We start from the raw sequence: 66,779 nt of genomic DNA, 5'->3' as shown, positions 1-66,779 counted from the left end.
TAAAATAAAATTTGATTAAAATAAGAGCCATTCTCCCACATATTCTCTTATACCGTTTAGTTTTTTTTTTCATAAATACAATTCTACGAACTAAAATTCAAACAATTTTCTTCTTTGATTTTTGACATTAATCAACAGATCGATTTGGATCTAAATTATATGTCTGATTTCTCGTCAATGGGTATTATTCTACCGTACCGATCATCAAATTATCTTTTAGAGCTCGCTTATCAGACTTTAAAAAAAACTTAACAAATTAGTGACTTAAATAAAAACTTTTAAATAATTTAGTGATCATTTTGTAACTTTTTGATATCGTGTGATTAGAATATAAACTTACTAATAATTTAGTGACATTTTATCTCGTTATTAAATAATAAATTTTGATGAAAATACTATCTCAATGATTAAACTTAAAATTTTTAATTTTAAAAATAAATATTTTTAATTTTTATGTAATCTAGAAGAATATTACCGCAACTAACCAAGCCAAGCCAAGCCAAGCCATTCGTTTCCCTATTTCCGAGTAAACCAGCTTTTCTCAGCATTTAAGGACCAAACAACTAAAAAACCAGATCCTTCATTTCCTCTCTTCTTCATTTTTCTCCCACTTTTCCCCTTCTTTCCTTGTATATATATAAACACTTGAAGACCAAAGGTACAGGGGAGATTTAGAAGAGGGTAGAGAGGAGATCGATCAAAGCAATGGCCACTGGAGCAGCACCGACCGAGATGATGCTCCGGTGCGTCCTGGACGGAAGCCTAGTGATGCGAGAAATCGAGGTGGAGCGCCGCCCCTATCATCGCAACTGCAGCTGCGCTTTACACAGCTTAAAAGGTAGCGTCCTCTGCTCATCCGCTTGTTCTCGCTCAAGGAATAATATAGCTTTTCCTAAGAAAAAGACCTGGAATGTTGATTGTTCCTTAACAATGGCTGCGACCGATCCTCAATCGATCTCTTCTCGGTCTTCTCTTCTCGGTGGATTATCTGTTAGAAAACATGGATTCGAAGACATCAATGACGTTTGATTATGTGCTGCAGAAAGCAGGTTAGGAGATATGAGATTTGATTTTTGCATTTGTTTTTTCTTTTTTGAAGGATTAGATCAATATTCTTTCGGACACATCCATGTAAATCCTAATCAATTTAATTGTTCTTTTTGGCGAACAAATTCCATGATGGTTCTGATTTTGAGCTTATTTTGGTTCAAAGTTCAAACGAGGTTGTATTGTATGTTCTTGTGACTTGTAACCATTTTTTTGTCCTCTCTTTACATTTCTTTCACGATTGAAGAAGAAAAAAAAACTGTCGGTCAGATGCCATTTAATTTTCTAATTTCTTCGTGAAATTCGTTCATTTACTGGAGTGTTTATAGCAGATCTGGGAGCACCATATGGATTGAAGAGTTTATATAGATCTGTATTTCATTTTAACTTTTTGGTGAATCTATGATCAAAAGAAAACATAAATCAGAAAAAAAAAACCAACTCGAAAGATATTTATACTATTTATAAACCTTATTGTGTTAGTGTCACCTCTGATCATAATTCAGTTAAAAGAAATTACTTTAATGTTCCTAATATTTAAAATAAATTATTTATTTAAGGATAATTTGGTTTTTATTCAAAAAGAACCAATAAAATGTATATTATATTTATGTCAATCGATATGACAAATTTTAAATTTATCACTTAATTAAATTTTATTTTAATATTTTTATACATTTTAATTTTACTACTTCTATTAATTGTATATCTATATTTACTATTTATAAAGCTTAGTTAGGAAATTATTTTAATATTCTCTCGCATTTAAAATAATTTATATTATTTAAAAATATTTTAGTCTTTTATTTTAACAAATACCAATAAAATAAATATATGTATATGACCATTTTGGTTTACTTTATAATTTTAGTTTAACATATATAATTTATTATTTCTATCAGTTGTATATATTAATAATGTTAATGAAGTTGGTGTCACAAATCGACTTGACATTATCTCATTATCGACAAAAACACCATGGCAAACAATTGTAGTGTATTTTCGTTTATTATTATTGATTAATTAATTTCAAACTATATATTTCGTGTTATTTTTAAACATATACATATATATATATATATATATATATATATATATTCTAGATTCGTAATTTTCAAATGCGTATATAAGAAATAAGTGTAAAATTTATCCATTTCCTACATGCCTTCGAAATTCCGCGTTGGTTACACTAGCTAGGTTGAGGTCAATAATTCGTTCATCAAATTGATACTCTCGTTATTATTGTGGTGGAAGTATTTTGAGAGGATGGTTTTGAGTACAATTATGATGAAGGTTTTTATATTAAAAGTTAGATTATATTTTGTTTTCTCTCATAAAAATAGATAAAGTGATCTTTATATATTTGATTAAAGAGTAAATTGGTTATTCCATCAGCCACGTCACTTTTTAACGTACAAGTAGATGGGATTTTTAATAGAAATGACCAATTTGCCTCTTTTTTAGTAGAAGGGGCAAAATGAATCTAACTCTTAATACAATGGCCTTTCATGATACTTCTACTGAAGTATTATGTGGATGAAATTAGTTCATGTACTATTAAAGAGATCAGTTTAGTGATTATATTATTAAGAAGAATTAGATAAGATCAAATTTTAATAAAATTATATTTAGTGCTTAAAAAATGATCATTTAATGTTTAACAAAATTAATATTTTTATTGCTTTTATGGTTACGTAGATAAAATATTTTGTTCGAATTTAATGAAATTAATATTTACTTGATTGGTCTTTATTTTATGTCTATTTATTTAAACACGTGTATTAAATAAGTTTTTTTACATATTATTACACTAGTAACTAAACGAAATATAAATATAAACTTTATTAAAATTTAATTTTATGTAATTTTTTAAAGGTATAAATATTAAGTTAATTCATTTATCTACAAAACTAAATCATATTCATCATATTGTATGTAACAAATTAAACACATTATTAAAAAAATCACAATCAATCCTAATTTATTTCATTAACAAAATCACGAAAATTCAAACCTAATAACAATAGCAACTAATTTCCATTAAATCAACTCAAAAATCTAAATTAAATATTAAAAAAATTATTACCAATGTGTATCACAATATATAAATTTTACCAAATACAGATATCATGTTAGACTAAAAAAATACATATATCACAGAAAAAATGTTAAATTTAAGGGTCTGTTTGATTGACGGAATTGATTTTCTGGAAAATCATTTCCAACTTTTCCAGCGTTTGATTGGCGGAAAACATTTTCCATTTGAAAAATGAACTCCAAAACAAGGGAAAATGGGTTACATTTTAGGGAAAATGTCTTACCCTTTCAATTTCCGTAAGACATTTTCCGTGCTCTCCTCTCTATCGCCTCTTTCATTCCTTCCTTCATTTCCGTAGAAAACCGCTTACATTTATCGATTTTCCAAGAACTTGTTTTTTAATTATTCAATACTTTTTAACACAATTACAAATAATTTATTTGATATTAGTTTTTTCAATTTATAACGATTAATATTGTAGCTTAATAATTAAGTATTATTATAAATAAATCATTGCAATATATGTAAAAATAATTTAAAATATAAAATTTATTAATATATATTAATATATGTAAAAACAACTTTTCCGAAAAATATTTTCAAAAATCATAAGCAAAGAGAAAATATTTTACAGATTCAATCAAACACCGAAAATATTTTCCAAGAAATCATTTTACGAAAAAGTAAAACATTTTACGAAATCATTTTACGGAAAAATATTTTCTGGCAATCAAACAGACTCTAAGTGTGAGTCCTTAATTTATTTCTAATTTTAATATATATTTTATTTATATTTACAAATTTGTAAAAATTCTGGAATCTAGAAATTGGTGTATTAAGAATAATTTATTTATTGTATCTCCAAGAAATATCTGGCACATGATTCGTTTTATTTTTATTTTTAAAATGGTACTGATTTTAGAATAATAAAATACACATGCATGTTCTTATATAATTTCTACTACAAACTCCTTCCAAGCAAAGGGTCGGCGTTGTTTCATATGCATCATACAGGAGACTAATTAATTATGTCATTTTTATTGTACATTTTTAATTAAAAATATTATTAATTATTGAATCTCGTGTTAGCACGATGATTAAGAATATTCATCATTCTAAATATGATCTAGGGTTGAATCACGCTTATCGCGTTTCTGTCAAAACTTTACTCTATAATTCACAAAAACAAAAAAATTCCATTAATTATTTAAAATTATACAACATATACTGACAAATATTTCACCTCCAAACTTTAATAGGTATAATTGAAATTTGAAATATTTTATTTTATTTAATCATTTCAACTTTTAATAAACATTTATATATATATATATATATATATATATCACTCGTGTCTACAATTTAATTATTTGAGTTGATGTTAATCGAACATTAATTCGATTGTAAAATATTTAAATTATCAATTTAATTTTTACACACAAGAAATATGACTGTAATTAAAGATATTTATGTCTGAAATAATTTATATAAAATCTTTAAAACAATCAGCATCTCATAGTCAAGCTATACATAATAAATTTTAAATGAAAATGACTAAATGTTTTTTTTATAATTGAATAATGAAATTACTAAAATAGACTTTTACTATATGTTTTATAATTTTATTACTATGTTTCTTTTTATTAAATAATACCCCACTCTATTAAAAACATTACAATAGTATAGATAAATAAATAATAGTTAGTTACATAAAATATATTTAAAATAAAAAATAATGAAAAATATTTATAATAAAAAGTAAAAATAGAAAAATAACTAAATTTAAATAAATGAAAATAAGCGAAGATTATCACGTCTAATAGTTTATTATACAAAAATAGTTGTGGAATTAAATAAGTGAATATTATTTAAATTAGATTAAATAAGATTTTTTTTACGAACTTGACAAAAACGTGTCCCGAGAAAAATGATTTCCACAAATAATAGTAAGTATAGCTCATTTGGCATAGGGGTGTAATTATGCTCAGTCGAATCCGAATATTGTCGATTTTGAACTCGACTCAATATCTATAGCTCGATATTTGAACATCTAATTTTAAGCTCGAGGTCGATTCGAGATATAATCTAGCTACTCGAGCTCAAGCTCGAGTTTAACTTAATAATTAAAGTTTAATATTAATCATATTAAGGGTAATAGCATAATTTAATAATGTAAAAAATATGAAAAGCTTTATAAGGCTCGCAAGCCATTTGAGTAGGGTATTACTAAAACTCGGATTTTGCTCGATTAATAGCTTGAGCTTAGCTCAATTATTACCAAATCCGAATATTGTCAAGTTTGAACTCGACTCAAGATCTGTAGCTCAATATTTGACTCAAGCTCGATATTTGAACATCTAATTTTAAGCTTGAGCTCGATTCGAGATATAATCTAGCTACTCCAGCTCAAGCTTGAATTCAGCTCAATAATTAAGCTTAAGGTTAATAATATAAGGGTAATAACATAATTTAATAATATAAAAAAATATGAAAAGCTTGAAAAGACTCGCAAGCCATTCAAGCAATGTATTACTAAGCTCGGATTTTGCTTGACCGATAGCTTAAGCTCAGCTCGATAATTACCGAATCAAGTTCAAATTTTTTTGTGTACAACTCCAATAACTTAGGAACACCAAGGTCTAATTTATACCTCTAGTTAACACTATTATTGTTGCAATTTAGGGAGATATTGTGTACAAAAATAACTAAAATTAAGACAAATTCACAAATAATTCAAAGGTTGAAACAATTACAAGATTTTATTTTAATTACAAGTTTAGTTACAAATACAAATAATAGATATCTAAATATCTATAATCCGTATGTAATCTAAACAAAATTAAAATTAAAATAAAATCGAAAAAGTTGATCATATTTTAATAAATACGTGAAATTTTCCATGCAAATTTTTTTTAAAATATTAACAAAAATGAAAAACCGATTAGAGCACCTTATTTATTCTCAAAATTTGATTTGAACTAAGCGGCGATTTCCCTAGAATTATGATTTGTAGTTGGAGATGGCGGTAACCTAGCAGTAAAGTTCCTAAAAGGGAACTCATCGAATTGGCTATCGTCGCATCCTTCGTCAAAATTCAAAGCGTAACTCGACGGATCGTATCGAAATTCCGCCGAGTTTCGTCTACCAAGACTATGACTGTGGCTATGACGGTGACCGTTTCCAATGCGATTAATCAAATTGCGGTACTTGTCTTTAAATTCCGGCGACTTAAGCCACGTAGAAGACGTCAGCCTCGGACTATTGTTGTCGCCAGCCTTAGGGCTCGGTGGTGTCATTGAGGCACTTGCCGCCAAGCGTTGGTTGTTTTGGTGGCGTTGCCATGGAAGACGGAAAGATGATTTCAGTTTTTGTTTTAGAGATGCTGGTGAAATCGGAGAAGTTGATTCGTTTTCGCCGCTCATTGTTTTCTCTTTTTTCTTTTTCTCTAAAAAGAGAGAAAATACAAGAAAATTTTATTTATTATTTTTAAAATGATAAGGAGGAGTGGGGTATAGAATCGGAATGGTGTGAAATTACGGAAATGACGCGAATGGCACGGAAATGAGAACGGAGGAACCTGAACTTCTGAAATCGAGGGATGGGTGTTTTGGGTATTTTAGGGGGGAAAATCAATGGAAAATAATGATTTTACGATTTCTTGTGATTTTGGAAATTCGTTGTGCCTGTATTTATGCTGTGTATAAATAATATGATTTTTTTGGGGGGTCATTTATGCGATTATTTTGGGATATTAAAAACAAATGAATGTATGGTATCTAAAGGTAAGTTAGATTTTGGGTTATTTTCCCATGATTTACTTTTTAATTTTTTAAAATAATATTTAAAAGTATAAAAAACTAAAAAAAATCATATTTGAGAAGTATTTATTAGTAAGTTTTTTAGGTTTAACTATAATAAAATATGAATTTTTAATTGAGATTATTATTGAAAATAAAATAAATATTGATTTTTCTCTTATTTCATTAATTATTGTTCTAACAACTCATTCTTATTTATGAGTTGGGGAGGGACTATGGATAGTTCTAAGGCATCGTGTCAAAAAGAATCTTCTGGGACTTGAAACTCTTGAAGAATCTTTTCCATTTTTCGGTTATGTATGGAAATATAGAAATAAAATGACCACAATTTTGGGTATTCACTTAATTTTGCTAGGTATAGGTGCTTTTCTTCTAGTATTCAAGGCTCTTTATTTTTGGGGGCGTATACGATACCTGGGCTCCGGGAGGGGAAAAATTACCAACTTGGCTCTTAGCCCAAGTGTTATATTTGGTTATTCACAAAAATCGCCCTTTGGAGGCGAAGGGTGGATTGTTAGTGTGGACGATTTGGAAGATATAATTGGAGGACATGTATGGTTAGGTTCCATTTGTATATTTGGTGGAATCTGGCATATCTTAATCAAAACTTATAATAAAATTGTTAAAAAAAATACATAAACATATTTATTATATTTTTTCACCTTATGGTGAGTATAATCTAATAATAATGGCTTAATATATAATTTGGTATTTGGGTTTGACATTTTTCTAATACAATACATGTGTCATTTTGGTCCAATCTAATATTTATATCGACAAGAGTTATATATTTTGGTATTATTTGATTTGAGTTTTCCATAATTTTGTCAATAGAATAAACTTAGTGTTAATTATAAATTTGGTTAATTTTACGTTTGGTTTGTCAAATACAGTCTCATGAATGTGATTTAATTCAGTTTTAAGGTTATTTTGATATTAAGTAATTCGAATTTTCATCAAACCAACTCTAAAACTTAAATTAAACACTAAAATGTTAATACCGATATTTTTAAGTACACCAACTTTTATATTAAACCAATAATAGTTTTAGGTTACAACTTAAATTAAGTTGGAATGTCCCCTCTTATATTTTTTCAGTCACATGAGGGCTATTGATGATTGTGGAAATATATGATGCAATGAGTGAGGGATGACACATCTCTTCTCCCTTTTTTGGATTCCCTTCTTCAATCATGATATTTGGTACATATAGTTGGTGTATAAATAATTATTCAATACACCCTTATTTTCATTTTAATATACATTTTATATTAGGTAATTATATTGTTAATTAAGGAAATCAATTATGATGCATGTGCCTTCATTAAATAAATCATTCAAAAAATCATAAAAATAAAAAAAATTGTTTCAATTGGTTTTTTAACTTGATTTAACCGGTCCATATTGTTTTGCGAATCAACCAGTTTGGTGTCTCTCTCCTAACCAACACCTCTACTAGTTTCGACCCGATTGGCCAGCCCGGTTCAAACAACACTGGCTCTAAGTCTCTAAATTTAGTACATTTGAAATTTAGTTCTCCTACTTTAATTTTCAAGAATTTAAATCCTTCTACTTTTTGGATTTAAAATTCCGCTATCAAATTATATATAACTACATAACATTTTAATTGAAAAGTTAATGATATCAACTATTTGAACTAGTTATTAATATTATAAAAATACAAGAGACCAGTTTATGTTAGAAATTAAAGTATAATTATTAAATCTCAATTTTAAGCATATTAGGACCAAAACTAAAAATTAGCCAATTTTATAAAAAAAGAAGGAAAAGAGTATGGCGGATGTATATCACGTGTTAGCACGAGGAAGGTTATACTGATTAAATATCAAATTTAAGCATGTTAGAAGGAATAAAATTGAAAATTAATCACTTTTATAAAATGAAAAATGAGATGGTAAGTATGTGTCACGTGATAGCACTAGGAATACTCTTTAAACCTTTCCTTTATATATAGGTATATCGATTTAGCATTCATATTTTATTTTAAACATGTATTTTTCTTCTATCAAGGGTTTGATAATACTTAATTCACTAGAGCAAGGTATACTATTTTTGGGTGGTATCGATACAATACAATTTACCAAGGTGTATATATTCAATTAATACAAACTAACTGATTAAGACTTAACTCGGTTGGTATGGGTATTGTTGCCAATACAAGAGGATATAGATTTGAGTGCGAAAGAAAAACTAGTGTAAAATATTCCAATTTATTATTGGAATGATGTGTTATGTGTTTAAGCCTATAAATTGACTTTTTTAGTAAAAAAATAATTTATAAAAATTAAAAATATTTAACTATCTATTTTTTTGGCCATTACTTACCTATTTATTCAATTAAAAATCTTTTCAACAATAAAATGCATTAAAATTTTATAGGCATGATCAGCAAAATTCCATTGGGAAGTTGCCGTGAAATTTCCTTTTCCCTCCTTAATTTCCTTTTACTTTTTTTCCCCACAATGTACTTTGCCATTTTTGTTTTCTTCTTCAACCATTTTGCTTATTTAATCATTATACATTATAATGCATAATATTGGACTTCTTCCAATTTCACAGTAACGTCTCACAAAATTCTTCTTTTTTTTCTTCCATGATTGAGTAAAAGATTTTTGTTTCTTATAAAATCAATGTCAGGGACCCGCTTCCCACTATCCTCCTATCATGTACCAAACCCAAATTTCTCTCGTTTTTTTATAGATTCAATTTGATCCCCCTTTCTTCTCTACAATCCTTTTTACAGTTTTAAAAGATACCGATCTTAATTTCCTTTTGATTTTCAATGGCGGGTATGCTAGCTGGTGTTGAATGTGCTCGAAGAAGACGGTTCCATCAAAGCGGTGGTTCATCTGATTCGGTTCTTGGGTTCACGAGGAGACCCTCTTTTTGTTTGTATACAAGCAACCATGAATCCCTTCATAGCTCTGTTTTTTCTCAGGTAATTCGGTTTCTTTTTTTTTTGTTTTATTTCCCAGATTTTTATAGTGATTTTAAACTTTGGGTTTATTTGGGGAAATTAATTGAAGCAGAGGAGGGTACTAATTGAAGGGTATGAAGATGATGATGAGAAGCTTGGTGAAGTAGCAAGAGAAGCTAAGGAAAGATTAGATGAAAGGTTGAGATCTCAAAGAAAATCAGAACCCAAAAGGTACTAAAATGGCAAAGACCTGATTGGAATATTGAATAGAGCAGTTTGATGTTTTGTTAATTTTCTTAATAGGTGAAATTATGGTTTTGGTCCTTATACTATACTAAAATATTTTTTTATACATTCGAGTATAACTCACAGATTCACACTCAGGCATTCAAGATACAACTACAGTACCACACCGGTTAAACCCATCGATGGATCCCACATCTTAGGGAAAGATGAATACTCTTGATCAATAGAGCCAACGTTAAATTTTAAGATTTATTTTTGGACTTTAATTCGAAATAATTTAAATTTAAGTTTTTATAATATATTGTTATTGATTAGTTCAAAGATTTGCAATAGTTTGGTTGAAATGTTAATATTATTTTACTTAAAACATCCTTTCCAAATTCTAACACAAAAAAAGCTAAAATAATATGATAACTACAAACTTTGAAAAGATTACTATCTACGATCAAGTGAACCTAGAGAATACCTTAATTTTAAATCAAATACATGGTTTTTCAACCGTTGAATTGGTTTTCGATCAATTTAATTTTTATTTAGTTTTTTATACCCTTAAATCAGACTAATAATCAATTCTCAGTTCGAACTTTTTTTTATTTAACAATCATTAGTTTTTAGGCACTTATTACCCAGTTTTGGGCATTGAAAAACAGGCAAAATAGCAAAGAAACTATGAACCACATGCAGGGAAAATGTTTGATTCAAGGGGAGTTACATAGAGAAGTGTTCGGATCAAAGAGGAGGTTGGGTTGGGTGAATTTGAGCTGCAAGGCATTGGAGCATGATGAGTGTCTGATTTGCTTAGAAAGGTTCAAGGCTGGTGAGACCCTGGTTCGACCCCCATGTGCCCATCGGTTCCATTCTAGGTGCTTGGTCCCATGGCTAGAGAATAATGGCCATTGCCCTTGTTGTAGGTTGGGAATTTTATCCTAGACTTAAATTATTGGGTCCTTTTTCCTTTATTTCATATCAATTTTCTTGTTTTATTTGGGTACATTACCGAGAAATTGGTGTGGTTTTAGGGTTTGTAATGTAGCTTACTCATGAATCAAGAAATGGTTATTTCCAATTTAAAAAGGTTAAATTTTGCTATTAGTTCCTGTGCTTTGTGAAAGTTGTGGATTTGGTCTTTGTACTTTAATTTGGTCATTTTTAGTCCTTGTGTTTTTCAAATTTAAAAATTTCAGTTCTCACATTAAACTGATTAAGTTATGCTATTTCCAAAATTTGATGTGCCAAGCACATTATGTGTAATATTATATTAGCTTGCTATTTTCACGTATTAATCACTAAAGAATTCAATCAATGAATTAACGACTGTCATTCGTGTCAATATTGAAATTTCAAAATGAAGAATAAGAACTAAATCTATAGTTGTACACATAGTATAGGGCTATTAATTAAATTTATCCAAGCGTAGTTAACTATTACTATTTGAGTCAAAACTAAAATTTCAAAATTGAAAAGTATAGGGTCTAAAATTAACTAATTCGAAAAGTGTATGAACTAAAATTGATCAAATTAAAATAAAATGACTAAATCCAAAATTTTTGCAAAGTATAGGGACTAATAGCAAATATTAACCATTTTAAAATGTGTGAATTTCCTCATGATTATAATAGTTGGTTATATAGGGACTAATAGCAAAATTAACCATTTTAATTACATACGTGTATATATACGGGTTAATTACATTAAGCGTTTTCAAACTATGCACCAATTTCTAAATCGAGACTGCTCCAAATGAATGTTAAAATTAATGTATCATTCCATTCGGATTTTTGCATTAAATGTCAACTTAGATTTTACGTGTTTAGAAAATGTATTAGGTCATACATGTTTGAAAAGGAACTATGTTAAATCCAAAATATAATGTAACACTAAAACTGATCGGTAGGTTGATAAAAGATTTGATTGAAACGATACATTAATTTAAGGATTCAATTAGAATGCTTGAGTTTTAGGGACTAATTTAAAATTTGACCCATTGTTTGAATAAGATTAATGCAATTAACCCTACATATATAGAAAATGTAGAGATTTGATGAAGTCAGCTATTTTGAATTAAAAGTTGAAGTAATGATTTCAAAAGGTTTTAATAAACAATGGATGATAATTTGACCCTTTTTTCCATTGTGTGAAATAAGACAAAATAAAGAAGTTATACCATAACCATTCTAGATAATTTGACCCTTCTTATTTTACTATATTTCCAGATACGTCCATAAATAAAATTACATTAAAATATTTATTAAATCAAAATTAAAAAGCATCTATTGATATTTAATTTGTTCAATTTAGTACATAATTTTTTTTCTCAAAACATGAAATTAAATTTATTGTTTGACGATTTAAATTTTATTTTTTAATATAGTGTTACTTAAGTTTGATTTTGATATTTAATTTAGTACATAAATTTTTTCTCAAAACACGATATTAAATTTATTGCTTAACGATTTAAAATTTATTTTTTAATATAGTGTTTTGCGCAAAATTTATCTTTTACTATTAATTAAATGATATTAGCATTACATGTACTTGTCCAAAACAAAATATTAAATTTTGTCTAAATCTTTCCATATTTAAAATTAATAAAATAACTCAAATTTGTTTAAATTCATTCTTAATTTCTAAAGTTTACAAGAAAATGCAATTTTATAAAAAAATAACAAAAATTTATCTATTATTAAGTGTTTAAACATAGACTTAATATATTTTTTAACATATGTACTGTAACATTGTATAAGTAATTATAAAAAGGAAAGCTACAAATATAGTCTCCCAACTATAAAAAATTATTTTAAGCATCCAAAATTAAAAAAATAGAACTTAAGCACTCACGTTGCATAGTTCGGTTATTTTGATCATTCCGTTAAAATCACAAACGACAAGTTAACGTAATGTTAAAAATCAGTATAATAAAAATTAATATAAATTTTAAATTTATTATTACACTTTTGACAAAATTTACTTATTTTATATATATTTATGTATATATATTTAAATTTTGTAGAATTAGGATAAAATTAATAACATTTGTAAATTTTGAAGGTTAACTTTTATGAACTTGATAGAGAAGTTAAGAAATGACTAGTGCCGTGTACATGTCAAATTTGAACTTTGAATATTAGAGCAAACACTAAACTCATTTTTTAAACTGGCCTTATTTTTTCTCAAACCATATTATAAATTTAATATTTTATTCAAACCATCTAAAATATCATACAAATTACCAATTGAGCCTTAGCTCGATTGGTATGTGGATTGTTGTCAATGTAAGAAGACGTGAGTTTAAGTACGCTAAAGCGCATTCCTCCTATTTATGGGTTGGGTGATCAAAACCTATAATGATATTATTTTAAAAAAATTAAAAATTTCAAGACTTAAAACCTGCTAAACCGATTACTGAATATGTTACTTTTCTCTAAAAATCCGTTTCTTCCATCCTCTAGTGTTGAAATTGGTTACCTGTTTCAGTGCAAATCCTACTTGACATAATCAACGACCGATTTGTATTTCCTTTCAAAAAATATTGATTTAAAAAGATGCATGAGACTCCACTATAAAGGAATCTTCAAATAGATACCACCAATTTTTAAGTAAATTTGGGAATTCGGATAATTCAAAAAATAAATATATCTTACATGATGTGATTCTTATTCCTATCCTTTCCTATTGTGGGTTTAGTTTTGGACCTAATATTTTGAAGGCCCAATTCTATACGCTGATCCCACATAAAAGCCGAGCTATGAGGTATTAGCTAGGGTTTCTCGTACCAAAAACTCTCTCATTTTATCACTGCCGCTTTGCCAGCAGCCGCGCCACACTCGAGAGAGAGCTCGTCAACCATGGCCGAACAGGTTCGTTCTCAGATCCATTCTCTCCACGCTCTTACTCTCTTCTATTCGCTTCTCATTTTCTGGGTTTTTTTCTCTCTTCTTTTTTGCAGACTGAGAAAGCCTTTTTGAAGCAACCAAAAGTGTTTTTAAGGTAATCTCAAAACTGAAATACATGAATGATTTTCATCTTTTTTTTTTAGCATTTTTCTGATTTGGGTTTTATTGATTGTATGTCGTTTTTTTCAGCTCAAAGAAATCCTCAAAAGGGAAGAGACCTGGAAAGGGAGGGAACCGCTTCTGGAAGAGCATTGGTTTGGGCTTCAAGACTCCTCGTGAAGCTATTGAAGGTTCGTTTTTTTGTATGTCTATTTATGTATGTATTTAGATATTGTGGAACTATGGATGTTCAGTTTGTGTAAAAGAAATTTGTTGTTTTTTTCTTGCATTAAGTGGCTTAAGCTTAGTAAAGATTGCTTTAAGGTCATGCTAGTTAATACTTCTTGTAATGGATCCTCTATTATTTGCAAGTAAAGAACAGGTGCTTTACTTGATTGACACCAAGAATCTGAAATTGGGAGGGAATATATTGTATATAATATGTTTCTATGCTTTTAGAATTCAGTTGATATCCGAATTATGGCATTGTTGGTTATCTTTTGATGATGATTTTTGTATATTTGTTTAATAAAGGAACCTACATCGACAAGAAATGCCCGTTTGCTGGCACGGTTTCGATCAGGGGTCGTATCTTAGCTGGTACTTGCCATAGTGCTAAGATGATTAGGACAATCATTGTTCGACGGAATTACCTTCATTATATCAAGAAATACCAAAGGCATGATGCAGCTCCATTTTCCTGTACTTTCTTAAGTGAATTGTAGTTTTTAAAATCTCTTTTGAAGAAATTTCTTCTTTTTTTTCCCCAGGTATGAGAAGAGGCATTCGAACATACCTGCACATATTTCTCCATGCTTCCGTGTGAAGGAAGGGGATCATGTCATTATTGGGCAATGCAGGTTAAATTTCTAAACAGAGATTATATTATCTGTTTTTGAATCTAATCTTTTACTGTTAGTTGTAGCCATTTTTTGGCTGTTTGTAATTTTTGTGTATTGTTTTCTAATTACAGGCCATTGTCAAAAACCGTGAGGTTCAATGTTTTGAAAGTGATTCCCGCCGGATCTTCCGGCGGTGGGAAGAAAGCCTTCACTGGAATGTAAGCTGCGAGTGTTATTCTGTGTTTTTGTCTGGGCTCGTAGGAGCCTATGTTTCACTGTTAGATTTCTTTTGTTATTGTTTTTCTTTCCATTTACTTTTTATGTTTGGATGTTGACATCTGGAATTTTGAAGATATCACTTGAATATGCTTGAATTTTTGCATTACTAGTATATTCCCATTTTCAGATAATAAATCTATTATTTAATTATGATATTATGGATGAAATATCTGGTTTCTTTAAGCCAAGTCATCACAGTTATCTGCTTTGAAAGCTATAATGGCAGTGATTTGAAGCAGCTACTATTTGCAGTACATAAGGTTTCTTGCTTGCAATATACATGAATACATGACATGCAATGCATCTTTCACCTAATGGCTGGCTACTTTTTGCATGTTTACTTTCTCTCCCTTTCCTTATATTTGGGTTTAAGGTTCAGGGTTCAATCTTTCTTAAATAGGACTAAGATGTATACATTGCAGGCTAAACTACTTGATGCATCTAGCTCTAGCATTGGATACCAACAACGTTAGGAAATGATAGTTTTTGTATTAAATAATTTCTTCTACATGAATAAAAGAATTGAAGATTTTGTACATATACACTTTTACACCAACAGTTGATACCTTGAGAAGCTTCATCAATTGCCTCTCACACTGCTGCAACGCCCTTTTCTCTCATTTACCATCCTCTCGACCTTGGTTTTCGCAACATGGATCAAGAACAAACTAGCTAAGAATATAGCAACAAGGAGCACACTGTTCCACCCCCTGGTGGATATATACCCAGCCAAAAGGGGTCCAAGAGCTCTACCAACAGAGCCCGTGCCATCTATGATCGCAGTCACTGTGGCTAATGTACGAGAGTTTCCTTTGATCATGTCTTGGGTACCGAGATTGGCGGCAACGGCTGTTATAATTAGAAAGGACTGTTCACTAGCAACCAGGAGAGGAACATCAACGTGATGTTTCTAACTACAGATGCACTTCCGTAAACCTGGTACAAGACGAGTGCAGGAATCGAAAGTAACCAAAGTAACGAGCACGAGCTTTGATGATATCTGAATAGAAACCAGCCATGACCCAGTGAAGAGTCCTCCGATGTCGGATATTGTGGAGATGATCCCAGCAGTTTTTCGGGACAAATGAATTCCACCAACAGCTACATGTCCAACAAGGATTTGCAATTTAATCAATAAATATATCATTTTAGCTAATTATTCAAGCATCTAAAACATTCTCGGCCATGTAATTACATCAAGTGATAAACAAGTACCTGTCTGCTTTACGTAGAATGGCAACCTAATGTATAAGCCACCGGCTTGGAGAAAAAGAGGCATAAAGCAAATGGTACTACACCTGGTAACCTCCGAGCCTCCAAGAACCTGATGGCAGTCGAAGGACCTGGAACAACCGAAACCTGAGACTCGAGCAGCCTTGCTTCTTCAGATTCTGCATTCATCTCAATCTCTGTTCGAGGAATGACCCAAACCATTAGGATCCACAACTAGGAAGCCAAAACCAAAACCCCAACCACAAGTTCCAGGCACCAAAAAGCACCAACCCCAATCAAAGTCCAACAGAGCCAATAATGTTCCCAACAGATGTATGTATGTGAGGCCAAAACCTCCATAATCAACCCTCTCTTCTCTTTCCCGAACCAATTCCCCGCAATAGCAACCACACAAGGCAAACCTATAGATTGAAAAGCCCCGGAAATAACTTGAACACAGATTAAATAATCTAATCAATGAACATCGAACCAATAGGCTGACCCGAAAAGCATGGTGAAAGGGCCACTACCATCATTCCAAACACTAGGAAAAGCCTTAAATCGATCCTATCACCTACATGTCCTGCAAAATACACCCTTATGGCATAAGATGATAGAAATGCAAGATCAAGTTCGTCGAGCCGGTGGGGTCCTTCCGGTCCATTGAACGAAGCCCATCCAACATCGATCGAGCTTGAATTTGATGGAATTGTGGGTTCCAACATAATTGAATTTGAGCTTGATTGTTGGTGACGCATTTTTATTGGACATTATATTGAAATGAACCATAATTGATAATGTAAGTACGAACATGAAAAAAAGAATCAAATTGAGAATCGGAGTATAATTTAAGGGTCCATTTATAAATAAAACTTTTAAAAAAATTATTTGTACTCCAAGTAGAGATTCTAGAGATAAAATTTGTACATAGTAAATAAATATAGATTTTTTAACAAAATAACAAATAGATTTGATTTTCTCAAATATAAATACTGAAAGATAATATTTACTATCTTCGAATCAACAATCATGCTAAAATTAGAATGGATATTTGTAAAATAAAATTTTGACTCCAAACATTATTTTGTAAATGTAAAATATTATCTAATTATACGATTATTATAAATCTGGTAAAGTATTTATGAAAAACCACCCAATTAAATTGGTGTAATTGATCGTAAGTTTATGTGCTAACATCAGTAATTTAATACATACTTTAGTAATTAAAACTCCGTAATTATATTCCAATTGAAAGAATTGCACGAGTAATTAACAACCATAACTTTTAATTTCTAAATTTATTTTTATAAAAAGGTTTAATGCTGAATTTGACTCTCTAACTATGCCTATTTTCTTATTTTGGTACCTAGAACTTTTTTTTATCCCCGGTTCAGTCCATTTTTTTGTAATGGTGTTAAAAGAAACCTCCAGTTGCCACGTGACGCTAATGAAAATATGCCACAAGTACCTTTTGACCAATCACAATGTGTCATGTGACACTTAGGTTTATTTAAAAGAAAAACATTGACCCACTAGTTGACAAGATGTTGACCAACGTTGACCGGCTTTAACTGTCCACATGGCACTATTAGAACACGCCATGTCACCCTTCTTTTTTTGTTTTTTTAATATTATATAGAGATATTGTTATAAATATAAAATATATAAAAAATTCAAAAAAAATATAAAAATTTAATTTTCTTTCTAAAATATAAATATAAATGTAAAAATAAAAAAATTGTATAAAAATTGAAAATTTTATTAAAATTTTCAAAAAGTATATAACTTTTAAAAATTGCAATTTTTTTCAAAAATACATATTCTAGAAAAATTTCATTAATTTTGTTTTTCAAAACTCTAAATTCTAAAAATTAAAATCAATATAACTATTTTTTCAAAATAGACAAAGTTCATAAAAGAAAATATAAAAAGTTTTGAACTTTTAGAAATTTAGATATATATTTTTGAATTTGTAGAATTTAGAGTTTTGAAAAAAATAAAATTCATAAACAAATTTCAAATTTTATATGATATTTGATTTTTAAAATTTATATTTATATATTTTAGATTTTTTAAACAATTTATTATTATAATATTAAAAAGCAAAAAAGATTATGTGACGTGTTCTAAAAGCACCACGTGGACAATCAATAATCAATCAATGCCGGTCGACAACCGATAGAAGATCAATGTTTTATTTTAAATAAAACTACATACCAAGTGACATAACGTTGAAAGATGACACACAGCACATTCTTATTCCCACTACTCCAATAGTTTTTGTACCATACCAAAATAGGATAAGAAGCATAGTTCAAAGGCCAAATTAAGCATTATTAGACAAACCTATTTATGAAATTATAATGTCTGATAACTACAAGCTGGTGTTAAGTAATTACACTTTCTTATAAAATGGCTAAACACACTTATAATGTTGTGCAAGACAAATTATCCAATTACACAAATTATTACAATTTTTATAATGTTTAAGGAAAGGCCATATTTTGGGGTTTTCACTACAACAGCCAAGAAATTTGCTTCATGGTTACATATGGTGATGTACAATGGTTAAAATCAAGAATCTCCCCATACCAACCAATGCCTGCCTTTTTCACAATTTCTACCTTTAATGACCTTAGATGTGAAACTGAAATAAAGATATACTACTAGAATGAAATTTCGGATGTACAAAAATAAGAGTATGGAATCGGAACTCGAAAGCCATTGATGCTTAAATGAAGCTTTAGAAGGTAAAATCCAATTCAAATTCCCTATGGCAATTATGAAAATGTCACTTCTCATTTGCAGTAAAAGAACCAAAAAAAGGAAGGATATACCACATTCAACATAAAAGTCATGCCGCTGTCCACAAGCACTCAAATTGGCAATCACGAACTCCACAACCATGAGAAAATTCATTAAACTGCACCCTTTGATATGTTACTCAGTCTGCAACAAGAAACCATTTATTGGTGTGTGATCAAGAAGCACTAAACATCTGGTATTGCAATGAAATAGGTTTGGAGACTCATCATTACATTGAACATGCAAGTCCAACTCGACATCCTATGTTTTACACCAAATTGTTTAGTACCATAATTTTAGACTAAGATCACATCTTATGTACACAATTTCAGTACATACTTTGACTACTCAAATGATCAAACTCGACAAATACACTTTAAATATCGAAGTAAATGTGTCACCATGCTGTTTCAAATCAGTAACAGATTGAAACCCCACGTTAACGAAGCCATCTAATGTATTAACATGCAACTACGTATATAAATTCAGGGATGACGATCTCCAATGTTAACAATAAAAAAGTGGACGAATTCATGTTGAAGCAATACACACTATAGAAACAATCAAGAGAACATTGTTCATCAAGTTACTAGAGGGGCTAATCTAAAAGGTTTTGTCAAACATTTAAGTGAGACATAGGAAAGAGTTAACATGGAATATGATAAAAGGCAAAAGAAGAAATAGATTCAGAACCAGTACCTTCTGACGTTTTGAGTTCAATGGGTTTGGTTCAGAGTCGCTAGGTCTAGTCCTAGAGTTCTCAACCTGCAAACAAAGCAGTGTTTAGCATCGTTATCCATTGATCTTTAACATTAAAATTTATCCCAATTACTACACTTTCCCTTCATCTATATTTGATCCCAATTACCTGGGAAGAAGTATTTCCTCCTGTAGTAGGCACAGGACTTTGTTGTGATCCTGCATGCTGAGATATGTATGGCATGATCTGATGAAGCAAATTAGATAAAAACAACCCTTCATCAGTAATACTTGGCTCAGCTGCTGGACCACTTCTGGATGTTCCTGCTTGCACCGGTACAGAACCAGCAGCTGTTCCTTGTAAACTGGATTCTTCTACACGGAATTCACCACTTGGGAAAAATGCCCTTAGAAACTGAAGAATGCTACTGGGGATTTGCCTCTCGGAGTCTTGGTTGTTTTGAGTCCTTCCAACTGATGAATCGCTGATATCGACACTGCGTGTATTTGATCGCTCCTGTTGTCTTGAATTAGCATTTGGTAATGAACCTACAACAAGAAGAAGCATTTAATAGTCAGCTCCATTCAATAATCAGTCACCCTCCAGTATCTTTAGTATGTTTAAGTGCAGGATTCACATATTACCATCTCTTGTAGACTCGTCCAAACTTTGGTGTTGCGCTGCAGATTCAGGAACAGGGGGTTGCTCAGATTGACCACCAGTGGACAGATGTTCAGCAGATGGTTGAGATCCTCGTTCACCATTCAAATGTCCAGGAGTGATGTGCTGGAACCTTCCAACCAATGGGTAATAAAATCCCATGGTATTACCGGAAGAATCTGAAGGTACATGACCCAAAGGAGCAGGTACAGCTGCAACCATAGTCCTAATAGGCACTACCCTAACTCCTGATTCTCCAGCAAAAGATGGAGCATCTGAAACCCTTGAAGTTGTTTGAGTGCTATGGTTCTCATTACCAGAACCCACCGACGGGTTCCTTTGGTCTGATTGTTGTGTGGTGGTATCATTTTGTTCATGTCGAATTATATTGGGTGTTGCTGTCGTTGAACCTTTAGAGTAAATACACTTCAGTCTTTGGCCAAGAAAGTACTATATATATATTAAAAAACATAAATACCAAAAATAGCCAGGTATACCATACCTCTTCGTATTTGTATACCAATACGTCTAGGATAAAGTGCTGCCCCAAGTCCATTAACCAAACCAGATCCAGGCTGTACAGTTCCCATGGGAATGGTGCCTAAGCTAGTTCCTGGTTGAAAAGGCAGAGCCTAAACAGATACCGATAATCAGCTTAAATTAAAATAATTTACATCGAATAAGAATGTTTGGCTAAGCTGTTGAAACATTGCCTGAACCATGAGAGGGTTTGGACCAGAAGGGGATATGAAAACTGCAGGTCCAGCATTAACAACAGCTTCAGACTGCAAAAAGAAAAAAGTTACAGCAACAATAGAGCACAAATGGTGTCAAAAAGAGTTAAATGTTGTGAATTTAGAATGAAATTATCTTACAGGTGTTTGACCTAAGCGTAGCGTCATGGTTGTACGACCAAGCTCAAGTAAAAGTGAGCCTAGGTTATGTAGCAGAACTCCAATTCTCCATGCATTCGACTGAGCGATCATTCGTGCTGAGGTGTCGGTCACATTCATTTGATCCTCTAGTTGCCTTGCAAGTTGCTGACAATAGGCAAAACAAAACAAAAAAAAGAGAACTCAAGGCGATGACTGTAATAGTCCCTTCCAGGCTGACTGTTTACACAGGTAAATTTTAGGAAAGACAGTGAAAAAAGGTGGACAGACTTGTAGACATTCTCCAGCTTGATCAATGAGCATTTGCCTGGTAGATTGTAACACTTCAGCCAAAGATGCAGGTGTTGGAAGACCTTCCCGTATAGTTCCTGAATTTGATGCAGGAATAGAATCTCTATCTCCACTCCTTCTCGCTGGCGGTCAAATGCAATGCAATCATCAATGAACCAGTATTCTTTCAAGCAACAGACAGATAATATAATTACATTTTTTCAAGGAAAACTAACCAATGCCATCAAATTCATGCTTCATATGGCTAAGATATTGAGACAAAGTAGCCAAAGAATCAGGAATTACCTACAAAAATAGGTTTGCCATAAAATACATTTCATATAACAAATCCACTAGGCACATACAAAGAAACAAATAAATTGTTACGAATGTAAGGAATTCCAAACTGACAGGAGGTTGCATAGGCCCCAAGGAAACTGCTGCTGGAAGGCCAAAAGCAGTGTGTTCTCTATCGGATTGATTCCTCATGCTAGTTTGTTCAGTTTGACCCAGTGATGATTCTGGTATGCCACTACCAGATGTTCTTTCATGCCTTTGTGAACCCTGTTCCTATGGTATCCAAAAACCCCGAAGAAGTAAGTTCATATCAATTTAGGCACACATAAAGATGAACACTTGTCAACATTCATCCTGTTAAGCCATGGCCCTAAAAGGACCTTTGAAAACAAAAGCACAACAAACGAAGAACCAGACAAAACTCGCACAAGATGGGACAATGACTCACACATCGCAATGGTACATGGTGGGACACGAACTTGGGTACTCAAGGACCCAGGGCCTCTGCCTTAACCAACAAGCAAAGGCCTCATTGGTTAGTGGATCACTTTTTCGAGTTGTTTATTTCATGCTAATGCAGCTGAAGACATTTTAATCGGTAGAATTTCAAAGTTGTTCCCTACACTTTTGGGATTAGTTTCTTTAGTTTCCTTGCTTGAAGTAAAAGATTAGGAAGGTTTTCCTAGAACCTCTCTTGTTTCATGTTTTCTTTTATTTCAGGATTTGATTTGATTGTACCTCAATTTGACGGGTTTAATTAGTTTCTCTTGTTTTATTAAGACTTACCCAGACATCGCTTGCCATATTTGCAAATCCGAACATGCCCAGAACAGCAGAGACAATCTGCTTAGAAGGAAAGAACAAAATTAAAACTAAAAACTCATTGTAAAGCCATATATACTTTCCCTCTACACAAGAAATGTTCTTCATTTCACATCCAGTTAAAAGCTTACCCGACCAATTTCAGGAGGAACTCCATCTCCTTGTTCAGGCATATTAGAAGTTTCTATCACAAAATTTGGGACATGATTACCATGATTGCGGCTTGTACCTGATCCCGGATCATCTGCAGCAAATAGTGCTAAATGTTACCAACTAAATCTTAACTAGCTTTTTCCTCCCATTTTAGTGACATAAGCAATGCACAATAAATTAATATTAAAAACATATATTAACAAAAGGTGTACATATTACGAACCGATCACAGTTTATACTGGAGAAAAGGAGAGAGGCATACAAGACAAATGCTAATGAAAGAAATTCTTTGTTGAACACATTCTTGTTGCAAATGTAATGACGCATTCTCCCACTATATTTGATTTACAAATGGACTTTATGGTTAATATTATTGAAAAAAATCTTATTCCAATGGCCAAAAGCTGTTAATTGTCGAATATAGTATTGCAAAATTTTCATTATTTAATGCTCTACCATGTATATATATAAGAACAAAAAGTGTGGCGTAGAATTCTTTGTTTTTAAGTGAAAACAAGAGGTTGATATAGCATCTCCGTGCCTTCAGGTTTCAAAAAGCAGCAAAGAAAATGATAATATTATTATGATTCTACTTGTTTGATATTTGTCATAACTTTCAATATTATCATTCGTAAGTATCAGTACCCTTAGAGAAGCAATATTTGGAGTGATGGTAAGGCATTGCCTTTTGGCTGAATACTTCATACATGTCGATAAAAATAGCTAGCAAAGGGCGAAAGGCCTTTGCTTTAAATAAAACTGGATAAAGTTCATGCTTTTTTTGGGGGGGGGTTAAAAGCCATGAGCTCATGCAATGTTTGAACCAAAAAGGAACAAATTAAAAATGACAATACTAGATCCTCAAGTTAGCAAAACCTGAATGATTAAGTGAGCCGTCAGATGGTGGAACTGGCTGCCTGACCACCATGTGCAAGGTGTGACCATCCTCGACATCTACCTCCAATTAAGAAACTCAGCTCAAATTCTAAATGTGAATAGATAATGATAGAATGGAACAACTTCTTACCTAACAAAATCAATAAAATCTAATAGTTCACAAATAAATACAAATATTAAGAAAAAAAGGATACGGTACGCAGAAAGCAGTTGGTCATCTTTTAGAACTTTTCCCCGACAGATTAATCGCTGTTGCTCTGATAACACACCAGTTACAGAAGCAATCTGTTCTTTTAGTGCAGGCACTGGCATCTGTTAGAAATTCAGAGAAAAGAAACAACAGTGAAGCAAGAATATTAGACAATTCGTCACACGACATCAAGAACAAATACAGTGGTATAAGCATTAACCAAATGTAAATGCTGAACTGAGCCATGGCACAAATAATACAAACACCCGATCAGAACTTGAGTTGGATAATAACAACAGAGTGACAGTAATTTACCTGTTTATCCACTCTCATAGTATAAGTCTCGGCCAATGTTTTTATTTTTATTTCTATTGTAGTCTCGGAACCTTCAGTTTCGGTATGTATTGGAATTTTATCATCACCAGTCCCGCCCATTTTCCTCTATCCTGACAGACACCTGTAATACAAAAACACTATGAAACTTTTTATAATAGGCAAAAGTAATTATTCTATTTTTGTAAGACTAAGTTTCATCATTACTATGCAAGTATTCACTAGAAATAACATAAACAAAACAGATAGCCAATCCTGCTTCACTAAACGAAAGCACCAAACTTTTGAATTCTCTTCGCCATTAGAAAAAAAAAAGCATAATTAAGGAATCATCAAAACCGAAGAATGTAGCCATCAACGAAAATTTCCATCTCTTTTTTATTTCTTCTACATCCCCTCCTCACCTCCAAAGGACAAAGGGTTTTCAGTGCACGAACGTTAAGGTTTGTTAGGATTGTAATAAAGGAAGGAGCATAGGGGAACGGTATCCGCTCCCTCGTTAGAGAGACATTTTAATGGAACATAATGGATTCTTCAATAACAGTTCCATTTTGTACAAACAAATTAGCAATCTAATATAAACACTATTAAGAACATGTAAGCAATCTTTTTATTTTCTACTCATTAGCCAAACTAACAGCTCTTACACATGAAATGTACAAACAAGAGGGCTACTGTTATGAAAATTTTGATGTTATTTGTCATGGAATGCAAACTTAGATACAATGCAATCTGCCCAGGTGCATAAAAAAGGCAATATAATTAATTTTATAATCCGTTTTGTTCCCATTACCATAAAGAGCAAGCAATAACTTAAAGAGATGAATAATGCATCATTCGAAAATGAGAAAACATCTAAAGCTCAATATTGCCCTAGGCACAAGGCACGCTATAGGCAAAATGAGCACTCACCTGAGTGAAGGCGCAATATGTATATGTTTTTCATATGCATCTGTGTAAATATATGAAATAAGGTTTTATATATGCTTATAGCAATAAACTCTAAAAGATTGAACCAGTTTATCTACTAAGCAATCAAAATTTTATTTCTTTTTTATTGGCCAATACACATTATTTCCTCATAATCTCATGTCTGTTGTCGCACACTTAACGTAGAGAAGTATATTATCCTCTTACTAGTAAAGGTACAACTAATGGAAGAGGTCTAAAAAAATAAATATAACTTTAATAATGAGAGCTTTTCTTGTGCCTATCACCTTAAAAAAACCACCAATTAAAATATAAAAGAAATTGCGAGAGAGAATCTGCAAATGTTTCTAAAGAGCAGTCTTAATCAGATCATACCAAAGGAACTTAAGTGGACCAAGAACCGAAGATTAATCAAGTTGACGGCTAGAATGAGGAAAGGTTATATTTAATAAGACAGGAAACTCTGCATAATACATACCGGTCTACCATAAATATGTTAAAAATAAAGCATCCCAAAGAAACTGAAAACTAAACCACCTATAAGAAGGAAAACATGAAACTTCATAGCCGTTGTCGTTAGTGCTAAAACCAGAAACAAACAAACTTATTACAAAAATACTGACCAAGTGGAATGCTTGGGTATAGTTGCCAATATCCGATACAATCAGTTCCGGCTCTAATCTCTCTCACCTCTTTACAAGTGTCTAAGATTCAGTATCTTGAGATCGATTTGACGTCATTTCAATCATTAATAAAGCAGTTCACATTCACAATAGCATACAAACATGAAAAGAATTTTGAACTCCTTACAGAAAACAACCATGAACAGTTAGAAATACTCTCTGTCTCGCCAAACACTAACAAACACGTTCACATCCCACTATAATGTTCCTATCCTAAAAATTTAAAAGCACATCCGACAGTAATTATAAACACCTTGAAAGTAATAAGTTCAAACAAGATTTATAAACACACACATAGACACACGTCCAAGCTATTTGTAGCTCATATAACCAAAATCCATTTGCAGATAAAAGAACTAAAGCCCCCCTTTTAACCTGAAAGAGCATTGATACAAAACATAGACCAATGCATTGTTAAAAGCTATGCTGGCTCAGGTTCTTCATTCTTCTTTAAGTACCTATATCTAACACTCGTATCCAACACATGGATATGAAGACATCACCTCCAACAATCTTCCAAATATATTAAAAGGCTTTGAAAAATCTAACCATAGCCATGTCTAATACATACACTCACACTGAGTTTGAGTAACATAGATTAAAAGTCTTGTGTTCTCACAACCAGATGGCAACAAAAATTAATTCATCTTAATAAGAGAAAGGTGACTAAAACCTTGAATAACAGAGTTTATCCCATCAAAGAGCCAGTTCCAAAATATTATCCCTAAGCTTACATACATGCAACCAAAAAGTTAAATCAAACCACATCAAATTTCCCATTTCCTCATTATCCCAATTTGATCATTCCATAGTCAAGCTTAGGGTTTTATAAAATTCCAAAAGCTAAAACAAAAGGACACGACCTTGTTCGATTCTAACCCTCCAAACCAGACTAAAAACCAAAACTTGAAACAACCCAGATTAGAGACCGTAAACAAAAACCAAAACAATGGATCAAAAAGGATTTTTGATCAAACATGGACCAAGTAACATAATTTGAAGTTACCAAAGGTGAATTATACCTTACAAGGACTGAGGAAGGAGAGAGAGCGTTTTAGGCTCTCGAATGAAAGAGAGAGGCAAAAGAAAACTGAAGGAAGAGAGATACAGTAAAAGCCAAACTGAATAGCGAGAGAGAGAGAGAGATACTGTTATTTTCCTTATTTTTCAAGGTTCTTTTGTGCATTTGTCAAGTTGATGTGTAGTGTTATCTGTCTCTCCTCCTTGTCATTGCCCAGTGGCAAATAAGAAATCTCCACTACCCACTGTTCTATATCAGTTTTTTATACCCAACAATTATGGTAGATACATACATATGTAATATATTTATATTCTCTCTGTAATCTATATAAAAGCATTGTTTAGAAAAACTGAAGAATATGTTTTATTTTCTATTATATTACTAAAATTACATCTAAAAATTAAAAAAGTTAAAAGTTATATAAAAATTACGAAATTTAAAAATTTTTATAATTTAACAGAAGTTGTCAAGGGCAAAGCTAGAAAAGTTGTAGGGGACGTAAATTGTAATTTGTACATAGTAAAAAATAATTTTAAAATATTAAATCAAAATTTTATCATTTATAGGGGTTAAAGTGTAATTTTAACTTTATTAATTTTAAATTTTAAAAATTTTAAATGGCCAAAATGTAAATTTTTTCATTTTAGAGGGGGACAGGTAGATTTGCCCTTGAAAGTTGTAATAAATACATATTTATAAATTATTAATTAAAAATGTTATTCTAATTTTATAATAGAGTTATTACTTAAATCAAACTTTAAGCATCAAATATAATAATTTTTTATAATTATGAAATTATAATTATTAATTAAAACTATTTTTCATCGTATTATTAAAATTAAATTTAAAAATAAAAGGTTGAAGTAAAATAGAAGTTATTATAATTATACATTTAAAAAGATTTATAATTTGATAGAAATTGTGATAATTATAAATTTAAAAATAATTACAATTTAATAGAGTTATTGCTTTAATGAAACTCTAAGCATAAAATATAGTAAAAATTGTGGTAATTATAATTTAAATTATAAATTTTAATTAAATTTTTATGTGAAAAGACGTTGTACTAATTTTATTGATGTAAAACAGAGTTATTACTTGAATAAAATTTTAAGGATGTCAATTATCACTTAATTAATATAAGCATTAATTATGTTAATTAATTATTATTTTGAAAAATATTACTTTGTGTTAATTATATAAAGTAAAATTACGGATTGAAAATTTTCTATTGTAATATTTGAATTGATGAGATAATTTATTTTAATTATTTTAATAATTCAAATAATAATTTCACGATGATTACTGTAACTAAAAATACAATATTTATAAATTTAGTTAAATATTAAACACATAAAATCGCGTGCAATACATATGACATTAGAACCTAATTTACTTAAAAGTGACACAAAAATTAAATTTGGGATTTTATATAAAAGATAAAACATATCCTTGAATTAATATTTATTGCTTTGTTAAAATAATGATTTATAACTAACTTGAGACTCGATTATTGATGACACCGATTTAGTAATTTTTTATATAATATATAGTTTAGATATTAAATTATCATGCACTCACTCTAATCGATGATATAAAAATTTTATGTAAAAATAAATGAGATTTTTGTTAAAATTATAAAATTGAAATTTTGGGAATCATTATGTAACTATATTTTAGAATTATTCCAAGTTTAAATTTATTAGAATGCATGAAAATATTAAAAAAACAAAATATATATTTATAGTAATATTTATTATTTTATAAAAAATTAATTATTTTTCCACTGAATTAATACAATTTACTCATTATTATGATAATAATAAAATTCAAATAAACTTTAAAGTAAGTTTTAAAATAAAATGGGATTATATACTTGCATTTTTCTCTCGTTACACATATCGTTTTAAGAGCGTGATCTGCCATGCGCTTTAATCTCCATCACTCTATTTTAATTATTAAAGTTGTGATAGTTCAACAACAATAAATTTATCTAGAATAAATAATTATTGTGTAACATTCTTTGACAATTTGAGACCAATGTTCATTGTGGAAAATGTTGTTGAAAGCTTGTTCGAAACCACTCAACTTGATGATATAAACTGTCCATTAAAAAAGACAAACTATCATATACTGATGGTTCAAAAATCGTCACTAGAACAAAATTTTTGTCATGAGTCTAAAAACCCTATACTAACGAACAAAGTGACTATTTCGATAGAAAAATAATGGTTGGTAAATGTGATCTCCATAGCCTTTTATCAACGGAAAACAAGACCGTTGAAATAGTTCCAAAGGCTTATACCAACTTACTGAGTGTCGCTAAAGTAGTACCTGTGGGCAGTATCATTTGTAGGATTTGATTTGCTGACAGTCATATGCGTCAGTATAGGTATACTATTTGCAAAATTTAAATTTAATTATAAAATAAATAATATAAATTTACTTTTTTAAATATTTTATTAGATTTTAAATAGTGAAATAAGTTGACGAGTTGGGCCAAGCCCACTCGAAAATGAGCCTGAACTTAAATTATTTTTTTGGAATCGAATCGTTTTAATGATGAGCATGATAGTATTTATAAAATTTGTTGATAATTCTATTTCTTTAATAGAATAAGTGATTAAAAATAAAAGAAATGCTTTGAATTTAAAATTAAAATTTCTAAAAGAAAAATCATAAATAAAAGATTTAAGAAATCAATACAAACATCGATTTTGATTCGCAAGCTTGACCATCAATGTAAAGTTAACTTCAATAATTTTTAATAAATTAATTTTAGTTATCCACATCGCATTTAGAAATATAAAAGAAACAAAAATAACTCATAAAAATATAATTTAATGTTTACATAAAAATATTTTAATAATTTCATAATTGAATTGATGTCGATTGACTCATGATATCAACTTAATAAAACATATAAAATAAGTATATATATTTTATTTATAAGGTAACATATTATTTTAAAAATCAACAATTAAGTTGACTAGGTATTAATTCGATTGGCATCGACATCATTGCTAGTGCAGTAAGACGTGAGTTTACCTCCTATTTAAGGGTTACGGGTTCTAAACATTATATAAAAAAACAACAATTAAACCACCAATAATTTTTTTATTTAAACACAAATATCTTTATTTAAAACTAATCATATTGGCCGATTGTGTCTTAATTCGACCGGTATGGGTATTGTTGCTAATGCAGGAAGATATGGTTTCGAGTCTGTTGAAGCGCATTATCCTCCTATTTATGGGTTGGGAAAGGGCTATACCTTGTTCTAGATATATGTAAAAAAAGAGAGCAGATATAATATGAATTTGTAATGAAATTGTTAAAAAAAAATTGGGGCAATGTGATATTTCAGTAAGTCACAAGTAGGCCTGTTCATGGGTCGATTACTTGCCTAGGCCCGAAGGTCCCTTGAAATTTGGGAGGGTTTTGGTAAAAATATTAGGCCTAAAAAATGGGCATGGGCAAAGATATTAAGTCCGTTTAAAATATGAGTCGGGCTCGGGCTTGATCCGACCCATTTTTAAGTTTATAATAATATTATGTAATTTAGAACACATTAAAAAATTAAACATATTCTAAATATATAATACTAATCTAATATTAATATTAAAATAATGTTAAGATGAATATATAAAAAATTTAAAAAATAATAAGGGCCTAAAATAGGTTTGGGTTAATCTTTTGCAAATATGGACAGATTTTGGCAAAATTTTAAATTCATATTTCGAGTTAAGCCGAACTTGGACAAATGTAAAGTATGTTAATATCATGCTTAGACCCAACCCGAACCCGGTCCATGAGAACCTCTAGTCACGAGTAAGTATAAAATTCTAACTCAGTCAAATGCTCAGTAAAAGTCAACTTCACTATTTCGTAATTAGCAATAAATTCAAAATAATACAAACTTAATATTACAATATATACAAATTCCCAAAATTTGCGGTCTCTATCACTGTCTTCTGCTACTGTGTTCTAGTCTGCTCAATTCCGTCTCTTTCAGACTATGCATATCCTTCCGTTTTGTTTTTTCAGAAGATTTTAATTTTTTTCCCCAGTTGTGTTTGATAGAAAAATCAGTTAATGGGAAAGAAAAACCAGGTTGATGATTCTATAATACCAATCGACATTGCCCCTTCAGATCCTGGTATTCAAATCTTTGCTTCTTTTTTCCCACTTTTTGTTTCCTTTTGTTTATCGGTTTATCAATTAGAGATCTGTTTAATTGGAGTATTTTCTTTTGAATTTTAAAAAATGAACAATGCATGTGGTTATGAAACTAAATATAAAGATTGTAAAAATTTTGCACTAAATATGCAATTTTTAGATGAAAATATGATTATATTAATTTAATTACATTGCAATTCTGCATTTTCCCTTTTCATTTGTAGCAAATATTCAAATATATCCTTCTAGTTAGTTTTTAGTTTTTGTTAATTAGTTGCATATAAATTGCTTAACTGCTGGTTTTTTGTTTTGTTTTGTTAATTCATTGCGTACAAATTGTTTAATCGTAAGGTTTAACAATGTTATCTAATTGGATTAAGTTTTATGTTTTCATGAAGTACAAAGACCAAATTCTAGCAAATTAAACCTTTTATATATATAAATATTAAAATTCATAATTAGACCTTATGTATATTGCTGAATCTGTTATTTTGCTTTTTCTTTTTAATTTCTAAAGTTGAATTAGGATAAAACTGGATTATTTAAAGAATTAATGACTAAAATATAGTAGGAATGTTTTCTTTAGAACAAAATTTATGATATGAGTATCATATAAAACAATTTTATTAAAATTGGTTTTGCATTTTACTGAGATGTTAATTTTACTCTATGGTTTATATATTAGTATGATCTTAAGAAATGCAAGAAAGAGAATGAAGTAATTTGATTTCTTCAGCTCTTACTTCCATGGCAATGTAGAAGATCAAATTACCCTTTGCCACATTTCACTATTTTTTTTATTTAAAATTTTTAGTATGAATTCATAAAAGGCTAAGCTAACTGATAAATAGAAATTTGATCCTAAGTTCACTATGTTCTGGCAGACTATAATCGGTATCCGGTTTCAAAACACCGTTCATGTTGGATTCATGTTGTAGGGTATCTGAGGGCCTCCAGGAAGAAGATAACAAAACAGGAAGCTCAAAGGCTAAGAAGCCTTAAATTAACTGCTCCATGTTTTTTAGATAATATTCCATGTCGTGCACGATCAAAGCGACGAGTTACAAGAAAGAAATCAACACCTAAACTAAAAAACAAGCTAGACTCTGGATCATTTGAGTGTTACTTGGAGTAAGCTATATTGTATTCTAGTAATTTTCAGTGTTGTTGTTCTGGTGTGTGTGTGTGTGCGTGTGTTTTCCTGAATGGGTTTTGGGAGATTTTCAGGACCCTGTGGAGCAGGTTGCCAGCAGATAAGCGGGATTTGTTTACGCGCTTAGATTGTCAATGGTTTGCATGGTATAGGAAAGCATCTTATAGAGAAAAGGTTCTATCTTGGGTTAAGAGGAAAGAGATATTTTCAACGAAATATGTTCTCGTTCCGATAGTTTGCTGGTTAGTATTGTCAAATATCACGGTGGTGTTCAATTTTTCAGTAAATTTGATTTCATCATTTGAAAACCGTATTTTCTTTAGGGGTCATTGGAGCCTCTTAATCTTCTGTCATTTCGGTGAAAGTTTGCAATCAAAAACCAGAACACCTTGTATGTTGCTGTTGGATTCATTACAGATGTCCGACGCGTTGCGTCTCGAAGCAGATATACGAAGGTATATTTACTCATTTGCATAACTTGCATTACTAGTAGAGTAAAAGAGGCACGGTCTCTAATGCTCAATACATATTTCTCACTAGCAGGTTCATGTTTGACATTTATAAAGCCGAAGGCAGGCCCGAGAATAAGCAGATGATTTATCAAGTTCCTCTTTTGGTCCCTAAGGTGATTATAGTACACTTTGCTCATGTTCTTGATCATCCTTTCTTTTTTAATCAATTTGACCCTTGATATCTTTTCAGGTGCCACAACAAAGGAATGGCAAAGAATGTGGGAATTTTGTTCTCTATTTCATAAATTTGTTCGTCAAAAGTGCCCCGGAGAACTTCAACATCGATAACTACCCTTACTTTGTACGTTTCTCCTTCCATTTTAAAAAGGTATATTTATTGAATTTGGGATTATAAATATGATGATGAGGTACTAGTTGTGTCTATTTTACATTGCAGATGAAAAATGACTGGTTCAATGCTGAAGCAGTGGAACGCTTTTGCGAGAGGCTACATGCTTTGGCATGTAATTTTCATTAGTTTAGTATTACTATATTGATCTAACGTTTTTATATGAACACTTTTGTAGATCAATGCTGAAGCTGGTTGGTTCCGTTTATTATATATATTTTTTAAATTTTTATAATTTTTTGTAACTTTTTTATAATTTAAGACTTTTCAAGTGTTTTTTCCTGGTTGATGATGACATTGTGACCCTAGTGTATGTCATGTGATAATTTATGATTGGTTGGATACTCCAATCGATTTTTTTAACGTCTAAAGGACTGAACCGGGAAGGTCTTGTAGCGTTAGGGGCTGAACTAGGAATGCCTGATAACAATAGGCTCTGATCTAATATACAAGAACTAATTTGTCATCTTTAATTAGAAGGGGCAAAATGGAATTTGACACTTAGTAAGGGGTTTTTATGATACTTTGACCTAGGAAAGTAGGGAAGTAGTGTGAAAAGTAGTATGAAATTTGACTGGGTGTGCAAGTATTTAATCTTAAATGCTATCACATGGGATAAAATTTATAATGAATTGAAGATGGAATGGGATGTGAAATACGTGAAATGAAGGGGTTTAGAAGACTATAAAAAGATGTATTTATAATTATATGAGCTGTGAAAGATGGAGGCAAGATAATTTTATTAAAAATCTCTCAAAGTTTTATTTTTGTAATAATTTAATCCCTCCCACTGTTATTATTTGTAAAATTGAATCTTACAACATGTTTTTTATTGGGTTAAATCACATTTTGAACCCAAATTTGGTAACTTTACTTACATTGAGGCTTAAATTTTTTATTATCTACTTCAGGCCCTGAACTTGGCAATAGTTCACACATTAGGGCCTAATTTTTTTCTCCAAAAATTATTAAATTAAAATTTTTGTTAAATAATGTTCAGATAATGTTTTATAATTCTTAAAATATTGAATATATAGTTTTGCATTTTAATTAGGGACAAAACTTAAAATTATGCATGGACTTTGTTTCAATGAACAATTATATATGAAATTTGATTTATTGTAATTATACACATGAAGCTTTTATTGTGGTTTAAATGTATATGCGAAACTTTAGTTTTGGTTCAATCATACACATTTAAAGAAATAAATACATTAATTTTTCATATCTATTGAATAAATATAAATTATTTATGTATGCAATATATAAATATAAAATTATGTTATATCAATAATTCTATTAATAATTTGTGAAAATTAGATCAAATTAAAATTTCATGTAAAAATTACACATTAAACCAAAGTTAATGTATAATTTAAGATTTATTCATTTTAATTGTTGTTTCACTTATTAGTTTTAACACTTTTCTTTTAATAATCAATTTGTATTTTTTTTCTCACTTCATTCATGAAAATTATAAAAAAGAAAAATATTTAATACATTTTAGCTGATATACAAAATTGATCTGTTAATCACATGAGTAAAAACTTATGATAAATTAAGGAGCTCTCACCAATAATGCAATCAAGAAATCAACCATTCTCAATAACATTCATTTCCAATGGAGTATACGTCCTATTGGTGTAGTACCAATTATTAAGGTTAAAACATTAAAATAATATTTAAACTATTTACTTTTTTTTAAATGTTTTTTCTTTTATTTTTTATTTGTAATTAAAATTTTTTTAGGGGAAATATTAAATTTATGTTATAATTTAAGAACTTGTTTAAACATAACAAAAGTATATAGAATTTTTTGAATAAACTAATGAACAAGTTGGTGTGTAATTGAGGTGACTGTGTTTTTCACGGCCTGCGTTTGGTTACTTTCCCACAAAGAAAAATTGCAGGAAAGTAATAAGAAACTTGACTGTAATTTTCCACAAAGAAGGATTTGCAGGAAAGTACTAAGAAAGGTTAAGTAAATGTAATTCTACAAACACTAAAGCGTGGAACATGAAAATGGTAAAGAATAAACAAAAACTTATTCATTGAAAGTCCATTAATTTAAAGACTTTAAAGAATGAACAGTGGGCCTATTCAATGAATTTCCAGGAAACATACTCATTTAGATTTACTATTATATAAACCCCAAAGGTGTAGTGCTGCTGCATGCCCATATCTGAGACTTAGTGAGCATTGATTTAAGAGAGATGGAGTACTGGAAATTGGTGTGGGTGTTTGTGCTCGCTTTCTTATTTGGAGGGTATCAAAGTGAAGGGTGCTGGGAGATTGAGAAAGCTGCTCTCCTCCAACTCAAACCTTTCTTTCCTCATATTAATGATGAAGGGATTTCTTGGGGGAAGGGAAATTGTTGCCGATGGAATGGGGTTGAGTGCAGCACTTCCACTGGACGAGTCACCCGACTGTTCCTTGAGTATCGTTCTGTTGAAGTCTACAACAATATCAGTCAGGGTTGGTATCTCAACACCTCTTTGTTTCTTCCCTTCCACGAATTGAAGAGTCTTGATTTGGGAAACAGCTACATTGCTGGTTTCATTGACAATCAAGGTTCATTCATGAACAAGTTGGAGATTTTGGATTTAAGCAACAACACATTATTAGGAAACAACATCCTACCATATCTTGCCGAGTTTACATCTCTAAAAACTTTGCTTCTGGATAATTGTGGATTACAAGGAAGCATTGATATATCAGGTAAGGTTACTGGTAAAGTCTTCTGCTTATATTGAGAAAGCTTATTCTTTAATAACTAGATGATATATAATATTGTGTTTTAACAGAACTCAATAGTTTGAAGAATTTAAAGGAGTTGCATCTAAGAGACAATCAAATCGAGAGCCTCGGATCTTTATTCCAGAGAGTAAGTCAACATAATTATCTTTAACATATACAACAGTTGAGTAGTTAAACGAAAATACTGCTTATCAATTGCAGAAAAGACAATTGAGGTTGGCCAAACTTGAAGTGCTGGATTTAAGTTTTAATCATCTCCACAACAGCATATTTTCATCTCTCGCTGCTCTCCCACATCTGAAATCTTTGAATTTAGAAAGTAACCTTTTGATACAATCCACCTATATTCAAGGTAAGCATGCTTTAAGATGTAGAGAAAGGAGATTGTATGAAGTTGTGAACTTCCTCCTCAGTTTTAGCATTTTTAGTTGGATTAAAATTTTTTCAGGAAAAAAAAGCTGAAAATGAGAGGAAGGATGACGTAGAATCACAATTTCATACAATCTCTTCTCTTAATTGTTTGTCATTACAAATTTTAATTGTTTGTAATTTTCTATGCAGATTTAAATGTTTTGAGTAATTTAGAGAAACTGACCATAAGCTATGGCAGAATGGATGACTCTATTCCATCTCAAGGTAATTTAACCTGTTTTTTTATTTATTGGAAAAATCTATAATATATGAAAAAGAAACATTTTATATGGTGCTTCTATAGGTAAAGAAAGGGAACTAAAGTTGATTAATCTAGAAGAGCTTAATTTGAGGGGGAATGTCTTCAACAGTAGCATATTGTCATCCCTTGGTAGCCTTTCAAATCTCAAGTCTTTGTCTTTATCACATACATACGCGATGGAGGAATCAATAGATGTTAGAGGTAAAATGGGTTTGCTCCTTCCTGTTCCCTATTGAATGTATCATCATCCATATTTTCTTCTTAAATTTACCTAGGAATATTCTCCTCAGGATTACCTGCTTTGAAAAATTTGGAAAAACTATATTTGACGAGTGATATCGGAAAAGGTACGTATTGCTGGAACAAAATTACCTTTCAACAATTAATTTGGTCCTAATATTCCTAAAATAAAAGGGATTATTAATGGTATATACTTTGTTTCGTTTAATTTGTTTGCAATGCTTTCTAAAAAATCTTCTACCGTAGTTAATCTTCAACTTCAATCATTGGACATATTCCCATCATTGAGGACGCTTTTTTTGGAAAGCTTTAGCTTGAACGGAACAATAATTATCCAAAGTAAGTTATTATTTCTAGATTACACAAAAAATATCGTTCGCTCCTCCATTACAAATAAATAATATGTACCTCTATTAAAATATTTGCACAAAACATTTGAATTTGCGATTATGTATTTCATAACATACTCATATTCGTAAATTTTTTTATAGGGTGGCAAAATTTGACAAGTTTGGAAGAATTGACCTTAATGGATTTATCCATCACTTCCAACGCTGTTCAAAATATTGGAACCCTCGCTTCTCTTAAGGACTTGGTCATTGATAATTGTGTTGTCGATGATAGTCTTAACTTACATGGTACATTAATTACATCTTTTTCATTTTTCGTTTTTTTTTCTTTTTGGTTTAGCCAAAAACAAATTTATTGATAAAGAGGTAAAATATCCCCCAAAGTTGTACATGAAGTACTCACCACTCCCAAAACAACAAAAACCCTAACTTAAACACTTGAAACTGAAATAAAACCAACAATTCAAAGACCTTGCACTCATAACACCAACGTGATAAAGCATAATGACCTAAAAAACAGAGAGAAACCCAAAACCTAGAATACCATAACGCATCTGAGTAATGAAGGGGCGAAGCTAGATTTTTTTTTGGGGGGCAAAATTAAATTGTATACTTTTATGATAATAAAAATATAATTTCATCCTTTTAATAGCTTATATCTTTATAATTTTTAAAGGATTAAAATAAATTTTTATCATTTTGGGAGGCCAAAGTGCAAATTTACCATTACTAATTTAAAATTTTTTAAATTATAAAGGACTTAAATGAGAAATTTTCTATTTTAGGGAAGGGCAAGGCCCCTGCCAGCCCCCTGACTTCGCCATTGGAATAATGCGTTTTTAATACATTTGATTAAATAAATTTAAAAAAAAAGTTCAACCACCCGTTTAATCAATTTTTATCTTGGCTTGTGGGTCAACCAATTTGACGCATCTTACTAAACTGATACTTTAACCAATTCTCAATCCAATTCAAACAACCGTCCAGTTGAAGTTCAATGTTTCCTATTGACAAAACATTCATGTCAAAGTCATCCTTGTTACCGATGGCCTTGAGTTCAAGATGCCACAGGATGGTTATAGTTTTTTCGTCTATTCATTCAATTTATTTCTTTTTATTAGTAGATAGTTTTTCATTAATAATTTTTCAAACATTCAATAAAATTTAAATTTTTAGAAATACAAAAGAATTTAAAGTAGTAAAAAGAGCTAGTATATATATAGTATTAAAGAAAGAGCAAAAATAATTATTCTACTACAAGCACTTCGAAATATCAATATATTAGAGTAAGCTAATTAAAGATTAGCTATAAATTTAGGGATAAATCTTAAAATTATACATAAACTTTGATTTAATATTAATTATATACATATACTTTAATTTGATGTAATTTTATACGTGAAACTCATCGTGGTTCAAATATATACTTGAAACTTTAATTTTGATTTAATTATACACATTTAAAAAATAAATACATCAATTTATTTTAATATTGGATAAATATAATTATTTATGTATGAAACATATAAACATAAAATTTTATTATATCAATAATTCATTAATAATTTATAAGAATCGGATCAAATCAATTTTCATGTATAAAATTACGAAAAATAAAAATTCATGTATAAAATTACACATTAAACCATAATTCATGTATGGTTTTGAGATTTATCCCTAAATTTAATTTCGATTTTTATTTAAGAATAAGGTATTCGGAATACATTGTGAATATAAAATGAGTATTTAATAATAATAAAATTGAAAATCACCATCACCCAACAGCAATGTTTTGTTTCAATCTTTGACAGTGGAGTTTAGACAACTGTCTCAATTTATTTATCTGAGGACATGTTTAAATTTTAACACCAAAATAAATATTTAATGTGGAATTAATTTATCTATTTTTTAATAAAAATATAATATAGTGTTGAAAGTATTTCATATACTTGTTTGCAGGTTTTTGTGAATTGAGGCAGCTACAAACGCTGGCCATCATCAACAGTGAATGGAATGCTAGATTGCCTGAGTGCTTCTCTGAACTCATATCACTTAAGCATTTAGATATCTCTTTCAATGGTATTTTTGAAAATGTATTTATGTTTAAGAATCTAACGTCACTTGAGTTTTTAGATCTCTCTCACAATAAATTTTCTGGAGATATATCTGTGTTCAAGAATCTAACCTCACTCAAGTATTTAGATCTCTTTTCCAATAATTTTTTTGGAAATATATATGTGTTTAAGAATCTAAGGTCACTCGAGTTTTTAGATCTCTCGTCCAATAAGTTTTCTGGAGATATATCTCATTTTAGAAGTCTGACATCCCTTCTAGAGTTAAGGCTTTGGAACAACAGCATTGAGATCCCAAGTTCATTGGCTCCGTTGTTCAACCTTTCAAAACTCCAAAATATATATGCAGACAACAACATGATATATAATGCTGAAACTGAGATGCATTCTTTAGACACCCCAACATTCCAATTGAGATCTATCAGTTTATCTTGTTGCGGAGATGGTGGATCATTTCCTCAATCTCTCAATCATCAACATGACTTGGAACATGTTGATCTCTCTCACATCAATTTCAAGGGAGATCAGTTCCCAAACTGGTTGTTGGAAAACAACAAGAAATTAGAGAGACTAAATCTCGTCAATAGCTCTCTATCGGGACATTTTCTGCTACCATCGACTTCTCGTAGGGGTTTATCACGGTTGGATGTTTCCAGTAATACCCTAGATGGCAACATCCCAAATGAAATTGGAGCGAAACTACCGTCATTGGAGCTTCTCAACATGTCGAATAATTTTTTTACCGGTGGTATTCCGATTTCGATTGGTGATATGATTTCCCTTCAACAATTGGACTTGTCCAACAATAAATTGAGTGGTGGAATACCGAGGCACTTGCCCATGGGGTTGTTTACATTCGATGTTAGCAATAACCAACTCTTTGGTGATATACCAAGCTCCATGGAGAATCTGTCACTTATGTTAACATTGGATTTAAGCAATAACACACTTTTCGGTGGGATACCAAGGTGGATCGGAAAGATGTCAAATTTGCAGGAACTTGTGATGGCAAATAATCATTTTGAAGGTCCAATCCCCATGGAACTTTGCAATCTCAACTCTAGTCTTAAATTTTTGGACCTTTCTGCTAACAACATATCGGGAAGTTTGCCATCTTGCTTCATCTTTTCAAGTCTCACTCATGTTTATTTATCAAGAAACAAGTTAAAAGGGCCGATCACCAGTTTTTTAAACAGCAATTATTTGGTGACATTGGATCTTAGCAACAACCACTTAACTGGAAATATTCCAAATTGGATTGGCACCCTTTCTGCGTTGGTTTATCTTCTCCTAGATAACAACCACTTTGAAGGTGGGATTCCGGTTCAATTATGCAAGTTAAATCGGTTAAGGTTGATTGATGTTTCTAACAACAATCTTTCTGGTACAATTCCTCCTTGCTTGATGAATACAATATCGAATGATAGCTCCCATGCTTATTATTCCGACGATGATTACAGCGGTTACATCGGATCTTTCTCTGCTGATGTGCCGATAGAGTTCACCATGAAAAGCATATCCTACTTTTATAAGGGAAGAGTTCTCACTTACCTGTCCGGAATTGATCTCTCTTGCAACAAGTTGACTGGTGAGATTCCCCTCCAATTCCAGAACTTTCGATACATCATCGTTTTGAATTTTTCTCACAACAGTTTGATAGGACCAATCCCTCCAGCAATTTCTGACTTATCCCGAATTGAGAGTCTGGATCTTTCTCACAACCACTTGAGCGGGAATATTCCTTCCCAACTTCTGGGGTTACATTTTTTGTCCGTTTTCAGTGTGGCATACAATAATTTATCTGGAACTACACCTCAAAGGACCGGACAATTTGCAACATTTGAAGAAAGCAGTTACGTGGGGAATCCTTTCCTTTGTGGTGAACCATTGCCAAAGAATTGCTCAACAGATGGATCATCTTTATCGATGCCGAGGAATGCAACTGACGAGGGTTTCATTGACATGAAAGTCTTTTATGCAAGTTTTGTTGGGTCGTACATTGTCATGCCATTGTGTATTGCCATTGTGTTGTACATTAATCCTTACTGGAGACAAGCATGGTTCTATCATGTAGAAGCAGCCACCATGTCCTGCTACTATTTTGTGCTCGACCATATTCTGCCTAAACGATTCCGTTAAGGAACCATTAGCCAAGCCATGCTCAGTCCTCCACCTTTTCTTTGTCAATGGCGTACTTGATTTAGTGCTTTGTCATGCTCTCAATAAAAGCTTTTTATGTATCTTTCTTATTTGGCTAGTTTCAATAAAGTGGCTCACACTTTTAACTGTTCCAATGCACTGCCATCTTTGCTTGGATTGTCTCACTTATAAAAGATACTATTATCTTTGACATGGTAAAGACGAGTTCATCCGAAGTCTAATCTTTTTGAAAGATGCAGTTCTTGAATTGTTATCTTTGTTAATAAAGAATGTTACTCTAAACTCTAAGCTAACATCAAAATTTATTAAATTTATCAAAATTTCTAACACTTTCGTGACAAATTTAAGTATTGGTATAATAAACTTGAAAAATTTTAGTAATTTTGAAAATTTTAGTGCCAATAAAATCTCCCAATTTTATTACTCTTAGATGTATAAAATTATACGTCGTCATTCAATATAAATTCCTCAAATATTTAAAACAAGTTATATATAACAATTCCAATAACATCGGTTCAAATATATAAGACAATTTATATACAACAATTCTAATAATATCAGTTCAAATATATAAGACAATTTATATATAAGGTTCGAAAATCTAAATATTTAAGAACTCAAGTCTTAGCCAACTTAATCTATATTTTAAAGCAAGATGGTAAAGAATAAACAAAAACTTAATCATTGAAAGTCCATTGATTTAAAGACTTTAAAGCGTGAAATTAACGTAGCAATGGTTGAAATCTGAGTTCAGCTACCTGCATCCAAATGCTCTGGTTTTATTATCCAAATAATTAATTATCAATACTAAGAGGGGAAAAGATAATTAATCCAACAGTGGGCCTATCCAATGAATTTCCAGGAAACATACTCATGTAGATTTACGATTATATAATCCCCAAAGGTGTAGTGCTGCTGCATGCCAATATTTGAGCGTGAGTGGGCATTGATTTAAGAGAGATGGAGTACTGGAAATTGGTGTGGGTGTTTGTGCTTGCTTCCTTATTTGGAGGGTATCAAAGTGAAGGGTGCTGGGAGAATGAGAAAGCTGCTCTCTTCCAACTCAAACCTTTCTTTGCTCATATTAACGATGTAGATACTTCTTGGGTGGAGGGAAATTGTTGCCGATGGAATCGGGTTGAGTGCAGCACTTCCGCTGGACGAGTCACCCCACTCGTCCTTGATAATCCAGTTGGATCTAGTTATGATCAACGCTACAAAGATTGGTATCTCAATGTCTCTTTGTTTCTTCCCTTTGGAATTGAAGAGTCTTCATTTAAGAGGCAATTACATCGCTGGTTTCATTCACCGTCAAGGTTCATTCATTTTCATCTTACTATCTACAATCTTTATTAATTAACCACAAACTTCTATTTATAAAAAAAATAGGGTAAACTATACAAATAATCACTTTTATTTGTCTCAGATTACATTTTAGTCACTTATGTTTGAAATGTTACTTTTTAGTCACTTACGTTATCGTTTTCTTACAAAGTGGTCACTCTACCGCTAAACTCTGTTACCTCCCTAACGACAGTCCTACGTGGCAATCCAAATGGGTTTTAAATATCAACTTGGATGTCTAGTTACTAGGATGAAAATAGGTTTTTAATTAAATAAATTTAATTTGGACTGCCACGTAGGATCACTGTTAGGGAGATAACGGAGCTTAACAGTAGAGTAATTACTTCGAAACAAAACGCTAATGTAAGTGACTAAAATACAATCTGAAGAAAACAAAAGTGACTATTTTTGTAGTTTATCCAAAAAATATTTTTATAGGTTTCGAAAGACTCATCTAAACTACACAAACTAAAGACTCTCCACTTGATCAATAATAAATTAAATGATAGCATGTTGATATACTTAAAGTGAACTTTCATCGTATCACATCTTGCTTATATTGAGAAAGCTTATTCCTTAATAGCTAGATGATATATATTATCGTGTTTTAACAGAACTCAATAATTTGAAGAACTTGAAGGAGTTGTATCTAGGCGAAAATGAAATCGAGATCTTTAACATATTCAACATTCGAGTAGTAAAATGAAAATACTGTGTTTATGCATTTCTCATTTACACTTTTACAGAGAGGACAATTGAAGTTGGCGAAACTTGAGGTGCTGGATTTAAGTTATAATTATTTGAACAACAGCATATTTTCATCTCTCGCTGCCCTCCCACATTTGAAATCGGCAGAATGACCGACTCTGTTCCATCTCAAGTCTTTGTCTTTAACACATGTATATGATGGAGAAGAGATGGAGGGATCAATAGATGTTAGAGGTAAAATCGGTTTGCTCCCTTTTTATCTCTTAAGTTATTGAATGCAATCATCTTCAATATGCTTTAAATGGTAGAACATTATTTTTTTTTTATTTTTTCTATTTATCTATGAATATTCTCCACAGGATTACCTGCTTTGAAAATTTATATTTGACGAGTTATTTTGAAAATGGTATGTATTGCTAGAACAAAATTTAATCTGTTAATTTGAAAATGATATATACTTTGTTTGATTTAATTTGTTTGCAATACTTCTTCTTTCCAGCAAAGTAATTATATCATTGAAGACTCTTTTTTATACGGAACAATAATTATCCAAAATAAATTATTTTCTAGATTACATAAAATAAATAATATATATTTCTATTAGAATGGTGTACAATTTACCTACAACATTTGAATTTGCGGTTATGTCTTTTATAATATACTCATATTCGTAAAATTTTTTATAGGGTGGGAAAGTTTGACAAATTTGGAAGAATTGACCTTAACGTATTTATCTTTCACTTCTAACACTGTTCAAGAGTAGAGGCTAAGTTCACTTAAAGTGTAAATATCGAGAACTAAATTTGGTATTATGTTTTATATATAGAACACCAAAATAAGCAACTAACATCACAATTATAACAGAGGGACTATTTTGCTCATTCATTTAATATAAGGAGATTAATTTACCCTTTTTTTCAGTAGAAGTACTCAGATGCAATCTAAAGTATAATACAAGGACTAATATGATACTTTTACCCTTTATAATGTTAAAATAGTGGTCAACTATTTCATACGCTAATATGTTTTCATCAATAATCTGATTTATGCTATTTCATTTAGGAATAGCTATGCTTATCATTTTTTACAAAGTAAACTCAGCTTAATGCATAACTTTGTAAATTATAAGCTAAAACCTAAATTTAACAATACTAATGCTAAATTTTAATTTTTATCTACACGGGCCGTATTATCTTATGCTTCCATTTTGTCATTCGCATCTCTTATGTCATGTCCTGAACAAGAATATTAGAAAAGCTAGTAAGGCCGAAGAAGCTAAAGTAATATGTTTAGATAATAATTGTTAAGAAATAATCCAAGATCTTACAAGTTCAATGTTCACAAAGTTGCATCCGGATCAAGTCTGCATTGATTATCGAAAAATTCATGTAACATTAAGGATTGAAAATTGATAGATCTAATTCGAATAAAATTTGTTAAGATCATTTGTACAAGTTAAAGCATTCAAGATATATCTAAATCTCAAAATTACAATTCGTTGAAATTATAGATTAGTTCAATCGGAATTTAATTGAGTTGAATTGAGTATAATGAATAGAAAAATACAAGTAAAGATCGATTAAGTAGAATTCTCGTAATATAATGTAAATTGATGATACTCAGTTACGATTAATCGGAGTCATTTAATTATTCGATTCGAACTATAAGTGATCGAAAAAGAATTGCATCTGAAAAGAATTGAGTTATCGTAGATAGAGCGAGAAAAGTGATTCAAGACTTCTCAATTGTGAAAGGGTGATTGACCAACGGTATGCATACGTAAGTCATTCGTATGCGTATGCGATTTATGTGATCTAAAGACTGTTTGAAAGCATAGGGTGAAGAATGGCAGGACAATTCTAGTGAGGTAGTTTCGACACTATTCTGTAATGGTACTAAAGCTTCGAAAGGATAATCTGCAGTAAATGACTCCGGTTTAAGATCTACAGCCATTATCTTGTTAAGATTACATGATCCGATTCGTGGAAATTGACGGGCCTTATATAGAAAATAGTAATGTTACATTTACTTGAAGATATTTCATTGTTGGTTAATTAACTATGGTTTATGTGAAATTGTAATGTTGATTAAATGATTAGTCTGCGATTCTTTGTGATTATTGATCATTGGTAATGACGGTAAATACTATAATTGTAACTATATGTAATGTGAGTTGATTAAATTGGATCTATTGCTATAAGTATTAAGATAACTAGATCGTATGTCGAAGTAACGGGTATGAGTTAGATTTTATTATCGAAGATATCAGTTATCGATGAGTGTTGATAGATGGAAGACATTGTAATGTACATATTTGTATGCTAGATAAAGCAGCTATTCCGATTCAGATATTGTCGAGTAGGATTTAGAGTTGAGAATGCGGTTTTGTCGAAGAGAGGGTTCATGAGATCATGGTACTCCAAGTCATAGAAGTCCAGTAGCTCGACACAATGTAGACTAAGCATAGATAGTAGATGCTTGTTAAGATGTGTATTACCGGGCTTTTTTCAGTTGAAAGTGATGTCCGAATCATATTGAAAAGGATGTCAAAAGTTGTAGTTATACCATTTGGTTTGACCATTGGAATTGATTAGCACTGTCGGATTTGGGTATGTGAAGAGTTTTAGATTTTTTATCTGGTAGTGAGATGATACATTGAGACTATTTAATATTTGGATAATTTGTAAAGTTGACTATGCTTTGAGAATGTATGAATCTTGTAAAGGTATCGAATATTGGTAATTATGTAGTTATCTGAGATTCCTAGAGGTGGAATTATTAATGGGAATTACGATAGATTTTTGGGTTCAAAGATGTGTATTATTGAAGATGTGATAGATCTGAATGGTTCTGAGACAGTGATGTCGATAGATGTTAATGAGTACTATGTGTCAATTGATACGGTAAGATTTGTATGAATGTTTAAGTGATTAATTTACTTCAGTAAATTTAGTTGTATGCATCATTAAAGTTAATGAGACGTGCAGATAGTTGGCGTTAAGCATTTTATAAAATGTATTACAGACCGGTAAGAAATAGGATGCATATGTTATGATTGGCCTAATAAGTTTAAAATTAATGAATTGATTTGACATTGAGGTGTGTTGAATTATTCGATTAGTTAGATGCATGTGATCTGTAAAGATTGAGCGTATGGAAGCATTTTACTGTGAACAGTGATGTATTATGTCCTTTATAGGTATGTTGAGTTAAATCAAATTTATATGTGAATGAATGTTGGGTCTTGGATAGTTAAGTGAATTGATTGTTGAGATTTGTCTATTATGCGGAAAATGAATGAACCTGAATTGAGTTACTTGACTAATAATGGAAACGAAGCTGGTAATTTGAGTAAGTATGTGATAAGAATGTTTTATTGAAAGATTGTCCAAGATCGTAGAGATTTACATTTCAGAGTATGTATATCACGAAAATCGAATAAGTAATGAGTTTAATTCGAGTATGGTCAATGATATCAGAGAGTCTGAGTACTATGATGTCCGTACCAGTTTACCAAATTACGAGAAGATGTTAGCCTAGAAGACAATGTCATTGGAAAATTCTAAATTTATCATATTTACCGAAATTTCTATTACTTTTACGAGAAATTTAAGTATCGGTATAAGTGAGAAATTCTAATAATTCTAAAAATTTTAGTACAGATGTATAAAATTATAGGTTATCATTTAATATAAATTCCAACAACATCAGTTCAAATATTTGAGACAATTTATATATAGCAATTCCAATAACATCAGTTCAAATATATAAGACAATTTATATATTACAATTTTGTATGATGAAAATCTAAATATTTAAGAACTCAAGTCTTAGCCAAACTTAGGGCCAGTTCTTCATTGCTTTTGAGAAGTACTTTTGAGAAGTGCTTTTGAGAAGTACTTTTGAGTGTTTGACATTGCTGTCAAAAAATGTTTGTGAAGAATAAAATGTTCATTTTAAACATGAGATTATAAAGTAACAAATATGTATTTAAATAATGTTCAAATTAGTTAATATTATGATATTTTAGCAAAAATATAAAAAAAATTATTATAACTTATTGTTAATATTTTAATATATAATATTAATTTTAAATATTTCTAAGTAATTAATATTAATTATTTATAAAATTTAATTAGAATATATAAACTATATTTAAATATTTAAATATAAAATTAAATATTTGTAATTTGATATTGACACGATTGTATTATTATAAAATTATTTTTATTTTTAATTAATTAAACACCTATCAATTTCGTTCCTACTGTCATTGTATTGTAATGTTATAATGTTTTTGTTCTAATATATGACAATGCACATTGTTTGTCATATTTTTGTTCCGATTTAATGCACACTACTATTTTAGCGTAATGTTTGCCAATAATTGTTTCAAAGTGGTATGAACTTTGGACCAAAAGAAAAAAAAAAGTTATATAAACAACAATTCATTAGAAAGCCGACAAAATTAATTGAAGTTGGTTCGATTTGGTTAATAATTTTAACAGAAAAAAAAGCTCAATTCAACTAACGGTTTAGTTAATTATAGTTCAATTAACAATGGATCGAACTAACTATTTCATCACCCCTTAGATTAAATGTTTGAGAATATAAAACAAAATACTTAGAATTATAAAAGCAAACATAGTTTCAATTGAACAGTTTAGCGTGTATTGCATTTCATTTAAAGGTTCAGCTAAAATCTTTAAATAGAATCAGACCTATAGTAATAAAACTAGTACATACCATGATGTAAAAAAGTACAAGAGAAACAGAAGAGCAAATTTCAGTCCACTCAGATGTTGAACATATTTTGAATAGATCAACAAAATCACTATCCATTGTAACATACTTGAGAACTCTATAGGAGTTAATACACATAAAGCATGAAAATGTCAAGCACGCATAAAACCGGAGAGCCTTCCACAACCTTGACAAAAAAGAAACAGAACATAAGCTACTAAAAACATTAACCAATGATAAAATCAAATTCATTAACAAAGAAAATGAAATAGAACAATGTACAAAGAGTCAAGAATCAATCACCTGAATAGTCCTAGAAAATTGCTAGTCAAAGACCAATCCACTAGCATTAATACTAGAAAATTGCTAGTTAAACAGGAAGCAACTTTAAGATGGGAACCTTTCATGAAATAAACATTGGGTTAAGAATCTGAGCAAGCATTAATACTTTGGGTTAAGAATCGTCAACAGCAAGCAACAGCTATATCCATTTTTTAAAACAAGGAACTCAAACATAAATATGGTCTGAGTTACACATGATATCACCTTTCAAAGTTCAAGCCATGCTTTCCAATCTCTTTGTCCCACTTAAGCACTTGGAAAACAATATCCCCTTCTCCTACATTTGGCAACTTACTTGACCGCTTCTTCAATACAAAGGAAAAAGTTGCATCCAAAAGGAAATATGTATATAGAGCAAAATACTCCAGTAAAAGTTGCATCCAAAAGACATGCCAAGTTCATTGTCAAAATATAGCAGAATCCAGTAGTAATCTAAATTCAACAGACATGCCAAGTTCATTGTCAAAATATAGCAGAATCCAGTAGCAAAACTTAAGATGCAAAGATCAATCTTTAATCAAGTTTTGAAATCACCGAGCACATGGATGAAATCACCAGGAATGAGATCTATACACAGTAGAAGAAATTAAGAGAGATCCTTACAAGAGGATTATAGTCTAGGAGAAATTGAAACCATTAACGATTTAATCTAATCTTTAGAGTCGAGCAGGAAGTTATCTTGCAGTTATAGCATCAAGTTTTGTTTTCTATTCATTGTTGTCTCGTTTGCAACCCTACACAAATGTTACTCATCATTCTATCAAATCAATTAAACATAAACAGGTTATCGGTCTCAACGACAACATACCACAAACATGAGTAATCATGCATGTCAGGAGAGCATAAGATGCAATGTTAAATGGCACACCTAAGCCCATATCGCCAGAGCACGATACATTTGGCAAGATAACTCCTCATTGGCAACATAGAACTGCAACATTCATATTGAAAAGTATTAATTTTTTTAAGTACAAAAGAAAGAGAGACATAAGTTCACTATTTAATACCAACTTGAGCAAACATGTGGCAAGGTGGAAGTGCCATAAGTTTGAGATCGATGGATTCCAAGCGGAGAGTATAATCCTTCTATCATTCGGATTGTTCTTAATTTTGTCGATAACATCTAACAACCGATCAAATCCTTGTCCAAAGGTAGTCGGATGCATGTCAAGATACCGGAAAGTATCGATATGAGGCATCTTAAATAAAACATCAAGTAGAAATACGGAACCGATCACCAGCGGTGTGTAGTAAAAGTAGAAAAGGAAAAAACCAACCTAGCACCAAAATGCCTCCATTGGAACCCATATACGGGTCCCAAGTCACCCTCCTCCCTACTAGTCAACCCAATGTTTGAAATTGCAACTCAAACACAAGTTATAATAACAACACGAAACAATAATTAGTTCAACAAGAAATCGACAACAAAAGAGTCTAATACCTATCAAGAAAGTCCTCGGATGCATTACCATCCCATATGTGAATGTCCTTTTCTTGAAGGACACATCGATGATGCAAATATTTTAGAACGAATCATAACCCTCACTCTCATATATCAAAACAAAATCGCAATTGCTAATTCAACCGTCCCATAAATCACAGTTCATTTGGAAGACAAAAGAAGTCAAGCCGACAACTCCATCTCATCGGGGCATAAAAATATCTAGCAATGCAAAGGAGTATCTTGCTCAATAAATTATCACCTTGGCATTAGTTGAACCACTAATGAACCAAAGCAACTCTTCGACAACACCTCGCCAAAATACTTTCTGGGACAAAGCAACACAAATGCAAATCATTCTCTCATACTTAAAATTAATATACGTAAGAAATAACTACATCACAAGGATAATATACATGCCTTAGTTGTCAAAAGCGGAAACGTTTTTCAAATTGAAACGCATCTATGGACAAAAAATATATATTCAAATCAAGCAGTGAAACCAATAAAGATCGATGGAAACCTAACGGTTCAAACAAAAAACAGCAGGAACTTAACTAGGAGCTAGACATTACCTGGCAACCAAACCGAAGCATTGACAACTTACCCGGAAAGTAACCATTGTTGTCTCTTACTCTTTTCGCTCGATGTAGGAGATGAAGGAAGCGTTGACAACCTAAGGTTATCTCCTATTCAATCTTCAATCAATTACGAAAATCAATCCCAGACAAACAAAAATATACAGAAGAAGAGAAGAAGAGAAGAAAAAAATAAACTCACCGGCAGAGGGCAGAGGAATAGAGAACCAGCAAAGGGCAGAACAAAGAACTAGCAGAGGGCAGCGATGAGGGCAAAGAACCAGCAGAGAGTAGAGAGCAAAGAAGGGCGTTCGTGTGTGGCTAAAAAAATAAATGAACCAGCCAAAAGCACTTTTTGGCTGAAAAACTAAAAATTTTCACTTCTCTATCTGCCCAAAATCACTTCTCAGCTTCTGAAAATTTGCTACCAAATGAAGGCCGTTCTTCATTGCTTTTCAAAGAAAAGTACTTTTTCAAGGAAAAGTCCGCCTCTTAGCGTGGAACATGAAAATGGTGTAGAATAAACAAAAACTTATTCAACAGTGGGCCTATTCAATGAATTTCCAGGAAACATACTCATTTAGATTTACTGTTATATAAACCCCAAGGTGTGGTGCTGCTGCATGCCAATATCTGAGACTGAGTGGGCATTGATTTAATTAAGAGAGATGGAGTACTGGAAATTGGTGTGGGCGTTTGTGCTTGCTTTCTTATTTGGAGGGTATCAAACTGAAGCGTGCTGGGAGATTGAGAAAGCTGCTCTCTTCCAACTCAAACCTTTCTTTCCATATTTTGACGATGTAGGTAATTCTTGGGTGGAGGGAAATTTTTGCCCGATGGAATTGGGTTGAGTGCATCACTTCCACTGGACGAGTCACCCGACTCTTCCTTGAGAATAGTTACGATAGAGACCAAAAGAACATCCTATCACATCTTGCTGAGTTTACATCTCTAAAAACTTTGTTTCTGGAGAATTGTGGATTACAAGGAAGCTTTGATATATTAGGTAAGTTTGTTCGTAAAATTTCATGCTTATCTTGAGAAAGCTTATTCTTTAATAAGTAGATAACATATATTATTGTGTTTTAACAGACTTCAACAATCAAAACAACTTAAAGGAGTTATATCTAAGCAGCAATCAAATCGAGAGCCTCGGATCTTTATTCCAAAACGTAAGTCAACATAATTATCTTCAACATATACAAAATTTGAGTAGTTAAATAAAAATACTGTTTATGCAATTATCAATTACACTTTTACAGAAAGAACAATTGAGGTTGGCGAAACTTGAGGTGTTGGATTTAAGTTATAATTATTTCAATAACAGCATATTTTCATCTCTTGCTGTGCTCCCATCTCTGAAATCTTTGAACATTGAAAGCAATCATTCGATAGAATGGAGCTATATTCAAGGTAAGTATGCTTTAAAATACATACATTTATTAGTTTCTCATTATAAGTTTTAACTGTTTGTAATTTTCTCTACAGATCTAAATATTTTGAGTAACTTAATATCAAGATCATGGTTGATATATTTCTGACTTGTTTCATTAATAAAGTGAGGAGCAGTATTTAATACAGCACAAGAAGTAACAGTCAGCTGGTTAACCATAACTAATCAACTGATTTATTAACTGTTAACTATAACTAACCTTTTCTAACTAACTTCTTTTTATCTAATCGTTATTCCTAACATTCCCCGTGCTACTCGACTTCCTCTCTGTATCTTTACCATCACAAGTGATAACCCTGAGCTGATTCCTAAACTTGTGAAACAGTCCTGTAGATAATATGGTTTTGTCAGCACATCTGTAACCTGGTCATGACTTGGAACATGCCCAACTTGGGATAATCCTTGAGCAACTTTCTCTTGCACGAAGAACAAATCTAGTTCAACGTGTTTGAACTTTGAATGCATTACCGGATTTCCTGCGACTGCCATAGCAACTGAGCTATCACACCATACCAACGCTTTGCCCTTAGTAATGGCTCCTAACTCAGACGACAAGGACTGAATCCAAACCAACTCAGTAGTGACATGAGCAAGGTTTCGATACTCTACCTCAGCTGTAGAACGCGACACTACTTGCTGCTTTTTAGAACTCCAGGAGATGGGATTTCCTCCAAGAAATGCACAGTAACTGGACATTGATCGACGATCATCACTATCGGACCCCCAACTAGCATATGAGAAACCTTCAAGTAGAAATTTTGAACTTCTTGTGAATTTTATGCCATAATCCAAGGTCTCTTTCAAATAGCGCGAAATTTGTTTGATAGCTTTAAAATGCAGGTCTAATGGTTTGTGCATGAATTGGCAAACCTTATTAACTGAAAATTCTATATTTAGCGTGGTAATCATGACATACTATAAGGCACCAACTATGCTTCTGTACAACTTCGCATCTTCGACAAGAGTACCTTCATTAGCTGACAAATGACAGGTTGTTGTCATGGGCGTGGGTGGGTCATTTGACTTATCCATGGATGCCCTTGCAAGAAGTTCAAGCACATACTTCCTTTGACTAAGAAAAACCCCATCTGGTGTATAGCTGAGCTCAATACCTAAGAAGTAACTCAACCTTTCTAGGTCTTTAAGAGAGAATTGAGCATCAAGCTCTTTAACAAACTAGTCTATCGCTTGTGAATCTGTCCCAGTCACAATTATGTAATCAACATATACAAGGACATAGAATAGTTGAGATCCTGACCGATGAACAAATAATGAATTATCAGCTTTTGAAACAACAAATTGCACATTTACAAGAAAATCCCTGAATTTGTGAAACCAGGCTCGTGGTGCCTGCTTAAGGCCATAAAGCGCTTTTCTCAGTCTGCAGACCAACTGTTGACCACTACCTCCTTGTTGTTCAAACCCTGGTGGTTGTGTAATGACTCAAATTCAAGGTTATCAAAATAGTGGTTTCGTAACCACAAATATGATTTAAAGAGAAATTTATTTTAATATTTTTTGCATGAATATTGATTTGATAGGAAAATCGTATGAAAATATCGATAGAAAAATTTTACCGATTTAGTGGTTAATTAGAAAAAGAAATTATTGAAGAAATTGGGTAAAAACAAGGTATTGAGACCTCGATCTCGTAAAATCGAGTCAAAAACATTTTTATAAATATTTATGAAGTGTTAGTAATATGGTATTAAAATTTCGTTAGAAAATTTTAATGTTTGGGTAGTCAATTAAGTGAAAAGAACTAAATTGAAAAAGACATAAAAGTTTCTAGAAGGATTAAATAGCTCAATTGTTAAATGAGGAGGGACATAAATTGCAAATAAGCCCAAAAGGAGATATTTTGGGCGTAATAAGCTGAGAAAAATCAGGAGAATTGGAGAATTAAGGATAAAATTGAAATATTGCCAAATTTACTTTAAAAGTTAGGACTAAAGTGGAATTATCTAGATTTCTCTTTATTTTTCTGCATTCTCATCAGACAAAAATGTCCTAAGGGTTTATTCAAGCTGGTTTTTCATAATTTTTGCACCAAGTGAGTTAATCCTTGCCTTTTTCTTGTAATTTTTGTGTTTCTAAGACTTTTACAACTAGGTTCTATTACTAAATTCATTAGTTTTTGACTTTATGAATGAAATTGAAAGTTGCTATGAATATGTGCTGGAAGTTTATGATGAAATACCATGAAATTGAAGCTTTAATTTGTTTATGAGATGATTTTATTAGGTAATTTCAATACAAATTGATTTGTAGGACTTAATTGTGAAAAAGTTTTGAATTAAAGTCTAGTGCTAAAATTCTGATTTCCAAAGGTTATAAAGTAGTTTAAAGTGATAGAATAAAGTGTTGATTGAGAAAAATCAGCTCAATTGAGAGGTTAATTGAACAGGGATGAAATTATCATTTATTGAAAGCTTAGGGGAAAAATGGTAATTAACATTATGCACTAAACAGTTTTGGACAGCAGCAGTAGTCTAAGTTTGAAAAATCACCAAAAATTGTACATATTGAATTAGATGATGAATAAAATATGAAATTAAATCTTATTAAGTCTAGTTTCTTATAAAAGAAACTTTGTAAGCAATGAAATTGTAAATCATGAGATATAATAGATTTTGTGAGACAATATCAGAATGAATTCAGGTTCCCTATTCGAAGTTGGAAAATTATTAAAAATTGTACAAAATGATTATGATTTATAATTTATATGCTTCAATCCTTAATGAGGTTATTTTCAGAATAAATAAACAAAACATCATTCAAATTCTGTACAATGAGATAATAAATTTTAGTGAAGAGGGTCGGAACTATCAAACAGTGAAACATGAGAAAATTTAAAGAATAAAATGTACTTATTGACTAAACCAAAAATTTTGAAAATTTTATGGTAAGAATATATGTGAGTCTAGTTTCAGGTAAAATTAGCAGATCTTAATTTGGAGTTTCGTAGCTCAAGATATAAATAATTTAGTGACTATGACTCAGTGAGACAGCTTTGAATGCACTATAAATAATAATGAAATTATAGAGAATGTTACATATGAACATGAAATATATTAGATTAATGATTAAATTTATTTATTTAGATCCAAAAAATTCAAATACGAAGCTAGATCGAGGAAAAGAAAAAGTTCGGGATTAGTAGATTTTTATTTACGAACAAGTATCGAGGTAAGTTCGTGTAACTTGAATTATATTCTTAAATGCCTGAAATGTTTGTTATTGATGTGAATATGATTTGAATGTTCATTGTATGAAAATTGATGAAGCATTGATATATTTGATAAAAAGGGGAAGAAATCTCGGTTGAATGGAAGGAAAATTCGATAGATCTCTGAAAAAGAATTGACGGTAAAAAGGATCTATCCTGGACGGGTGATCCTATCCTGATATAGCCCTCCCAAAGAATATGTGGAAAATGGATTTAGCCTGGACGGGTAATCCGAATTAGGGTCTGAATTTAGCCTAGACTGGTAATTCAGATCCAAGCTCATTAGAGTAATTGTCGTTCTGAGATTTAGCTTTGGACCGGTAATCCCGACAATACTCTATGAGTTTATATTACGAGGATTTAGCTTGACCGTAATCTCTTTGTAAGGATGAGGTTCATGGAGTGTGCTCTCTAAAATGGAAATGTGCGCACATGAATATGAATTGACGGACCCAGATTTGTACACTTAGGTGTACCCCTGAAAATCCATCGAAATTCCAAGTAGTTCAACGAGATAAATATGGAAAAATAACAAGGGAATGGAAATCATGGAATTGATGAGCTCATCAATCATGGTATAAATTACTGATACATGGAAATTATTGGACTAATTTGAATGTTGAGTTTGTGCATGATAGGGGAATAATATATGGAATGGGTGTATGAATGTTTATTGTATTGTATTGAAAATATTAGGTAAGTATAATTCTTGTTACATGAACTTAATAAGCACAAAATGTTTACCCTGTTTCCTTTTCCCCTATTTTGTAGTGTTAAGAGCTCGGAGGTCGGATTTGGTCGGAGATGTATCACACTATCAACCTCAAGATCTCGATATATAAAGACACTTTATTTTGGAAATCAATGGCATGTATAAGCTAGTAAAGTAAATGTTAATGTGAAATGAATGTATGGTTAGCCATTGGTATGGCTAACAAATTTTGGTTTTGGTATGTGGTGAGGTTATCTTATGAATATGTTAAATCTATCTTGAAAATATGTTGAAATGGATTGGTTGTGTTGGATTAGTCTCGAATTAAAATTGCAGGGAAGGTTAGAATTTTATAAAGGGGTTATATTGAGTTTAAAAAAACACTTTGAGATTTTACGAAAAAATTTTTATGGTTTCGATTTAATCCCGATTTGGTCCGGATGTAGGTTTTGGGCTTCGGAGGCCCAATCAAGGGACGTCATGACATGTTTCGATAAATGAATAGTATTTAACTCGTAATAATGGAAAATTAATTTGGCAAAATTTGGTAATGCATTATACCCTATTTCGGCGACGAATATGGGTAAGGGGTATTACATTTGTTGGTATCAGAGCTACGGTTTAGCCGGTTCTCGGACCGACGTAGCAAATATGAGATTAGCTATACATGCCATTTAAATTATTATTGATAGTGTGATATCTCCTGATCATTTGAAATGTGATTTTCTTATAGTAAATGTCTGCCAACCGTGTAACACCCCCTTAACCCTAAACCGTCACCGGAACAGGGTTACGAGGCATTACCGGACATATCAAACAATTTACAAATAATTTTTAAATAAATAACCAACATATTAGAATAAATCATAAATTGTTATAAATTTTAATAATTGATTACATTCATTTTAATAAAAATTTCGGCAGCATTTCTGCTTATTTTTACATATAACCCCCTGCAAAATTTCAAATATAACCAGCCCAATTCCAATATTTCAACCAGAACATTTATATACTTAAATCTTACTTGACATATTGACATAACAACTTAATTAATAAAAATCCTATTATCATTTATAATTAACACATAAAACTAATCAAGCCATTTCAATTTGATACTAATGCCATAAAGGACTTCTACTATTTTACTAACATAATCATCAAAACACATAATATCTTACTTTACAACAAAACTATATAGCATACCAAAATAACTATTATAATTCTTATGTACATGCCACTTTCTCTTAAAAGAAGAAAACATCACCAAAATCTTTATGTTGGAGTCGGGATTGTCCGGATCTTTGAACCGAGACTCGACCCCTTTTCAACTCAAGCATGACGAAACAACCGTCTGACGAGTATTTTATACTCAGTGGTATTACCATAATTCAAATTATAATAGCAATAAAGAATTATAATTACCAAGCATGTAACTATTCAATTTCCTAAATATCAATTAATTTATAAACTTTCATTAACTAACAATAACAATACAAATTTTTTAGCTATTCTTCAATTTCAATCATATATCACATGTAATAATTTCACTCACTACATAAACATTAAATTCATGTCTTTCATTTTCAATCTTAAATTTCAATCCACAATTTTAAATTTTCTTATTTCAATTATTCACAATCGATCAAATTCATTTGAATTTCTCATTTTAATTATTTACCCTATTAACAATCTGGACTTTGACGGATACACGGATTCCAACCCAAACACACCAGTACGGCACATTGTGCCTAAAACGGTACATAGTACCTGATCAGTATACGACACATAAGTGCCTGAAACGACACACGAAGTGCCTGATACGGCACACGAGGTGCCTGATATACGACACATAAAGTGCCTGATCGGCAAGGCCGATAAATCCCGTACTCCTCCAAATCCTATAGCATGCCAACTATATCCGACTTAGCCCGACTAGTTAATAGGCTATATAAATTTCATATATCTTCAATTCAATCACAATTTTTCACATTTTCAATTCCATCATTTTTCCACCTTCCAATCAATAATTAATCCACAATTCACACATTTTCACAACTCAATACATTTCAATACAATTTAATACCACTCACAATTTAATTCAAATTCATTTCTCAATTTCAATCAACAAACAATTCAAATATTAATTCACATCAACTATTCAATTTAATTCTCACTAATAATAATAATAATAATAATAATAATAATAATAATAATAATAATAATAATACTTACCTCACATTTCATTTACTAAACACATAAATTAAATTTAACATTTAATAAAAATAACTTGAATTATAGTAATACAAACCGTAATTCTCCCGTTTTAGTCCTCGATAACTTTCTCCTTTCCTTTTGATGCCGATGCCTCGGGTTCTTTGTTAGCTACGAAAATAATAATAATTTATACTATTAATTACAACACTAATTATGATAAATAATTGAATTTCTATTCAATTTCTTCCTTATTCTCAATTTAATCCTAACTAAATTCACTTACTTTCTTAATTCAATTCACACTCTATTTCTATTCAAATTTCATCCAAACTCAAATTTAACTATCAAAATTTCAGCATATTTTCCTAATTTCGAATTTCTCTAAATTTAGTCCCTCAAACATAAAACTTATAGTTTCTTTTACAATTTAATCCCTTTTTCAATTCTAACTTAAAATTCATTCAATTTAATCCCTAATTCATCTCTTTTGTTCAACATAAACTATACTTGAAAACCTATGAACTTACAAAATATCAGCTTAATTCCATCAAAACTTTGTTTTAAAGCTTTTAAAACATTAGAATTAAGAGAAAAGGGCTAATTTGACTTACCAATCAAAGCTTTAAACCTTAAACCTTCAATTTTTCCTTTTCTTTCTTTTCTTCTTTCTCCCTGTTTCTTCTCTGTTTCGTCCTTTCCTATTCTGTTTCTTTTCTTCTTTTGTTTCTTTTATTCTTTTATTTTATGTTTTGTTTATTATTTAATAAATGTAATATTTTAATAATATAATATAATAATATTTTCTTATATAATAAGTAATTACAAAATTTTAATACAAATGTATTTATACAATTATGACACATGTATAAATTATTACCATACATTTGGCACCATTTGATTTATTTCTTTTATATAATAATAATATAATATAATATAATTAATTTATTATATACTTATTTATTAAGAATATATATATAATATTCATATTTTAACACATAAAAATCTCAGATTTTTATGCTTATGCCGTCTCAATTTTGGCAATTGGCATAATTGCCTATTTAGTCCCTATTATTTTCTTTTAATCTATAAGTAAACTTTCACTTCTATTGCAATTTAATCCTTTTTGCTAATTACTCCTAATTAAGCTAAATTCACCCATCTAAAACCTAATTAAGCACACAACTAGTCTAGTAAATATTTCTAATAATTATTTTTGAACTCAATTTACTAGGACGGAGGCCCGATATTATACTTTTCTGATGCCCGTGAATTTTGGGTCATTACAGACCGAGCTCAACCCGAGGAAGCCCGGAGTCATGCTCCGGCTTCAGAACAAAGAGAAGTTGAAGCTACTAGTAGTAGAAGGCCCGAGACAAGGGACCAAAGTGAAGAGGCTAAAATGGCCTTCTATCAATTGATGAATGAATGGTTTACTCAGTATATAATAACTAACCCTGTAGTGCAGCAAGCTTAAGCTCCTCTTATTCCTCTTCCTCCATCGGTTCCCGAGATTTCACAGGGTACAGGTACTGAATCTATCAGAAAAGGGAAAGCTTCGATTGATAAACTCAGAAAATATGGGGTAGAAGAATTCAGAGCTGCAGTTGATAATGATTCTGAATAGGCTGAGTTTTGGTTAGAGAATACTATTCGGGTTTTAGAGGAATTATCTTGCACACCAGAAGAGTGTCTGAAATGTGCAGTATCATTGCTAAAAGATACAGCTTACCACTGGTGAAATACTAAAGTTTCAGTTGTTCCGAAAAAAGAAATTACATGGGAATTCTTTCAAACCGAGTTCAGAAAGAAATATATCAGTCAGAGGTTCCTCAATCAGAAGAGAAAAGAATTTCTTGAGCTAAAACAGGGTAACAGATCAGTATCTAAGTGTGAAAGAGACTTTGTCCGATTGAGTAAATATGCTCGAGAATGTACAATCCGAAGCTGAAATATGTAAACGATTCGAAGAAGGGTTGAATGAAGAAATTAAGCTACTGATCGGAATTTTTAAAATTTGAGAGTTTGCTACATTGGCAGAGCGAGCTTATAAAGTACAAGAATTGAGCAAAGAAAATAAACAAGCTGAAAGAGAAGCTCGGGTTTTCAGTAAAAGATCGATGGAAAAATCTCAGTTTTCTGCTTCAAAGAAATTGAAGAAATACCAGGATCGTTCTACCTCAGCCACTGGGTATTCGGGTAGAGAGCGAGGTTTTCAACGCACTAATCCAAGATCTTCCATTCCATTAGTGACCAGTGTTGGCACCCCTAAGCCGAGATGCCAGTACTGTAATAAAACTCATTTTGGTGAATGCCGAATAAAGAGCAGAGCTTGTTACCGATGTGGTTCTTTCGATCATTTCCTCAGAAATTGTCCAAAAAGGGGTGAAAAAGAAGTTGAACAGACATCGAAGCCGAGTAATCTAGTTTCGATGGGTAGACCACCTCGACCATCTGGTAATGTCAGTGGTAGCCGAGGAGCTACGAAAGATACTGCAGGCAGGCCTGAGGCATGAGCACCTGCTAGGACATATGCCATCCATGCTAGATAAGATGCTTCAGCACCCAATGTTATTACTGGTACATTTTCTTTACTTGATACTGATATTACTGCATTGATTGATCCTGGTTCTACACATTCATACATAAGCACAAAATTAGTATTTGTTAAAAATTTATCTGTTGAACCTACTGAATTTGTGGTTAAAGTCTCGAACCCCCTGGGCCAGTTTGTGATGGTGGATAAAGTTTGTAAAAATTGTCCACTGATGGTAAAAGGTATTTGTTTTCCGGTTGACTTGATGTTATTACCTTTTGATGAGTTCGATGTGATATTGGGTATGGATTGGCTAACTCAGTATACTGCAGTAATAAACTGTAAACAGAAATATATTGTTCTGAAATGTCAGAATGGAGAATTACTTCAGGTTAAATCTAATCAGACAGAGGAATTATCTAATGTGATTTCAGTGATGACAGCTCAGAGGTGTGTCAGAAAAGGGTATGATGCTTATTTGGCATATGTGTTAAACACTAAGGTATCTGAGTCAAAGATACAGGCAGTGCCAGTTGTATGTGAATTTTTAGATGTGTTTCCAGAAGAATTACCAGGGTTGCCACCAGAAAGAGAAGTGGAATTTTCTATAGATCTGATGAACTACTCCAATCTCCATAACTCCGTATCGTATGGCTCCTACCGAATTAAAGGAGTTAAAGACACAGTTGCAAGAACTTGTTGACAGGGGTTTTGTTCGATCGAGTCATTCACCTTGGGGTGCTCCGGTTCTATTTGTGAAAAAGAAGGACGGGTCCTTAAGATTATGTATTGATTACCGACAGCTCAACAAAGTCACTATAAAGAATAAGTACCCATTGCCTCAGATTAACGATCTGTTTGACCAGTTGAAGGGTGCCACTGTATTTTCAAAGATTGATCTCCGATCGGGCTACTATCAGTTACGGGTAAAGGAGTCAGATGTACCGAAAATAGCTTTCAGAACTAGGTATGGGTATTACGAGTTTTTGGTTATACCATTTGGGCTGACTAATGCACCTGCAGTATTTATGCATCTGATGAATCGGATATTCAGACCGTACTTAGACAGGTTTGTGGTAGTTTTTATTGATGATATCTTGGTTTATTCCTGAGACGAAAATGAGCATGCAGAACATTTGAGAATTGTGTTGCAAATTTTGCGAGAAAAGCAGCTATATGCTAAATTTAGTAAATGTGAATTTTAGCTTCGAGAAATGGGTTTTCTCGAACATATTGTATCCGCAGAAGGTATCAGGGTAGATCCGAGTAAAATCTCAGCTATTGTCAATTGGAGTCCACCGAAAAATGTATCTGAAGTTAGAAGTTTTTTGGGTTTAATTGGTTATTATCGAAGATTTGTACAGGGGTTCTCTATGATGGCTTCTCCGATGACCCGTTTATTACAGAAAGATGTTAAATTTGAGTGGACTAATGAATGCCAGCAGAGTTTTGACCGATTGAAAGATTTGTTGATGAAAGCACTTGTGTTGGTACAACCTGAACCGAGTAAAGAATTTATTATTTATAGTGATGCATCATTAAATGATTTAGGTTGTGCCTTGATGCAAGAAGGTAAAGTTATAGCCTATGCTTTGAGACAACTTAAGACACATGAAAGAAATTACCCGGTGCATGATCTTGAATTAGCTGCTATTGTATTCGCATTAAAAACATGGTGGCATTACTTGTATGGTGAGAAATGTCATATTTATACTGATCATAAAAGTTTGAAATATCTGATGACATAGAAAGATCTGAATTTGAGACAGCGTAGGTGGCTTGAATTGATAAAGGACTATGATTTGATTATTGATTACCGTCCGGGTAAGGCTAATGTTGTTGCTGATGCTTTAAGTCGAAAATCTCTGTTTGCTTTGCGAGCTATGAATGTCCAATTGTCTTTGGTTGATGATGGTTCAGTCGTAGCTGAGTTGAGAGTTAAACCGACATTTCTACAATAAATATATAAAGCTCAGAAAAATGATGAGAAGCTACAGGCTAAACGGGTACAATGTGAGTCAAGTAATGATTCAGAATTTCAGATTGAGATTGATGGTTGTTTATTATTCAGAGGTAGAGTATGTGTACCAAAGAATTCAGAGCTTGTACAGAAGATTTTACACGAGGCACACAGTGGTATTATGTCTGTACACCCGGGAGGTAATAAAATGTATAATGATTTGAAAAAGATGTACTGGTGGCCAGGTATGAAACGTGATATTTCTGAGTTTGTATCAAGATGTCTGATATGTCAACAGGTCAAAGCTGAACATCAGGTACCTTCGAGGTTACTTCAGCCAATCACTATACCTGAACGGAAGTGGGAAAGAATTACTATGGATTTTGTGTCTGGTTTACCATTGTCACCAAAGAAGAAAGATGTCATTTGGGTGATCGTTGATCGATTAACAAAATCATCACATTTTATCCCGGTACGTATGGATTATTCTCTAGATAAATTGGCTGAACTGTATATATCTGAGATTGTCAGGCTACATGGAGTGCCAATCTCCATTATCTCTGATAGAGATTCCCGTTTTACATCTCGTTTCTGGGACAAATTACAAGAAGCCTTGGGTACTCAATTGCATTTCAGCACTGCATTTTATCCTCAGACAGATAGCCAATCTGAGCGTGTAATTCAGGTACTGGAAGATATGCTCCGATGTTGTATATTAGAGTTTAAAGGTAATTGGGAGAAGTATCTACCTTTGATTGAATTTTCTTACAATAGCAGTTATCAGTCCAGTATTAAAATGGCTCCGTATGAAGCTTTGTATGGTAGAAAATGTAGAACACCATTATATTGGACAAAGCTCAGTGAAAAGAAGATACATGGGGTTGATTTGATCTGAGAAATAGAAAAAAAAGTTAAGGTGATTCGAGATAGTCTAAAAGCAGCTTCCGATCGTCAGAAGTCATATGCTGATCTTAAACGAAAAGAGATTGAATTTCAGGTGGGTGATAAGGTATTCTTAAAAGTGTCTCCTTAGAAGAAAGTTCTCTGATTTGGTCGAAAAGGTAAATTGAGTTCAAGATTTATCGGGCCATATGAAATCATAGAAAGAATTGGTCCGGTTGCTTAACGATTGGCATTACCACTGGAACTCGATAAAATTCATATTGTTTTTCATGTGTCTATACTACGACGGTATTGATCAGATCCTTCACATGTTATTTCTCCGACAGAAGTGGCGATTCAGCCGGATATGACTTACAATGAAGAACCGGTCAAGATATTGGTACGAGAAACAAAGGAGCTTAGAAATAAAAAGATAAATTTGGTGAAAGTATTATGGAAAAAGAACGAGATAGAGAAAGTGACATGGGAACTGGAGGAGGCAATGAGGAAACAATACCCGAACCTCTTTACTGGTAAGATTTTCAAGGACGAAAATCCTTAAAGGGGGAGAGTTGTAATGACCCAAATTTAAGGTTATCGGAATAGTGGTTTCGTAACCACAAATCCAATTTAAAGAGAAATTTATTTCAATATTTTTTGCATGAATATTGATATGATAGGGAAATCGTATGAAAATATCAATAGAAAAATTTTACCGATTTAGTGGTTACTTAGAAAAAGAAATTATTGAAGAAATTGAATAAAAACAAGGTATTGAGACCTCGATCTCGTAAAACTGAGTCAAAAATATTTTTATAAATATTTATGAAGTGTTAGTAATATGGTATTAAAATTTTGTTAGAAAATTTTAATGTTTGGGTAGTCAATTAAGTGAAAAGGACTAAATTGAAAAAGGCGTAAAAGTTTCTAGAAGGATTAAATAGCTCAATTGTTAAATGAAGAGGGACATAAATTGCAAATAAGCCCAAAAGGAGATATTTTGGTCGGCATAAGCTGAGAAAAATCAGGAGAATTGGAGAATTAAGGATAAAATTGGAATATTGCAAATTTTACTTTAAAAGTTAGGACTAAAGTGGAATTATCTAGATTTCTCTTTATTTTTATGCATTCTCAACAGCCAAAAACATCCTAAGGGTTTATTCAAGCTGTTTTTTCATAATTTTTGCACCAATTGAGTTAATCCTTGCCTTTTTCTTGTAATTTTTGTGTTTCTAAGACTTTTACAACTAGGTCCTATTACTAAATTCATTAGTTTATGATTTTATGAATGAAATTGAAAGTTGCTATGAATATGTGCTGGAATTTTATGATGAAATACCATGAAATTAAAGCTTTAATTTGTTTATGAGATAATTTTATTAGGTAATTTCAATAGAAATTGATTTGTAGGACTTAATTGTGAAAAAGTTTGGAATTAAAGTTATGTGCTAAAATTCTGATTTCCAAAGGTTATAAAGTAGTTTAAAGTGATAGAATAAAGTGTTGATTGAGAAAAATCAGCTCATTTGAGAGATTAATTGAGCAGGGATGAAATTATCATTTATTGAAAGCTTAAGGGAAAATTGGTAATTAACATTATGCACTAAAACAATTTTGGACAGCAGCGGTAGTCTAAATTTGAAAAATCACCAAAAATTTTAGAGATAGAATTAGAGAATGAATAAAATATGAAATTAAAGCTTACTAAGCCTAGTTTCTTATAAAAGAAACGGTGTAAGCAATGGAATTGTAAATCATGACATATAATAGATTTTGTGAGACAATGTTAGAATGAATTCGGGTTCCCCTATTCTGAATTTTAAAAATCATTAAAAATTTTACAAAAATTATTATTAGTTATAATTTATATGCTTAGAATCCTTAATGAGTCTATTTTCGGAAGAAATAAACAAAACATCATTAAAATTATGTACAATGAGATAATAAATTTTTCGTGAAGAGAGGTCAGAACTGTCAAACAGTGAAATAGGGGAAATTTTAAAGAATAAACTGTACTTATTGGCTAAACCAAAAATTCTAAAAATTTTATGGTAAGAATATATGTGAGTCTAGTTTTGGTGAAAATTAGTGGATCTTAATTAGGAGTTCCGTAGCTCAAGATATAAATAATTTAGTGACATGACTCAGTGAGACAGCTTTGAATGCACTATAAATAATAATGAAATTATAGAGAATGTTACATATGAACATGAAATGTATTAGATTAATGATTAAATTTATATATTTATATCCAAAAAATTCAAATACGAAGCTAGATCAAGGAAAAAAAAGTTTGGGATTAGTAGATTTTTGTTTACGAACAAGTATCGAGGTAAGTTCGTGTAACTTGAATTATATTCTTAAATGCCTGAAATGTTTGTTATTGATGTGAATATGATTTGAATGTTCATTGTATGAAAATTGATGAAACATTGATATATTTGATAAAAAAGGGAAGACATCTCGGTTGAATGGAAGGAAAATTCGATGGATCTCTGAAAAAGAATTGACGGTAAAAAGGATCTAGGCCGGACGGGTGCTCCTATCCTAATATAGCCCTCCCGAAGAATATGTGGAAAATGGATTTAGCCCAGACGGGTAATCCGAATTAGAGTCTGAATTTAGCCTGGACTGGTAATTCAGATCCAAGCTCATTAGAGTAATTTTCGTTGCAGGGGATTTAGCCTGGACTGGTAATACCGACAATACTCTATGAGTTTATATTACAAGGGATTTAGCCTGGATTGGTAATCCCACTGTAAGGATGAGGTTCACGAGAGTATGCTCTCTGAAATGGAAATGTACGCACATGAATATGAATTTACGGACCCGGATTTGTACACTTAGATGTACCCTTGAAAATCCATCGAAATTCCAAGTAGTTCAACGGGATAAATATGAAAAAATAGCAAGGGAATGGAAATCATGGAATTGATAAGCTCATCAATCATGGTATAAATTATTGATACATGGAAATTATTAGACTAATTTGAATGTTGAGTTTGTGCATGATAGGGGAATAATGTATGGAATGGGTGTATGAATGTTTATTTTATTGTATTGAAAATATTAGGTAAGTATAATTCTTATTACATGAACTTACTAAGCACAAAGTGCTTACCCTGTTTC

General features: G+C 31.4%; 7 protein-coding genes, 1 non-coding gene and 1 pseudogene across 13 annotated transcripts; 5 read left to right on the top strand and 4 right to left on the bottom strand.

Moving 5' to 3' along the window:
- Window positions 1-6,063: 6,063 nt before the first annotated feature.
- LOC105782464 (uncharacterized) lies at window positions 6,064-6,507 on the bottom strand. The gene has a single exon (XM_012607218.2). It carries the CDS (start codon window positions 6,505-6,507, stop codon window positions 6,064-6,066), a length of 444 nt encoding a protein of 147 aa, XP_012462672.1.
- Window positions 6,508-9,451: 2,944 nt separating this feature from the next.
- On the top strand, window positions 9,452-11,179 carry LOC105782462 (uncharacterized). 2 transcript variants are annotated; one of them, XM_012607215.2, is made up of 3 exons: window positions 9,452-9,862; window positions 9,951-10,072; window positions 10,738-11,179. In XM_012607215.2, the coding sequence occupies exons 1-3, from the start codon at window positions 9,707-9,709 to the stop codon at window positions 11,015-11,017; spliced, it is 558 nt and encodes a 185-aa protein (XP_012462669.1). In that variant the 5' UTR covers window positions 9,452-9,706; the 3' UTR covers window positions 11,018-11,179. The 2 variants fall into 2 exon arrangements, with proteins under 2 accessions (XP_012462669.1, XP_012462670.1); XM_012607216.2 differs by having other exon boundaries at window positions 9,456-9,862; window positions 9,954-10,072.
- A 2,612-nt stretch (window positions 11,180-13,791) lies between these two features.
- LOC105782463 (40S ribosomal protein S11) lies at window positions 13,792-15,353 on the top strand. The gene is made up of 6 exons (XM_012607217.2): window positions 13,792-13,944; window positions 14,034-14,074; window positions 14,170-14,270; window positions 14,614-14,758; window positions 14,850-14,939; window positions 15,053-15,353. Exons 1-6 carry the CDS (start codon window positions 13,933-13,935, stop codon window positions 15,141-15,143), a joined length of 480 nt encoding a protein of 159 aa, XP_012462671.1. The 5' UTR covers window positions 13,792-13,932; the 3' UTR covers window positions 15,144-15,353.
- A 387-nt stretch (window positions 15,354-15,740) lies between these two features.
- Window positions 15,741-17,228, bottom strand: LOC105782461 (putative glycerol-3-phosphate transporter 5; annotated as a pseudogene).
- A 1,826-nt stretch (window positions 17,229-19,054) lies between these two features.
- LOC105782459 (ubiquitin-like domain-containing protein CIP73) lies at window positions 19,055-27,298 on the bottom strand. Of its 3 annotated transcripts, none has more exons than XM_012607213.2 (16): window positions 27,068-27,298; window positions 24,415-24,556; window positions 24,104-24,221; window positions 23,889-23,966; window positions 22,991-23,103; window positions 22,824-22,880; window positions 22,152-22,304; window positions 21,977-22,046; window positions 21,741-21,883; window positions 21,453-21,617; window positions 21,291-21,362; window positions 21,080-21,209; window positions 20,562-20,987; window positions 20,086-20,465; window positions 19,917-19,982; window positions 19,055-19,361 (listed from the first exon to the last, which is right to left on the bottom strand). In XM_012607213.2, the coding sequence occupies exons 2-16, from the start codon at window positions 24,532-24,534 to the stop codon at window positions 19,353-19,355; spliced, it is 2,100 nt and encodes a 699-aa protein (XP_012462667.1). In that variant the 5' UTR covers window positions 24,535-24,556; window positions 27,068-27,298; the 3' UTR covers window positions 19,055-19,352. The 3 variants fall into 3 exon arrangements, with proteins under 3 accessions (XP_012462667.1, XP_012462665.1, XP_012462663.1); XM_012607211.2 differs by having other exon boundaries at window positions 22,152-22,310; window positions 24,415-24,572; window positions 27,068-27,297; XM_012607209.2 differs by having other exon boundaries at window positions 22,152-22,310; window positions 27,068-27,297.
- Window positions 27,299-31,017: 3,719 nt separating this feature from the next.
- Window positions 31,018-33,554, top strand: LOC105784565 (probable ubiquitin-like-specific protease 2A). Of its 2 annotated transcripts, none has more exons than XM_012610469.2 (7): window positions 31,018-31,225; window positions 32,184-32,376; window positions 32,473-32,640; window positions 32,722-32,853; window positions 32,942-33,023; window positions 33,101-33,211; window positions 33,308-33,554. In XM_012610469.2, the coding sequence occupies exons 1-7, from the start codon at window positions 31,162-31,164 to the stop codon at window positions 33,386-33,388; spliced, it is 831 nt and encodes a 276-aa protein (XP_012465923.1). In that variant the 5' UTR covers window positions 31,018-31,161; the 3' UTR covers window positions 33,389-33,554. The 2 variants fall into 2 exon arrangements, with proteins under 2 accessions (XP_012465923.1, XP_012465922.1); XM_012610468.2 differs by having other exon boundaries at window positions 32,130-32,376.
- A 3,311-nt stretch (window positions 33,555-36,865) lies between these two features.
- Window positions 36,866-41,589, top strand: LOC105782830 (receptor like protein 21-like). The gene is made up of 4 exons (XM_052627166.1): window positions 36,866-36,890; window positions 36,980-37,036; window positions 37,421-37,567; window positions 39,239-41,589. Exons 1-4 carry the CDS (start codon window positions 36,866-36,868, stop codon window positions 41,488-41,490), a joined length of 2,481 nt encoding a protein of 826 aa, XP_052483126.1. The 3' UTR covers window positions 41,491-41,589.
- A 6,871-nt stretch (window positions 41,590-48,460) lies between these two features.
- LOC105782832 (uncharacterized) lies at window positions 48,461-51,213 on the bottom strand. 2 transcript variants are annotated; one of them, XR_008193044.1, is made up of 5 exons: window positions 50,870-51,213; window positions 50,697-50,787; window positions 48,853-48,925; window positions 48,610-48,706; window positions 48,461-48,493 (listed from the first exon to the last, which is right to left on the bottom strand). It is a non-coding gene; the product is annotated as an uncharacterized LOC105782832 (transcript). The 2 variants fall into 2 exon arrangements; XR_008193043.1 differs by having other exon boundaries at window positions 48,477-48,493; window positions 48,610-48,925; window positions 50,870-51,210.
- Window positions 51,214-60,392: 9,179 nt separating this feature from the next.
- LOC128036232 (uncharacterized) lies at window positions 60,393-63,563 on the top strand. Its single transcript, XM_052627165.1, has 7 exons — window positions 60,393-60,782; window positions 61,182-61,456; window positions 61,832-61,877; window positions 62,014-62,064; window positions 62,173-62,298; window positions 63,067-63,453; window positions 63,546-63,563. The coding sequence occupies exons 1-7, from the start codon at window positions 60,393-60,395 to the stop codon at window positions 63,561-63,563; spliced, it is 1,293 nt and encodes a 430-aa protein (XP_052483125.1).
- Window positions 63,564-66,779: the final 3,216 nt, after the last annotated feature.

The sequence above is a fragment of the Gossypium raimondii genome, chromosome 13, assembly GCF_025698545.1.
Source record: "Gossypium raimondii isolate GPD5lz chromosome 13, ASM2569854v1, whole genome shotgun sequence".
NCBI classification, from domain to species: Eukaryota; Viridiplantae; Streptophyta; class Magnoliopsida; order Malvales; family Malvaceae; genus Gossypium; species Gossypium raimondii.
The sequence above is the reverse complement of the archived record's forward strand: the minus strand, read 5'-3'. Positions and strand labels throughout refer to the sequence as shown.

Bases quoted from the DNA above. Each gene is read 5' to 3' on its own strand.
- LOC105782464 (XM_012607218.2), bottom strand. From the start codon at position 6,507: ATGAGCGGCGAAAACGAATCAACTTCTCCGATTTCACCAGCATCTCTA.
- LOC105782462 (XM_012607215.2), top strand. From the start codon at position 9,707: ATGGCGGGTATGCTAGCTGGTGTTGAATGTGCTCGAAGAAGACGGTTC. The intron at 9,863-9,950 runs GTAATTCGGTTT...AATTAATTGAAG, and splicing joins ATAGCTCTGTTTTTTCTCAG to CAGAGGAGGGTACTAATTGA. The intron at 10,073-10,737 runs GTACTAAAATGG...ATTGAAAAACAG, and splicing joins AGAAAATCAGAACCCAAAAG to GCAAAATAGCAAAGAAACTA.
- LOC105782463 (XM_012607217.2), top strand. The intron at 14,271-14,613 runs GTTCGTTTTTTT...TGTTTAATAAAG, and splicing joins TCCTCGTGAAGCTATTGAAG to GAACCTACATCGACAAGAAA. The intron at 14,759-14,849 runs GCATGATGCAGC...TTTTTTCCCCAG, and splicing joins TATATCAAGAAATACCAAAG to GTATGAGAAGAGGCATTCGA.
- LOC105782459 (XM_012607211.2), bottom strand. From the start codon at position 24,534: ATGGGCGGGACTGGTGATGATAAAATTCCAATACATACCGAAACTGAA. The intron at 24,222-24,414 runs GTAAATTACTGT...AATTTCTAACAG, and splicing joins CTATGAGAGTGGATAAACAG to ATGCCAGTGCCTGCACTAAA. The intron at 22,311-22,823 runs GTAAGTCTTAAT...TGGATACCATAG, and splicing joins ATATGGCAAGCGATGTCTGG to GAACAGGGTTCACAAAGGCA.
- LOC105784565 (XM_012610468.2), top strand. From the start codon at position 31,162: ATGGGAAAGAAAAACCAGGTTGATGATTCTATAATACCAATCGACATT. The intron at 32,854-32,941 runs GTATATTTACTC...TCTCACTAGCAG, and splicing joins CTCGAAGCAGATATACGAAG to GTTCATGTTTGACATTTATA. The intron at 33,024-33,100 runs GTGATTATAGTA...ATATCTTTTCAG, and splicing joins TTCCTCTTTTGGTCCCTAAG to GTGCCACAACAAAGGAATGG.
- LOC105782830 (XM_052627166.1), top strand. From the start codon at position 36,866: ATGGAGGAATCAATAGATGTTAGAG. The intron at 36,891-36,979 runs GTAAAATGGGTT...TATTCTCCTCAG, and splicing joins GGAATCAATAGATGTTAGAG to GATTACCTGCTTTGAAAAAT. The intron at 37,568-39,238 runs GTACATTAATTA...ACTTGTTTGCAG, and splicing joins TGATAGTCTTAACTTACATG to GTTTTTGTGAATTGAGGCAG.
- LOC128036232 (XM_052627165.1), top strand. From the start codon at position 60,393: ATGGAAAAATCTCAGTTTTCTGCTTCAAAGAAATTGAAGAAATACCAG. The intron at 61,878-62,013 runs GTTTGTGGTAGT...TGTGAATTTTAG, and splicing joins TTCAGACCGTACTTAGACAG to CTTCGAGAAATGGGTTTTCT. The intron at 62,065-62,172 runs GTAGATCCGAGT...AGATTTGTACAG, and splicing joins TATCCGCAGAAGGTATCAGG to GGGTTCTCTATGATGGCTTC.